The sequence below is a fragment of the Vigna unguiculata genome, chromosome 10, assembly GCF_037176805.1.
Source record: "Vigna unguiculata cultivar grain cowpea cultivar isolate G323 ecotype 2 chromosome 10, ASM3717680v1, whole genome shotgun sequence".
Classification (NCBI taxonomy): Eukaryota; Viridiplantae; Streptophyta; class Magnoliopsida; order Fabales; family Fabaceae; genus Vigna; species Vigna unguiculata.
The window spans coordinates 41,616,131-41,688,219 of record NC_140801.1 but is presented as its reverse complement, the minus strand read 5'-3'; the positions used below and the strand labels follow the sequence as shown (position 1 = coordinate 41,688,219).

At 33.2% G+C, this 72,089-nt stretch overlaps 4 protein-coding genes, 1 long non-coding RNA gene and 1 pseudogene across 7 annotated transcripts; 5 read left to right on the top strand and 1 right to left on the bottom strand.

Moving 5' to 3' along the window:
* The first annotated feature begins 998 nt into the window (after positions 1-998).
* LOC146883231 (F-box protein PP2-B15-like) lies at positions 999-2,747 on the top strand. Its single transcript, XM_085667562.1, has 2 exons — positions 999-1,624; positions 1,786-2,747. Exons 1-2 carry the CDS (start codon positions 1,110-1,112, stop codon positions 2,234-2,236), a joined length of 966 nt encoding a protein of 321 aa, XP_085523688.1. The 5' UTR covers positions 999-1,109; the 3' UTR covers positions 2,237-2,747.
* A 29,846-nt stretch (positions 2,748-32,593) lies between these two features.
* On the top strand, positions 32,594-33,573 carry LOC146883230 (uncharacterized). Its single transcript, XM_085667418.1, has 2 exons — positions 32,594-33,147; positions 33,316-33,573. The coding sequence occupies exons 1-2, from the start codon at positions 32,728-32,730 to the stop codon at positions 33,400-33,402; spliced, it is 507 nt and encodes a 168-aa protein (XP_085523544.1). The 5' UTR covers positions 32,594-32,727; the 3' UTR covers positions 33,403-33,573.
* An 8,359-nt stretch (positions 33,574-41,932) lies between these two features.
* Positions 41,933-43,290, top strand: LOC114166632 (F-box protein PP2-B15-like). The gene is made up of 2 exons (XM_028051385.2): positions 41,933-42,562; positions 42,656-43,290. The coding sequence occupies exons 1-2, from the start codon at positions 42,039-42,041 to the stop codon at positions 43,104-43,106; spliced, it is 975 nt and encodes a 324-aa protein (XP_027907186.2). The 5' UTR covers positions 41,933-42,038; the 3' UTR covers positions 43,107-43,290.
* Positions 43,291-43,941: 651 nt separating this feature from the next.
* LOC146883229 (uncharacterized) lies at positions 43,942-45,326 on the top strand. 3 transcript variants are annotated; one of them, XR_014984989.1, is made up of 3 exons: positions 43,942-44,142; positions 44,873-45,011; positions 45,099-45,326. It is a non-coding gene; the product is annotated as an uncharacterized LOC146883229 (long non-coding RNA). The 3 variants fall into 3 exon arrangements; XR_014984988.1 differs by having other exon boundaries at positions 44,856-45,011; XR_014984987.1 differs by lacking the exon at positions 43,942-44,142 and adding an exon at positions 44,302-44,553 and having other exon boundaries at positions 44,856-45,011.
* A 6,593-nt stretch (positions 45,327-51,919) lies between these two features.
* Positions 51,920-55,522, bottom strand: LOC146883228 (uncharacterized; annotated as a pseudogene).
* A 10,839-nt stretch (positions 55,523-66,361) lies between these two features.
* LOC114167462 (uncharacterized) lies at positions 66,362-67,389 on the top strand. The gene is made up of 2 exons (XM_028052554.2): positions 66,362-66,884; positions 67,046-67,389. The coding sequence occupies exons 1-2, from the start codon at positions 66,464-66,466 to the stop codon at positions 67,081-67,083; spliced, it is 459 nt and encodes a 152-aa protein (XP_027908355.2). The 5' UTR covers positions 66,362-66,463; the 3' UTR covers positions 67,084-67,389.
* The last annotated feature ends 4,700 nt before the right edge of the window (positions 67,390-72,089 follow it).

Below are 72,089 nucleotides of genomic sequence, written 5' to 3'. Positions count from 1 at the left end.
AATTGAGTAATTTCATCCCTCCCCAAATTGAGACTAAATTTAATTTTTATATAAATATTATACTGATATTTTTATTAAAAAAATTAAGAATATTAAGTTTATTTAAATTTATATTTTACATAAAAGTGTTTTAGAATTCTGAATTTATTTGTTTTAAATTGTTATCAAATTATTTTAAAATTTCATATTTGAATTATAAAATTGTTATTTTTAAACCAACTCTAATATTTGTATAGAAATTATTGAATTTTACACATTTTAAAAGATACAATTTTGTGAATATAAATTCAAATAGTAAAGTATGATGTAATAAAATATTAATACAAATAAATTTCAAATTAAAATATAAATCCAAACAAAAATTAAAGAAACTTTAATGTGAAATATAGATTTAAATAAACTTAATCTTGTAAAATTACTTAATAAAAATATTAATTTAAATATAAAATATCAGTATAACATTTATATAAAAACTAAATTTAGTCTTAATTTGGAGAATGACAAAATTGCTTAAGTAAAAAAAAACTTAATTGAATTAAAATACAAATACAAAGACTAAATTAAAATTAAACAATGATACTTGAGGTGACAAATAACATTGTCATTGCCACACTCACATGACGCTAAATTAAACAATTTTTTATTTTATTTTTAAAGCATAATTAAAAAAATTAAAATTAGAAAAAAAGAAAAATACACAAACAAATATGTGTGACACACATCGTTATTGATATATTATTCAAGAAAAAGGTATAATTGCATCAAATTTTAGAAAATAGAAAACAAGTAATGACGCATAAAAATAAAGGATTTATTTGAAATTTTCCTACAAATGAAAAACATAACTCAACATAATTAAAATAATGAATAAAAAAAATCAATAGAGGTGGTTCTATGGGCGAATAAAAATGTTTGAATCCACTCTCTATTTTAAGATTGGTTCTGTTTTTAAGCACCTACCCATACCCCTTCGCGGTTATAAATAAGGCAGCTAATAAGCTATTTTCAAGTCAACGACCAAAAACATTAACTCATTTCAACGATTTGGTTGAATTGACCTTCTTCTTCTTCTTCTTCGTTCGGCTTCGTGCTTACTTGTCTTGTGGATCATGGTACCAGCACCAGTTGTATTGCAAGCTGTTGGAGCTTTGGGGAAACTACTGTCAATAGTGATGAAAATAAAAGAGGAAACGACCATATTCAAACGCACCTTGGAGGGCTTTCAACTCACTCTTATAGCATTAACTCCAGTGGTCAACGACATGGAACGCCTCAACCACGATCTGGGGCGTTCAAGGGACGAGGTTGAACCGTTGATAACGAAAATGGTATACGGGACGAATCTTGTGTGCAACTGTTCCAAAATCCAATGGTTCAACTGTGTGTCTAGGCGTCGTTACCTGGCTGAACTGAAGTTCCTTCAGGAATGGCTTCTGACGCATTTGTCCACGCTGGAGATGGCTCATTCTGTGAGAGATAAAATCGAGACCAAGAGGGATCAAAGATTGAATGAAGATGGAGAGGTTGGTACTGTTTCTATACTCGTTCTCCCTGCGCCGGATCTTTACCTTGCTTGGGGAGACACCGACTGGTATTGGACCTGGACTCATACTACACATCCCAGGTAATTACTATTTTTTTTTAATATATGGTTTAGAAGTTAACTTTTAATTTAATTATTAGTCAACATGAGATTTCCTACCTATATATATGTTTGTTATTATTATTGCTGGTACTATTTTTATAATCTATGTTTGCTAGTTATTTTATTATTGTTTGATATAGTTTTCCAGAGGTGGCAGAACTACGTAGTGTGTGTTGGCTGGAAATCAGGGGGTGGATAAAAACCAGCTCGTTGCACTCAAACCAGTCGTACGAGGCATACTTTGTGTTTAGCAAAGGAAGCAAAACCTTTGGGTTCGACAAGCAGGCCGTTGAGGTGTCCCTTAAGGTTGTCGGAGAAGATGATGATGATCAGAAACAAACGGGGTATTTGGAACCGAAAACATCACCGAACAGAACTTCTGATGCAGTAGAGACTAGCCTTCTCATGCCTGAAGTTGAACCTATGTTTGAGGTGAAAATTCGCGAAGATGGGTTGCGGGAGGTGAAATTGGGTGAGTTTTCCACCCATGCGGAAGAGGACAAGGAGGTTCAGATGGGTGTGCATGAGACCAAAGACCTTTGGTGGAAAGGTGGCATTATCGTTCAAGGAATCGAAATACGACCCAAGTGAAAACATTCAAATTATTATGAGGAACAAACCATTGATTATTTATTACTTTCTCTTCCACTCTTTCTAAAATAAGTAAATTATATAAAGTATTAAAAATTATATCAAATAGTCTCTTTTAAGTATTGGAACATCCTTCTGCGAATTAGGTTCAAGGGTATTCCATGTTTTAGAGACTATTTTGTATAATTTGTTATTTTGAAGACTATTTAAGAGAAAGGATAAATGAATTAATGGTTTACTTTTAATATAAACATGTAAAAAATCAAATAAACATCCACTCTAGGATTTTGCGTACTTTTTTTAAGGTGTGAATGATGTGTATCCTTTTTATTTTAAGTTAAAAAATGTGTGTTTTTACCATGTAATTAGAATGATGATGTAATTCAGTCCTAATAGATTATTAGTTGAATAAGTGATTTACTGTGTGAACTAATATTTGTATATTTTATTTCACGATGGTCTAGTGAATAAACACTCTCACCTGTTTTAATCTATGAACAAATTAACTTGACATCGCACATTAGGTATTAGCTAGCTGTATTTAAATTTATTAATCTCACTATTATTTATAAAATATCTTTTTCATGAGATAAAATAGATACAAAAGATAATAATACTGCAAAATTTAGGATTTAATTGTAATTAATAAATTTTTATGTAAGTACGTGCAATCCCTTCGACGCACCTATCACCAGACATATCGAAAAGCGTATTTTTATTAGACGCAACACAGGGTAAACATATCTTTAAAAAGGTTCACATGAAGGGGTTCCCCATGTAAAGCATACCTGTTACTAGAAATGAAAGATGATCCTTGGCCTACAAGCTTCGTTGCCTCCTCTCCTTGTTTTTCGTAATGGTTATACCCTTTTTTCAAAACCTAACTCAATCATGAGAGCTTATACCTTTATTGAACGTTGGGTATCACGTTAATACCACAAGTACTCGCAATTAAAAGAAAATAACACAAGTACTTACAATTAAAAAATAAAAAATAAATGAATAAAATAGATAATACACAAATAATATAATTTAATTAAAAGAAAGAAAAATTATATACTGACCACACCAAGCCAACTTAATAAAATAATGATAAAACGATTACCATATACCAAGACATTCGAGTAACCGGCCAAGACCGGTAACCTAGGCGTCTAGAGGAACTATCCGCCTAAGACGGCACACGAGCAACACAAACCGTCAAGGGAAGTAGTCGGTTGAGGCTGATAACTTCAATATACTTAGTAAAATGGAAGCCCTCGCGTTCAATAAGTCTTAAGGGCCTGGGTTAGGGCCCAAGCCCACTCACAGCCCAAGCTAGAGCCCAAGCCAAGGCCCGGCCCATGGGATAATTAGACATAACTAATGCTCTATAAATACGCGTGGACCCCAATAATTAAAGGTACGCATTCATTAATCACAGATTTGACCTTTTTGAGAGTTTTGACTCACTTGAGCTTCGGAGTCCCTTCTGCAGGTAACCCCTCCTGGGTCCAAACCGACATGTGTCATCCGGGAAGAGGCCAACTGAGGAGATAGCGGACTACATGGGTAAGGTGACGTTTGTGCCTAACTTATTTTGTTTGTTCTCTGCAGGAACATATACCATTTCTCTAGTCCCATAGAAAAACAATAACAACCTCTATTGTAGAAATAGGTAAAACAAATACAACGAGAATCTTAAAAGAGAAACTAACATTCTCTCTTAATTTTTCTCTCAAATACTAAAGCAAAAGATAAGAAAACGAAGGGGCTTTGAGATGTGTTCATAAGGGAAACACATGACTCCTTTTATAATATGAAAAGTAATCTATTCCACTTATGTGAGACTTCTCAAGATAAGTTCCCACCAATGTGGGACTTCTCTCTTCACATTCTCTCACTTCAAGATTTTGATGAAATTATTCAAATCTTTGCACAATGCTTTATTCTTTGTCATCATGTTGTTTATTCTTTTAATAAGTCTTAGTAGGATCAAATCCACATAAGTTGTCAATGCTAACTGACTTTGTCACAACATCTGCTGCTTCACGAACAAAGTGATAATACAGACCTATGTGCTTTGTCCTAAAATGAAAGGCATAATCCTTGCAAAGTGTAAGGCATTCTGTCCCAATATACAACGAGCTTTTGATGTTTGTGCTTGAGTTCCTCCATCAACCTTTGAATACAAATTGCAAGATTCAATAGTTGCCATATGTACTCAACTTATGTATTAGATAGAGTTACAACATCTTGTAACTTGGATAATGATGTGATCCCAACAAGGCTTATAGCTTGGGCCAACGTCAAGGCTCATTCCATGGCCCACATGCACCTCAATGCCTAAGTCCAATAAAAGGCCTAATAACAAGAGACATGTTAAGACATAAGATTAGACTTTATTTTTGGGCCCATTGTTTAGGCCATGCTTTAAAAATAAATTGTAAAATTACTAGAAGTAGTTTTGGGTCATAATTGATCTAGATTTTGCAATTGGGTTTATTTAAGCCTAATTACAAAAGTTTAGACCAAGTTTGCATCTAGCCTTAGTCATGAGTTGCACATTTAGCACATGTGTTAAATGAGGAAAGTGTGACATGCCACATGGCATGTGATCCACTTTTTGTGGATCTTAGATCTAAAGCTAGATCTAGATCTAGACACATGAGCCCTAACGGAAGGAGCACTACAACTCCATAAACAAACTAATGAGCTAAAAAACATGAGCACAGGGACGAAAATGAGGCTTTATGGAGGATCCCAAGACTGAACCAATCACAACCGAACTGGAAAAAGAAGAAAGAAATAGAGGTTTGGGGTTCACTTACATGAAGGGAAAGAACATTCGGTTTGTTCCGACTATAACTCCACAAATGTCTCAATTTCAGCCCCTATTACAAGGAGTGGTAGTAGTTGAGTACGAAGGAAAGCTAGTTGTTGTGCAGAATAGAGAAAGTTGATAGAGAAAGACAGACCGAAGGAACTGAAAATGTTATGTGAAAATCAATGGACTGGCTTTGGACCTTCTTAATTAAATTGGGCCTTTTTTTTTATCAGAAGTGAGTTTTACTACTTGATCCAAAATTTATCTATATGAATAAACATATGTAACTAATTAGCATAATATCATTATAATAAAATGGTCATTCATCATTCCATCATTTTAATTTGTATAACATAATAATAATTAATAGTAAAATAACAGGTACCGGGTCAAGAAAGACACCGCTGATTACTTTATATACATATATATATATATATATATGTATATATATATATACATATATATATATATATACATATATATATATATATAGAAAGACACCGCTGATTACTTTATATCCATATATATATATGTATATATATATATATATATATATACATATATATATATATATATATATATATATATATATATATATTCAGATTTTAGTATTAATACTTATTGTCAGTGGCATACTTTTCCAATGACACACGGAGCCATGGCTTCCGTTTTTTTTTTCATTTAATTTTTCATATATATTTAAATTATTTATTTATATTAACTTTTTAAGTTTTTTCTTAAAATCTCATTCATACTTTCTCCTCTTTTTATTTTTTTTTTCATTTCTCTATTTTCTATTTTCATCTTTTTCTTTTTATCTCAATTTTTATCTTTAATATCATTTCTTTTTTAGAATAAAATTGCACCATAGTAAAATTGATGAGTTAAAAAACATTTTAGATCACTTAATTTATTCTTTTGAATTGGTTTATTTTGTACCTTTTTTTTTAAACATATATTTTCCTCTTGTGATAAATTTGTTTACTCTATACCGCTAGGTGATGACAAATTCATAATTTTCTAAATAGGTGAGAGGTAATAGATTTATATTAGAAAAATTATGATAGAGAGTAAATGTGTATCGCTAGGTGGTGACAAATTCATATTTTTCTAAATAGGTAAGATATGGTAAATTTATATTAAAAAAATTATGATAAAGAGTAAATTAATTGATTTTTTTTTTTCAAAAGAAGACTTATGATACATGTACATCAATTAAACTTGAAAAATTTTATGAGAATCCAAAAATTAAAGACTACGAAAAACATGTATCTAAAGTTCTCAAAGTTACATATAATAAATTTGAAAAAATCTAATTTGACACCCCTAAATTTTTGTTCCAAATCCCGCATCTTTCATAATCCTAAAATTTAAAAAAAAAAAAAAAAATATATATATATATATATATATATATATATATATATATATATAAGTATCAAAATAACATCCAAACACGGAAACATGTTAAAAAAGCTCTTAATAAATTATCAACCTGGTGACGCAAACAAAATTATTTAATATTGGCATCAGATCATAAACCAAATTGTTATCTAAACTACTCTGTGCCAATGTTTTTATTTTTCATCTAAGAAAGCAATATTTTCAAATTATGAAATACGTTTTCTGAAAAGATTTGTGAATCTTCATATTTATATACATATAAATGTTAGTTTGGTAATTTCCATAGTTTAGAATGAATTGACAATATTGTCATTTATATATGACCAAAACATAAAGGATTGTCGTTACTTTAATCCAAAATTTTGAAATAATAGATTTGTGAGTCTGGATTCTTATATCATATCCAACTTTATCATTTTTATTTAATATTAAATTTAAACTCACAGATTTTCAATAATTACTATCACAACAATTTAATTGTTAAGAAAGATTTTATAGAGGAAATAATATATACAAGCAATGGTTTTGATGTGTTTAAAATTCAAAATGGAATTAATGGATGATTAATTTTAAGTCAAAGATTTGGACCTAACTCAAAATGCCAATGGTTTGATCAAAGCTTTAATACATGCAAAATCCCTGGAAAAATCATTACTAGATATTCATCGATGAGCATATTTGTTTTCAGATTATTAATCAATATATCTTGTCATGCTCAGACATTTTTATCACAATAAATACTTAGTTTATCTACCAGAATAAATCACGCACATGTTCAACAATATTTATGTCAATGATGAAAACCTAAACAATTATTCTTTAATTCATAGCCAACTTACCCTAATCAAAAATATATCAAAACACGAGAGGCGTTGAGAAAAAAGATGTTACAAAATATATAAACTATTTATAAACCTTTCCTCTTGGCTTTTCAACTTCAAGTTTTAAGCATAATTTCCTACTACCAAGACATAATTAATAATCTCCATTGCATTGCATGCCATAATCATTACAAAAACAAAATCAGTCGTGACCTTTGCATTCCCCTATTAAAGTTAATTATAAGAAAAGCTATTTTTATATATTTTTATATTTATGCTTGTTCTGCTTAAGTGAATAATTACCCCAGAGAATATTATAAAAAAAATGGTCGCTCTTGGAAGACGGATAGACCGAATAGCGTGTTGGAGATGTGAAGAGAGAAACTGCATACCGTTGGGTTGGTTCGTTTATTAGTACATATAAGGTTAAAATATTTTATTGATCTATGTTTTTGTTCTAAAATTTTAAATAGGTTATAAGAATTTTTTTTTAATCTTAATTAGATCTATATTTTTGAAAATGCGTAACAATTAAGTTCATTCCGTTAGTATGGTTTTAACGGTATTAAGGATATGTCACGTATCAGCTCCTCATTTTATAAAAAATTTTAAATTTTTTTTGTAATTTTCTTAATTTGTTTTTTGAAAATTATTCATGTTACATGTCTTGTCAATATTGTGCCACGTGTCAAGTCAGTAAGGTGATATATGTCAAGTCATTGTCTTAATCTCAATTTGATCCATATATTTGTTATTTTGATTACATTTCAGTTCTCTTTTTTTTAATTTTCAATTTCATCCTCTCCAAATTGAGACCACGTGGGTTAGGGCCAAAAAAACTCACAAGACAAAAAAGTCCCCCATCAAAGAAGTTCATAGGGTGAAAAACTCCACAAAAGTCTTATGGGTAAGAGCCAACAACCCATGAATTTTCTTCTTAAACATGAAAAAATATATTATGTTTTAAAACTATATTATTAAACTTTTCGTCCTCGACTTAGGGTCAACACATCCAGGACGTTGAACCGAGTTGTCTTGGTTGTGGGCACGACCTAGACGGGTCGAACGGGCTGGACAACCTGGAAGGGATGCACAAGCCTGAAGATCCAGACAAAATGGGCAGGCATGAGCCGAAAGAGTACGAAGACCCGGATGGGCTCGACAACCAGAACGGTCCAGGGGAGACAAATGGGCCTAATGGCTAGAATGACCAAAAGTGATGAAAGACTTGGAAGGGCCTCGTGGGTCCAATGACTCGAACAGGACCAAAAGCAAAGACGGGCTCGACGACTTTGACGGGATTGGCGAGCCCAAAAACCTGAATTTAATTTGGGTTCTCCAAGACTTGAACCCACAACCATGCAAATACCAAATCAATGCTAAACCATCAAGCCAATTCATGTTTCATGCTAACTAATATAATTCACATATTATATTATTCCACAACATAATTACACATATTATTAAAACAATAATAATTAATTAATACATAAATAACATACATAGGACTTAAACCCAAGTCCTATCACACAATTAAAGTACTCTCAACCAATTGAGCTAATAATTTTCCACGTCATACAAACCAGAATTAAATACCATAAATGTTCTTCCTACCATCATTTATTAATTAATTAATTATTTAATTATTTAATTTTCATGAGTCTTACATCGATGACCCTAACGAACTGAGTGACATGGACATGTTCGACAACCAGAACTGTTGTGACAGGACGGACGGGTCGCAAGGCCTGTCTTGCCCGCTCAGCCTGCTCATGTCGTTGGGCTAGGGTGGATCGTACACATTGTGTCTGCCTTTTGATCATGACTGACTCAAGATGGCCTTAGCCCTAACCCACTTGAAATGGGGCTTTGGGGGCTGCAGCTTTTGTTTGGTCCCCTCATTTGGGGCCTCCTAAAAGGAGCTTAATAAAGAGTGGGTCAAAGTTGGCCTATGGACTAGGGGTCAAATTGACATCAACGTGAATGTTTTTCATATTATAAAGAACGTTTTTTTTTTTACAACATAGATTATCTTTTAAAAGATTGTTTATTCGTGTAAAATTTATAAGATGTAAAACAATATTAGTCTAAAATATTTATTTTTTCTTAATGAATAAAAAATTAACTAAAATACACTATTTAGAATATATTATTGTTTTTAGCAAAAAAAAAACAAAATTTTAGATTTGTTGGCCTTAGAGCACGTATAAATAAACAAAGGGTTGTGCATTTCATTTGTATTAGACTAATATGATCACATATGATTTTAGATCCTGTAACTTCTAAAGATGAATGAAGAGACATATACTTTTTAAGAGATACTTCAAGTTGACAATAAGAAAGAGGTAGCTATGTCATTTTTACGTGAATATGAGGGGATGGAAAAAACATTCATGTGGAAGAGAATAGTGTCAACTTTAGGTTTTCATAAAAATTGTGCAAATTTTCCGCAAGTCAAATTGCATCTCTTTCAATATTGTGGTCCTTCAAAATCTAAAAATGTAGCTTATTTCGTTTTTTTTTTTTATAAAAGTAACCAGTTTCTCACAAGTTATATATAAAAGTGTAGCAACTTATTTTCAAATGCAATTTTTATCATCATGAAGATGTTTGTTCCAACAACAATAAGAGGATAAATAATTTAATTAAACAAATTTAATGTCAATAAAGTCTAATCACTTTTCATTTATCATGTTGAGTGGGAGTCCATAAGAGGAAGAAGTGATATTTGGATCAATGTTATTGATATCGGATAATGGAAAATATCAACCACTCCAAAAACTATTATGAAGTTTTAACAGAAACCGTAACGGGTTATGGCAGAAATATTGCAATAAAAAAAATATTATATCACCACATATAATTTTAAAGAAAAAGTAATGATATTATGTCTAAAAATTCAATTAATAATAACATCATATCAAAACACCACAAATTTAAAGTTCAAAACATAAAATAACAACAAATCACAAAATATATGTATTAAGTTTCTTTCTGATCATAAGATTCTTCTTCAATTCCAACATAATTGTCTTCAATGTCAATATCCAATGGGGCGTATCCCTCCTCCTCTACCCCTTCTAGGAGACTCTTGTCAAAGTTAAGTAATCTTTCAAACTCAAAATCAGAGCTATCATGCAATTCATTTTGAACTCGAATTTGAATCTTCTCTTTACCCCTCTTGGGTTGTGTTGGAGTTGGAGTTGCACATGAATCTTTCTTAAAAGCATGACACCAGTGCAGTAAGGGCTTTTAGCCTCGGTTATTTTCAATATTTTGCCCCGGTTCTAGAACTGAGGCATATTAGGGTGAGACAAAAAGGGGTAACTTTTGGCCCTGGGTGTCAACCGAAGCAAAACCACCCTCTTTCTACCTCGGTTATGGTCGAACCGAAGCCATATACTTGGAACGTTACAACCAATCCAGAAATGCCTCCTGAATTCAATCTGATGATAGAATGCAAACACAAAATTCATTCGAAACAAAAAATAAACACTGGTACCCTATAACCAAAGAGAGATACCCCAATCGTGATAACAGAATCCAAAAACAAACCCAAATCCCACACGAAAGCCAGCAATGAAACTCCACAACATTTTCACAGAACTTCGATTTCATATATACATATGCAAATGTAGCCATCAAAGTAAAAGCCAAAATAACATACATGCTTCCCCTTTCAAAACCCCATCAGAGTCCCTAAAATGCAGCAAGCAACAAATAGAATGAATAAAACACCAAAACAACACCAATGGAGTTGAGTTAGGATGAAACCAGTTTGTCGTAGCTCCAACTTGACTTACGAGAATGGAGAGTGAAACCTTCGTCAGAAATTACAGCGGAAGCCAAGGGTTCCTAAGTGGTAGAGTGGCGATAAGATGCAGGAGTTGAGCGAGAGCGGCAATCGTAGTGGACCACGGTGGGCTTAAAGATGCTCGAGGTGGTGGCTCGTCAACGCCGACAACGGTGGGATGCTGAGATGGCAGCTTAGGGCTTAGGTGTTGCGTTATGTGCGAGAGAAAGAAACAAAGGAGCAAGCCGTTCAGAGTCAGCGCAACGGTCGTGATGGAGGAGGTTCCAGGGGGCTAAGGCGAGGCGGCTCCGATGAAAACCCCTAGTCGTTGGCACAGCCACTGGATGAAGCTCGTCGGAGACCAGAAATTGGAGGTTGGTGCAGAGAGAAGAGAATTGGTGGTGGCAGAGCAGTAAACGTTCTTGAAGAGAGAAGAGAATGCAAACGTTCGTGCAGAGAAAAGAGAATTGTGAGAGACGATGAATAAGGTTCGCGAATTGAGAATTATAACATGCTTTATGGCCTCGGTTCAATTAATAACTGAGGCCTAAAGCCCTTTATTGCCTCGGTCCATAAAAACCCGAGGCCAATAATACTGAAGTTGGTGGCTTTTTTGAAATTAGGGTTACTGGGTTGCCTTATAGGCTTTGGTTCTTTTGTAACCGAGGCCTAAGACCTCTTACTGTACCGGTTTTTAGTCGACCCGAGGCAATATAGTTGGACGAAATTGCAAAAATGTCACTGCCTCCTTATAGGCTTCGGTTCTGCTATAACCGAGGCCTATAAGGCGAAGTAAAATGTCAAATCTGCACTAGTGTGAGAAGATCCAATAACAATATCACCACTTGATGGTTGTTTTCTTTTATTAGTTGCTTGTCTTCTTGTATAAACTATTAGTTCTCAAATACACGAAGATTCATAAATAGTTGCCCAATTAAGAGTGGGATCATCATCAAAAACCAACTCATTACCCCTATTCTCATTATCGTTATCATCATCAACTTCTTCCATTAACCACTCGTTACATTCATCAATGTCATTCAATAGAATAGGGTCTATTTCATCCCTAATATTATATCTTTGACCAAGTTGTTGATTATACTTTATGTAAACCAAATCATGTAACCTTTTGTGGTATAGCCTATTCCTTCTCTTTGAATGAATCTGCATTATGAATAAGTAATATGTGAATTAATTTCTATTTGCACTTTATAAGTAAGATAATAATTAAATGAGTCATTTCTTATTACTTGCTCAAAAACACTCCAATTTTGCTCACATCCCGATGAATTACATATCAAACTTAAAATCTTGATTGCCAACTTTTGTAAGTTGGGAGTTACATGCCCATAATTCTTCCACCATTAAGCTACACAATCAAAGAAAGTAATTCATAATGTAACCATTATATTTTAGCAAAATTTACAAAGTGTGTAAGTGTCTCACCTGAGCCTGTTGTCTTCCTTGATTCCTTGGCAAAATCATCACCAAATAGTCCATTTGCACTCTTATAAACAAACACTCAGTTAAATTTTTTTGGCAAAGAAAGTAACTCAGAATGTAACCATTATATCTTAGTACAATTTACAAAGTGTGTAAGTGTCTCACATGGGGTTCTGGTCTTCCTTGATTCTTTGGAAAAATATCACCAAAGAGTCCATTTGCACTCTTATAAAGAGGCAACTCAGTTAAAATGTTTTGGCAAAGAAAGTAACTCAGAATGTAACCATTATATTAGCAAAATTTACAAAGTGTGTAAGTGTCTCACCTAGGGCTATGGTCTTTCTTGATTCCTTGGCAAAATCATCACCAAAGAGTCCATTTGCACTCTTATAAAGAGACAACACTATATAAATAGAGGATTTCCTCTGTTGGTAATATTTCATAATTTTAATTTTACTCTTTACAATATAATATATACTTGTGGATATCAATTATTCATTGAAAATTTTATCCACAAGTACTCACAAATACAAATATCTTAGGTAATTATTGAAATTTTCCTTTTATTGTTATTTAAAGGAACAAAGTGAAGAAGAACTTCAAAGATTTAAGACACTCATTTTGATGATGCCTAAGAGAAGATAATCACATGTAATAGTGTCATAGTTAGAATCATTGCGTGATTGAGTCTAGAGATGTTGTGAGTCATGCTTGATGTCTAATACCATACTAATCACAACAAAATTAATTAGAAGTATCCTTGACGCGAAAGGAATACTAAACTCCGATAAAACTGTCATATTAATCAATTAGAGATACTAATGTAATCAACTATTTAAGTATGCTCAATGGGCATTGAATTATGTATTGAATTAAGCGATTACATTACAATGGTGTAATCCATTAATTGCGACAAAAAACAATTTTAAGAGCCTAACGTCTCTCTAAATTGAAGAACCCCAACTTTCATAATTCTAAAAGTGTGAAAGGGAGATCAGATAGTTCTTGGAGCATTCTTTACTGAGCACTAATCAATTTCAACTTCTTCATCAAGATTTGTTCAAGATTGATTGGTGGAAGGATGTTCTTGCTTAGATTATGATGGTCATGTAAATTCGGTTTGATTTATAGGTGTATTCGTTCCTTAGCTTTTGTTATTGATGATGCTCTAAGAAAAAGGGAAAAAATAAATAAAGCATCTGAGCAATAATTTGCTCTTATAACAACAATATCGTGAAAAAATTATTTCACAAATATTCTCAAATTATTTATGCCTTCTTATGGCTAAACAAAACACTGAGATTTTGATGAAAAATCATGAGATAAAATTGGTTATGCTTCATTCCCAGAAGTGAATGGAGCAACATTCATGAGACTAAATTGGTTATGCTTCATTCCTAGAAGTGAATGCAGCAACATCTGATCCATATTTTTGTGATCATAAAGGAAATTTCAAAGAGAAATTTTGTCATTAGAAGTGGAACAATAGTATGAAAATGAGAAAAGAAGAAGATGAAAACAATGACAAATAATATGAAAATATAATTTATCACTACGGTGGTAAAGACCATCTGGGTCATACTTGTCTTACATAAAGGATCCTAAAAAACAGGGATAAGAACATAGAAACATACTTTGTGTTTATAAAAATATGGATGTCGCTCATCTTGATATTGTTGTTTTTCTTAGCTAAACTAAATAGAAGTATTAAGAACTTTAGTTTATAAAATTGCAGAAGAAGTTTTTATGTGATAGTACAAAATATAGTTTTATATATTAATTTTTTTTATTATAATTTAATTGAAGGTGAATTCTGTAACATTCCGTCAGGATATTAAGGATTTAATAAAATTAACTAAATAACAAGCCGCATTAAAAAAAATTTCTCATTTCCCAAAACGCGGAAAATTAAATTTTTATTACAGCCAAATATAATTTTAAAACCAAAGTTTATAAAACTGAAATAAATAACAAAATGTCTCATCCATAGTGTTTACAATTTTATTTCCAAAACATAATAAGTAAAAAGACTCGCATGCTATCCCCGCTCCGAGTCTAAGCATCACTAGCACCACTGCATCAACATCCTCTGCTCACGTGTACCGCGCACACAATCATCGCCAAACACAAGTAGATAGGGTGAGCTTAACAAAATCAACATATATATATTGATATACACATAAGCAATCATTTATATATTTCATGCAAACACCCAAATAAAGTCTCACTCTATTTCGTATCACCTAGCCACAACCAAATCATTCGTATTCTACCTCTTTTAGTGATCACCCCAAGGTAATTTGTTGCCAAACCTATCGGCCACAACTGATAGAGCACGTGCGGGAATCCATTGCTACAGATCATACACCGTAACGCCAGGTGGAGTTCCCAAATACGAACATAGTTCATAACGTCCCAATACTACCAAACTCGTCAGCTATTTACTGAGGAGGGCAATCTAACTAGACCCATCCGTACTGGCCACAACCAGAACATTCACACTGGCAACACTCGCCAACCCGAGCTCAACTCAAGGGTTTCTCGTGTTCATCCGCCATCCCGAGCTCAACTCGAGGGATGCCATTCTGAGCTCAACTCGAGGAATGCTACGTGCTTAACCCCTATCCCGAACTCAATTCAAGGGATACGTTCCGAGATCAACTCAAGGAACCCAGCAATCTTGCCTTTGAAGCATCACCAAAAGTCTCGTAGATCACGCCTACAAAGTCCAACGACTAATACTTATTGCAGCCAAATCGCCTAGCGGGGGACACGTACCGCTAGGTGCTAGCAGCTTCTAAACCGCTTGGCAGGGGACACATACCGTCAGGCGCCAAGCACCTAAGAACCACGAATTCTGCAACCACGCCCGGTGGGACAATCCAAACCGCCAAGCGGACGTGCTCCTAGAGGTTACTGTTTCCGCTGCTATCGATTGGCGGGACATTCCCTTCGCCAGGCGCCACCAAGTCTAGAACCCCATTGTTTCCTTGCTATGGCCTAGCGGGTGCGACCTCACTGCCAGGCGTCACACCAGTAATAAACTCTTACTGATTTTTGTGACTTTTATTCAAGTTCCCCACTTTAGTAATCATGCATACAGATAGTTGAACCCTCTTTAACCCATATATATACACCCTTATAAACTAACCATCCTCAATTACAACTTACAATGTAGAAAGCACTTCACTTCCCTTTCTTAGATCATCAATCTAGTTTATCAAATTAGACTTGCTTAGGTGCAACTGTTGCAAGAATTAATATGTCACTGTAATCTCCTACCACTTATGCTTTGTTATTTACCCAAATTAACTGTCCCGGTATCCACCAATTAATATATACCTTAACAACTACACCTAACCATAATTTACACTCTTCTTACAAATTGGCAATTCAAGCTATCCTTATAATCTTACTTGGTTCTAGCCACCCTCTAGAACAACTAATACCACAATGATTTGAACCACTAATTTCTCACTCACTTTGGAATTTTCACTCTACTATAATAGCACGGGGCTTGCCGCTAGGCGGTGCAAGCAATTCTGGGCAGATTCCCAGGATTTCCAGCAGCCACGAGATCCTTCCATCATTCTCCAGTACTTCTCTCTGTGTTCCTTAATTGCTTTCACTCTCGAACCAAATAACTGTGGCACAACATTCAAACTTTAACTATCTTTATCTACAATTCGAGTACAACCAACCACCCTTAATATCACTTCATCCAAAAACTCCCAAATTCTAACCCTAAAATCATGTTCGCACTGTTCCATTGCTTTTCGCTATCAATATTTGTATTTCGACACAATTTAAAGCTAACTTTCTCTTCTATCATAAACAACCTAAAATGCACAGATGCACAAAATCGAGCCAAAAAGACTCGCGTCGCTTGGCGGAAATTCATCACTGCCAGGCAGTTCGTCAAAGAAACCCATAATGGGTTATAGGCTTGCGTCGCCTGGCGGTACAGGGCTTTACCGTCAGGCGCTGCCTCCAGAAAGCACAGCAAACACGTAAACTGGGTATGAGCCACCTGGCGGCTATGTATAGTCCGCCAGGCGGTTTCTTGGAAATTTCCAAAACTCAACAGAATCACAAAACAGATAAGGTTCATGCCTAATTAACGTATAATTATCATACAACTCATACCAAAGCATCAAATTAACGTGGAAAACTCCCCTTACTTGGTCTCCTTTGCTTAGAACTTGAAAATTCTCCCTACACCAAGTGCCTCCTTAGTCTCCTCTCAATTCAGCCCCCAAGAATCTCACTCAAGCCTCAGCACAACTCAGAATTTGTGCTTAGTTTCTGGTATAACTTCAGCCTTGCAAAACCCTATCTATTAACCAAAATTTTCTTTTTAAAGGGTGCCTAAAAGCTAGGTTAATAATCCAAAACGAAAATGCAACTTAATTGGTGGTTAATTGCCATTCATTGTCCCATTATGGCCTGTTTTACAGCCACCCTTGGCTGCTAGTTCCTCTAGGGTTTACGTTAACCCTTCATATTCAAGCCAAAGCCAAAAATAGCAAAAAGAGTGTTTAATTTGGGTTCTCCAAGGTTTGAATCCACAACTATGCAATTGCAAAATTAATGCCAAACCATCATGCCAATTCATGTTTCTTGTTAATTAATATAATTCAATTACTATATTATTCCACAATATGATCATATATGTAAAAATATAAAAAATCACGTAAATCACACATAAATGTCATGCATAGAACTCAAACCTCTCACATAATTAAAGTACTCTCAACCACTTGAGCTAGTATTTTTCCAGATCATACAAGTTAAACTTAATTACCATAAATGCTCTCCCTACCCGCATTTATTAATTAATTATTTAATTAATTAATTAAATTCCGTGGGTCTTACAAATTCTCTATGACATTATTACTATATAAAATATGCATGTTTGATGTTGGTTATCTATAAGTAAGAATCAATATTTTCTTTTATATTATGAAATGTATATGTGAAATGAGTGTATAATGAACATTTATTATTTTATATAGTAATTGTTATAAAAGTGTGAATGTATAATATTTTGATAATTTCTAATATTGGATGACACATGAATAACATTATTAAACTTGAATTGGTATTATGTAGGGAATATGCATGATAATTGAAAAGTCTTTCCAATATAATGTCCCATGATAAAAATAGAAATGTTGAATTTTATTAATTGCATATTTTTAAATGTTGAATACAAAAAGTCGCATTTACGTGCACAAATTAAATGAAAAAAAATAGATTTATGGTGCATTAATTGATTGAAGTTGAATTAAAGGATATAACTGAATTTGTACAGTAAATTGACGTTACAAGGAGCAATGAAGTAACTTTACAATAAAAGTAAATAAAAAGGACCATGCATTTTTGGGTGCAAAAAATTTAGATTTTGGAAGGTAATAAATTTAAACTTGATTAGTATTAAAATATAATGGGTAAATTAAGATTGCATTAAATGATATATTAAAATAAAATACATTTTTTTTGTAAGAATATGAAGAGTTTTGATATGGATTTGTGGTTCTAATTTTATTATACTATACATGTATAAGGTTCAAAGATTTTGGATATGATATTTTATACTTTTAGTTTTATTTGATATTATTTGATAGAGCTGTCAAAGTGGGTTGGAACCCGCGAGCCAACCTGGCTCACCACGAGTTCGGGCTGCGTTGGGTTGAAATTTTTTCATAAATTTCAATACGGGTTGATTTTTGACTCGGGTCATTTAGAACCCGGCTCATCTGGGTTGAACCCGTGGTGAGTCGGGTTGGCTCACCAACCCGCAGATAAAAGGGTCACACAAGTGTTTTTATTTTTTTTATTAAGTTGAGCTTTACATTTGGGTCATGTTAGGTTGTTTTTTTATCCAACACATAAATAATTTGTATTTTTTTATTTTGGTTTGTATTTTGATTGTATTAAATTTTATTTAGATTTTAATTAGAATTACAATTTAGTTTTGACTGAAAAAAAATAAAAAATAATATTTTTTTAATTAAGTGAACCCGTAAGCCAACCCGTTTAACTCGCCAACCCGTGGTAGGCCGAGCCGGGTTCGAATTTTTTTGGCTCGCTAAAAAGTGAGTCTGGTTGGGTTGGCTCACTAAATCATTAACCCGTGGTGGATCGAGTCGGGTCGGGCCAGGTTACCCGTTTTGACAACTATATTATTTGATAATATATGACTTGCGAAGTTGATTAATTTTGGATGGTACCTACAACAAATTGAGGTTATTAAGTTCATTAAAATTTAAAACTTAATTTATATATATATATATATATATATATATATATATATATATATATATAGTAATATTGGATACACTAAATATATTGTATGTTGCTGATAATGCAAGAATTAAACTCTCAAGATTATTAATTTATTTTTCTCATGTTTGGTTATTTGAGAAGTCGATATTAGCATTATTTTTATATCATAAATAATGTTTTAAAGGCTTTAGAAGAGTTACTACACTTCTACAAAGAAGTCTAATAGAAACTTATTAAGTTATAAAGATATTTGTCTAAATAAATATCATATTGAGACAAACAATGAAAGAGATATGAAATCTCTTTATATAAATGGACTTGGGTTGAATAAAAAAAATATAATGGAGAAATTATCAATCTTCTCTTATGGCTTGTACTACACATGTATTAGTACAATTGAGATGCATATCATTGTAAGCTAGAAGTTTACGAATCAAAAATGAATTCCTTGTTTGGCATGATCAATTGGGTCATCCTAGATCTATCATGATGCGAAAAAATAGTTGAAAACTCTTGTGGACACCCACTTAAGAGTCAAAAATTTTTTCAATCCAATGTTTTCTCATGTAATACATGTTTACAAGGAAAGTTGATAATAAGACCATCACCAGAAAACCTTAGAAATGAGTCAATCTCATCTTTTGGAATGAATACAGGGTGATTTTGTGGTACAATGCACCCATCATATGGATCATTTAGATATTTCATGGTTTAATTGATTCATCAACTAAATGGTCACATGTTTGTTTATTATCAACTTGCAATCAAGCATTTGCAAAGTATTAGCACAATTAGTTAAGTTAAGAGATCACTTCCCAGATTATCCGTTCAAGAAAATTTTTCTTCATAATGTTGGTGAATTTACATCTTATGTTTTTCATGAGTATTGTATGTCAATGGGAATTGTTGTTGAACATCTAGTAGAACATATGTTCATGCTCAAAATGGACTTGTAGAATTATAAATAAAACGTCTAAAGTTAGTTGCAAGACCATTACTTATGAGAGCTAATCTTCCAATGACTACTTGGAGATATGTAATTTTACATGCTACATGATTGATTTGCATCAAGCCAACAAGTTATCATAATTATTCTATTATGCAGTTGGTTTTTAGTCAGTAACCTAATTGTCTCATTTAAGAATTTTTGTATATGATCGAATTTCTCCACCAAAAGGGACTATGATGAGTCTTTAGAGACGATTGAGAATATATGTTGGATAGGAGACATATTTACAGTTTAATTTATCAACTGTTATTTTTGATGAATAAGTTTTTCCAACATTAGGGGGAGAAAGAAAACATTTGTATAAGGATATTGGTTGGAATGAATTATCATTATCTCTTTTGATCCTCATACAAAAGAATGTGAACTCAAAATTCAAATGATAATTCATTCACAAATTAGTCAATCAATTATCATATGTTTTTTATTGACACAAATAGGGTAATTGAACCCTCTTCGTTACGTCCAGAATCAGCCTTGATCTTGCTCCATTTTGATCACACAATCTCAAACCTCCATCACGCATCAACCTCTCTCTTACATCAGATCTTCACACATCAAGCTCGTATCGCACCTCCATCAGATCCTCTCGTGTTTTGGGTTCTCTTGGTTCGTATTGCACGTTGCAGCATTGAGGGCTCATGCCTCTTTTGACCACCAACACAAATTGGATCAAACACTTTAATGAAACTATGTGTTTTGATGTAAAGCCAAAACTGGTTCAATCTGCAATTGACTCACTAGGGGCCAATCTACAATAAGAGAAATTGGGTCTAGGGTTAAAAATTCAAATTAGCAAAAAGAAAAGGATTTCCTAGCAAACAAAAATTATTAAAGAAGGAACTTCTAAAGAGACAAAACTAAATTAATAAAAGATTACTAAACTATACCTTTTTAGAACATTTTAATAAAAACACTATTTTTCTATACAATAAACAAAAATTATTTAATTAAACATAAACACATATTTATTTAAACTAAAACCAAATTTTTAAAGAGGATAATTAACCAAAATTGGAGTGCTAACAACTTATATAGAGAGAGAGAGAGTTTTTTAGTGATGAATATCAGGTTTTTGCGCTCAAAAACTCAAAATTGTACTTTAACTCTCTAAAAAACAACTTATATAGTCTAGTCTTAAGTGAAATCAATCGGTTGATTTGTTCATACAATCTGTTGATTTCACTTGACTTAAGTGAAATCAGTCGATTAAAAAATAATTTAACTGATTAAATTCATTCATACAAAAAACTATATACTGTAAGGCTTTTAACCTGTTAAAACTCATTTTAACATATTAAAAAGGACACACTAAGACTAACAAGACATCTAACCTATGTCATATAGCCGAAGAATATGGTACAACATGGAACCATCATATTCTAAACATTATTTCCAAATTTAATACAATAGAAACATGATCTTTGAATGAATCTTCATCAATCTTCATCAACCATATGTGATCTTCATGCACTTTGCTTTATCAAATCTTTGCACTAAGCTTGCTTGTGCTAACAGTGGAAGCCCACAAGTGATATCACTTCACATTGTTAGCATAGCTTAAGTACTTAATTATTTTCCTAGTTTGAAGATCTACTCGTGCTTTAAATTCCTTGAATACTGGAACACATTTGACTTCCTCTTTATGGGGTACACCCGCAATCTCCTAGAATAATCATTAATAGACATATACTTTACCCCTCTTAGGCATAATTCCATTAATTCCCACACATCATCGTTGAAGCCCCTACTTGCTTTGAACTTTCCACCCTATCTATTTTGTTCTTCAAGAATTCTTCAAAAATTCAGTTAAGGTCGAGTATGCCAAATTAGGGCCCATGTTGACCTTTTGTCTCGACCTTCGACTCGGACAAACCCATCTTGAACTTTGTTTCGGGTCGGTCATCTCATTCTTCGACTCTAACTAGCTTGTCTCGACTATCAACGTGGGCCAGCCTATTTCAACGTTCGACTCGCCTCTACCTTCGGCCTCGTATAGGTCACTCTCAGTCTTTGGTCGGGGATGACCTGTCTCGACCTTTGACTCGGGCTTATTGATCTCAACCTTGAGCCTTGGCCAGCCCGTCCCGACTTTCGGCTTGGTTCGGCCTGTCTCGACCTTTGGTCGGGGTCAACCCATCTTGATCTTCGGTCCGAGAGAGCCTATTTCAATTTTTTGTCGAGAGATCCTATTTCAATTTTTTGTCAGAAACAGCTTTACTCGACATTTGATCTACACTAACCCTGACTCGATATATGATTCAAGTTGAATGTATTGTTTTTAAGAGTTAGTTAAAGTTAGTGGATTTAAACCCACATTAACCCTGACCCTAACCCACTTAAGAGAGGGATTTGAGACTTGAAACTTCTTTTGGTTCCCAATTTAGGAACTCCCTAAAAGGAGACTTATTCAAGAGACTTATTCAAGAGTGAATTAGAACTGATCCATAGAGTATGAGTCAAATTAATAGCTCTATTCTTTACATCCATAAATCTCAAAAAATTAAATCTTTGCCTTCTCCCGTTAAGCTTCTTATATGTGAAAACCTAGCACCCTTCCCAACTTTGAATTATTTTCCACATGTCATATTCATCCTAATTGGGTGGGAAATGGGAGAAAAAAAGTATGTGAGGTCGTTGTTTGTCCTACCTAGGTTGCTCTCGTAGTGGCGTTGAGACTTTCTCCAACGGTCGTGCTATGACATAAGAAAAGTATTTTACTCACTCTTTCAACAATACTCTTATATATATATATATATATATATATATATATATATATATATATATATTGGCATACTTTCAATTTTTGGAGACCATTGTCATGCAGGGAAGTTTGTGAAATGGTAGGGAAGTTTTGAAAAAGTGAAAATAGTTAATTAAAGTTTGAGATTTCGGAATTGAAATTAAGATAACCAAATTTAAAATGGTTAAAATGATAACTTTTTAAGCCCTTGTCTCTTTCAAAGATTATGAGAAACGCGGATTTAGAAGAAAAAAAACTGTAATAAAACAAAAAAGGCGAAATTTTCATATAGATGACGAATAAAAGAATAAAAATCAATATAATTAAGACATTATCATTATATATAAATATTTTACTATACTTCTCTAAATATAATCAGTTACATCTTTGAATTTAATTTATTATATTTAAATAAACATAATAAAATATTGACTTTGAAATTATAATATAATAAATAATTCAAATAAATATTATAAAGTAAATAAAATATTTTCGGTTTTAATAGTTTATAAAATATTTTTGCAAAAAATTAATTTAAATAAATTAAATAAAAAACAATAAAAGAATAGACAAAGTAAAACTAATTAATTTAAGATCAAGTAATTTATTTTAATATATTCTTATTGTGAAATATAATTTTTTACTCATCAGAATTTTGGAATAATTTTACATTTTAATTTAAATTTGATTTTAACTGCAATTGTATTTTTTTTAATTATTTTTAATTTAAATTATTTTTAAAAGATAGTTTTGTAAATTATTTTTTAAATATATTAATATACAACTACATCCATTCTACTACTTCAATTAAATCTACCAAAAAATTTTCTCTCACTTTTCTCATATTTCCCTTCTTTTCCACGTGGTTGCATTAAGAATAAGTAATTGCAAGATGCATCGTGACTGTTAGAATATTTAGTATACAGACACGTATTAAATGCAAGTTTAATATTTTAGGTACAGTTTTCTAGGAAATTTTACTATAGGTATAGTGCTATAAACAGAGGTCTTCTACGTAGTAATTGGAATATATTAAAAATAAAGAGAAATTAGTAAGAATTTATAAAGAAAGAAGAACTAGCAAGTAAATAAATTGTGAAAGGTGTTTTCACAATATCGAAGAACATCATTGATGTATTTTGTTTTTCATTATTATAATAGCGGAAGTAAATAACTCTAGGGCTCTGTGATACTTTTCATCTCTAATAAAGAAGATATTATCATGCTAAAACATGGATGATCGTTGTGATTAGCCATGTTGATATGGAAATTGAAGTTAACGTGATTAGGATTTGAAATTTGTATACTATGTGTACGTGAAATCATGTCAGACTGAATGCGAACTGAAATGAGGGTGTTTGTGACTACTGTTGAATGTGGAAAATGTGGCAGAACACAATATTGGTATGAACCGCCTGGTGGCACTTATGTTACTGGCGATGCATCAGAGTAGAGGGTGCTTGGCGATGTTTATTGTGAATTGTGTTCTTGGGGAGTCCTGGGTAATTTCTGTGAGAATTGGGTTAGTGGTCAGGGATTTACTCTTTAGAATTGAGTGAACATTCTAACGTGTGTGTACTAAGGATCATTTTGCGGTATGCCTTAGGTGTAAATGAAATTTGAGAAGGGTAATGTAAACTGTAATTTGTGTTATGGTAAGTGGTGGGTATAATATTTATATCTTATGTCTTGTCCTTGTAGTGAATCATGTGAGGCATGTTGAGATGTGATAATAGTTGACTTGGGCATGAGCTAATTGTACATATTACATTATGGTTTGGTTTTATGTCTTGAAATGTTATAATTGACGAGTGATAGAAATATTGTATGTTTGGGGTCTATTAAGACCTGTAAAGAGTGCCAAAAACCAGTAGCATTGTGCTACTGGTATGGGGCCTGGTCGTGCGGGGTGAGCCGCCAGGCGGTAGGGCTTTAAATCAGTGGCAGTGGCCACTGTCTGCAGGAGGTGCCTGGCGGCAGGGTTGTGTCTGCTAAGCGGTGAAGGAGCTGTGAAGCTCCTTTTTGTTTAGTAGCGCTGGACGGTGGGGGTTTGACTGCTGGACGGTTTGGACCACGAAAGGGATAGTTTCGTGGGAGCACAGTAAAATTCCAAGACCTAGTTTCATGCATATGACTCATGAAGGACTATGAGATCAGGGATGGGTAATTTGGAATAATGAAATACTTATGCAAATTTGTTTTATTGGGATGGGAGTCATATTTATTTTTATATATATAATTGCATAGCTCACCCTATCTGCTTGTGTTTGGTGATGATCGAATAATTTATTATCCAGGAGCAGATGATTTTACAGGTGAGCCAGGAGATGCTTGAGTTCAGAGAGCGGGATGAAATGGGAATTTGAAGACTTAATCTTTTGATTATTTTTATGTTTTGAACATTAGCTATTTTAGTTATTTTATGGATTGTAATAAATTTGGATTGCGAACATTTATAATGTATGCAACTTAGCGATTTAATTTTCCCGCGTTTTTGGGAAAGTATTGTTATAAATGAGTTTTGACAGTAAATAAATTGTTTATTTATTTTATTATAATTATTTTAAAAGTAATATTCCTTAGGGATGTTACACTTGACTCGGGGGCCACAGATCATATATGATGTTCCTTCTCAAACTTAGTTTTTTTAATCGTATTTCTCCTATAAATGTTAATATGCCTGATGGAACCAAAGTCCAAGCAACTCATTCGGGTTCTGTGAAAATTTTTGGAAATTTGTGTATTGGAAATGTCCTCTTTGTTCCCAATTTCTCATATAATTTGGTGTCTATTTCTAGACTTGTTTCCCATTCCAACTGCATTATTACTTTCATCACTAGTGAATGTTCTATCTAGGACAAGAAATCCACCAAGAGGATTGGTACATCTAACATTCAGTCAGTCTGTACGTGATCAAGGGTGAAATCCATGCCAGAAAGGGCCTTCTTGCTCAAGTCTATACCAGTGCTATTAACCATGACATTTGGCACATGCGTCTTGGCCACCCGTCACATAAAAGGATAGTTATTCTTAACAGAAAATTTCCCTTCATTTCTCTTCCTGTAAACTCTGATTCTGATGTATGTCATTTAGCCAAACATCGAAAATTGCCTTTTCCTAATAGTACATCTTATGCTGATTCTATTTTTGATTTAGTACACATGGATATTTGGGGTCCTTGCACCGTTAATTCCATGAATGCTGAAAAATATTTCCTTACTATTGTGGATGATCACTCTAGATTTACCTAGTTGTATCTTATGAAAAGCAAAGCTAAAACCTGCATCCATTTAATCAATTTTTTCTCTATGATTCAGTTTCAGAAAACCATCAAGATAATTAGGACAGGTAATGGTTTAGATTTTAATATGTTAGATTTCTTAAAACTGAAGGAATTGTCCATCAGACCAGCTGCATTGAAACCCCTGAACAAAATGGTTTAGTTGACAGGAAACATCAACACATTATGAATGCTACCCGTGCTTTACTGTTTCAATCTAACCTCTCTTAAAACTTTTGGAATTTTGCTGTTTTATATGTTGTTGCTTTGATAAATTATTTGCCTACTCCCTATCTTAAAAATTCCACTCCTTTTGAGATTCTGTATGGCAATGCTTTTGATATGAACAACTACATGTTTTTGGATGTTTGTGCTATATTTCTTCCATCTCTCCCAACCGAACCAAATTGGATCCCAAGGCTCGGATAGGTATATTTCTTGTGTTCAAACCAAATGTCAAGGGGTATGTTGTGTATGATTTAAAATCTCATTCCATTCACGTCTCTAGATATGTTATACTCTATGAAAACAAATTTCCTTTTAAAACCATTTCTCATGAAGATTCTGTTGACAAAATTACTACACATGTTCTTGATTATGATTTTGATCTTACTATCCCTAACTGTTTGAGTGATAAAAGTATTTATGAAAATAACGAATTGCAGGATGAGAACACAAGTGACTCTACTAGATTAAATAATGGACCTGATATTGATTTTGGACAAACTTTTGATTCCATATTAGAACAAAATCATCCTAGAAGGTTTACTAGACATAAAATTGCTCCTGCCTATTTGCAAGATTTCCAAACTTCTTTTACTACTAGAACTAGAATGAAATCTAGATATCCTATTGAAGCTCACATTTCTCTTGGAAGGTTATCTCCTTCTTTCAAACAGGTTATTTGTTCCATTGATTCTCATGCTGAACCAGAATCTTATAAAGACACCTCCTATTATGAACATTGGCAGAAAGCCATGAAAGAAGAGTTATTAGCCCTGGAATAGAATGGCACTTGGACAGTGAGCCATTTACCTAAGGGAAAGCGTGTTGTTGGATGCAAATGGGTATACAAGATGAAGTATAGGGTTGATGGATCCATAGAATGCTACAAGGTGCGTCTAGTGGCAAAAGGTTACACACAAAAAGAAGGTTTAGATTATCTGCACACCTTTTCACCTGTGGCAAAATAACAACTATTAGGTTGCGTCTATCCTTAGCTTTCATTCATAATTGGCATTTAAAATAGTTGGATGTAAACAATGCTTTCTTACATGGCAATTTAGAAGAAGAAGTTTACATGCAATTACCACCAGGTTTTATTTGTGATGATAAAAATCGTGTTTGCCACCTACATAAATCTTTGTATGGCCTTAAACAACCTAGTAGACAATGGTATTCCAAGCTTTCAGAATTTCTATGTTCACATGGTTATAATCAATCCTTTGATGACCATTCCTTATATCTCAAATTTATTAATTCACACATCATTACCCTTCTTATATATGTTGATGATGTAATATTGGTTGAAGATGATATTGCTAAAATCAATTCAATTACTAATCTTCTTGATCATGCTTTTAAGATTAAAAATATGGGAAACTTGACATATTTTCTTGGCTTTGAAGTTGCAAGAAGTAGCAAAGGAATACAATTGTGTCAACAAAAGTACATTACTGATATTTTGAATGAAGCCGGGATGCTTGGTTCTGCCCCTATATCAACACCCATGAATTTCTCTAGACACAAAAACAAAGAAATAGGGGAATTCTCTCTGATCCAGCACCCTTTCGAAGGTTGATAGGTGGTCTCATCTACCTCACTCATACAAGGCCAGATATCACTTTTGTTGTGCATCATTTAAGTCAATTCACTGTTGCACCTACCAGTCTACACCATCGAGCTTCCATGTGGATTCTTTGTTATCTAAAACAACATAGATAGGGGATTTTCTTTGACTCCACCAGCAACCTACAATTAAAGGCCTTTTGTGATTCAGATTGGGCTAGATGCCCCAACACCAGAAGATCTGTTACTGGTTATATCATTTATATTGGTAAGTCTCCCATTTGTTGGAAATCTAAAAAGCAACAAACTGTTTCAAGAAGTTCCTTTGAGGCTGAATACCGTGCCATTGCCTCCACAACGTGTGAAATCCAATGGCTCCACCACCTTATGTATGATCTTAAAATTAATCACCAGCAACCTTCCCTCCTGTACTGTGATAGTCTCTCAGCCATACAGATCGCATCAAATCAGGTCTTTCACGAAAGAACCAAGCATATAGAGATAGATTGCCATTTAATTAGAGACACCAGTACAGAAAGGGCTTTTTGCCCCGGTTATTTTTCACATATTGCCTCGGGTCTGGAACCGAGGCATATTGGGGCGAGGCCAAAAGGTACATCTTTTGGCCTCGGTTATACCCGAAGCCATAGACCCAATTTTTTTGCCTCGGTCTTGGTAAGAACCGAGGCATATTCCTTTACTCATCAGTTCCACCTGCTGGTCCATAATCAAATCTGTGACCAAGTTTTCAAAGCAAACAATGGGAATCTACGGTAATGGCAGATTGAAACAGAAAATTTAAGTAGGCTTGGAACCATTTCAACTTCATTATGCAGCAAACATACATATAGGAATTCACCTGCAATTCAAATTTGCAATTCAAATTCCAATCAGACAACAAATTAGGGTAAAACAAATGGTGTGAAAAGAGAAAATGGTAAGAAAGAGATGAAGACAGGGAATCCAAGTTCTCCACAGGGAATCGTTAAAAGGGATTTTGACGGTTTTGGGTGTACTGCAGTTCACCTTCAACGTTGCTCTGCTTTCGATATTCGGGAAAGAAGAGATTCTGTACAGAGATGCTCTGAAACGGAGCTACTACACTCTGGAGCAAGGGTACAACTCAATGCCCATTAACGTTCCGGGGACACTGTTCCACAAGGCGATGAAAGCGAGAAAGGAGCTTGCGCAGATCTTGGCCCAGATAATCTCTAGCAGAAGGCAGAGAAAACAGGATTACAAGGACCTGTTGGGTTCGTTCATGGGAGAGAAAGCAGGGCTCACCGACGAAGGTGTGGCGGAAACAGTGAAACGGCGGAAACGGAAGGGTTTGCGTTGTGGAGAAAACGGCGGCGTATTTGCAGAGAGAAATGGAGGATAGCAGTGCGCGCGACGAAGAAATGGGGTTCAGTTTTGAGCCCTAATTAAATTATATGGCCTCAGTTCAATTTAGAACCGAGGCATATAACCCCTTTTGGCCCCGGTTCCTTAACATCCGAGGCCTAACATCCCTTTTGGCACCGGCTTTTTCCCAACCGAAGCCTATAAGTCAAAACGAGAATGGTATTTTTGAAATTTTTGGCAACCTTTTTGGCTTCGGGCCTTTTTAACCGAGGCCTAACACCCCTTTTGGCACCGGGTTTTTTGTAACCGAGGCCTATAACAGCTTTTGGCTTCGGATTTTAGGTGAACCGAGGCATAAAAGTTGTCTGTAATTGCAAAATTGCCACCGCGCCATTATAGGCTTCGGTTCCTTGCCAACCGAGGCCTATAAGGCGAGGTAAAAAAGCAATTCTGCACTAGTGAGAAAAGGTCAAACAAGGTCTCATCAAGCTTCTTCACATCAGCACCCATCACCAACAAGTTGATATTCTAACCAAGGCTCTTATATCCAAGCTAGGCCTGCTTGATATTTATGCCCAGCTTGAGGGGGGCTGTCAGAATAATGATCAGGGTCACATTGCTCGTCCTGAAGATCATACAACCAATGATCAATCCGTTAAAACCGTGTTTACATATTATGTTATTACGTGCATCACTTAGTCTCTGTATATAAGTGTATTTCCCTTTCCTAAAGTGAATCAATAAAGACTCATTTAGTATCTTTTCACACAATCAGTTTTGCTTCTCTCTCTTTCCCTCTTTCTCGTGTTTCCTGCTTTCTTTCCCATGATTGTTGCAAACCCGTTTGATTGTTCTTTCGCTCTGCATCAGTTTCGTTCTTCATATGGAATACAGGTTTATTAAGACTTCTTATTTGTGAAAACATAGCACCCTTCCCAACTTTGAATTATTTTCCACATGTCATATTCATCCTAATTGGGTGGGAAATGGGAGAAAAAAGTATGTAGAGTCGTTGTTTGTCCTACCTAGGTTGCTCTCGTAGTGGCGTTGAGACTTTCTCCAACGGTCGTGCTATGACATATTCAATTATATTCAAAATAAAAGTATTTTACTCACACTCTTTCAACGATACTCTTCGCTTCTTCTTTTATATATTTATCACACCAAATTGAAGAAGTCAAGTGCATACTTTCAATTTTTGGAGACCATTGTTATGCAGGAAGTTTGTGAAATTGTAGGGAAGTTTTGAAAAAGTGAAAATAGTTAATTAAAGTTATAGATTTCGGAATTGAAATTAAGATAACCGAATTTAAAATGGTTAAAATGATAACTTCTTATGTCCTAGTCTCTTTCAATGACTATGAGAAACGCGGATTTAGAAAAAAAGAAAAGAAAACTGTAATAAAACAAAAAAGCCGAAATTTTCATGTAGATGACGAATAAAATAATAATAATCAATATAATTAAGACATTATCATTATATATAAATATTTTACTATACTTCTCTAAATATAATCAATTACATCTTTGAATTTAATTTATTATATTTAAATAAACATAATAAAATATTGACTTTGAAATTATAATATAATAAATAATTCAAATAAATATTATAAAGTAAATAAAATATTTTCGGTTTTAATAGTTTATAAAATATTTTTGCAAAAAATTAATTTTAAAAAATTAAATAAAAAACAATAAAAGAATAGACAAAGTAAAACTAATTAATTTAAGTTCAAGTAATTTATTTTAATATATTCTTATTGTGAAATATAATTTTTTACTCATCAGAATTTTGGAATAATTTTACATTTTAATTTAAATCTGATTTTAACTGCAATTGTATTTTTTTTAATTATTTTTAAAAGATAGTTTTGTAAATTATTTTTTAAATATATTAATATACAACTACATCCATTCTACTACTTCAATTAAATCTACCAAAAAAATTTCTCTCACTTTCCACATATTTCCCTTCTTTTCCCGTGGTTGCATTAAGAATAAGTAATTGCAAGATGCATCGTGACTGTTAGAATATTTAGTATACAGACACGTATTAAATGCAAGTTTAATATTTTAGGTACAGTTTTCTAGGAAATTTTACTATAGGTATAGTGCTATAAACAGAGGTCTTCTACGTAGTAATTGGAATATATTAAAAATAAAGAGAAATTAGTAAGAATTTATAAAGAAAGAAGAACTAGCAAGTAAATAAATTGGGAAAGGTGTTTTCACAATATCGAAGAAACATCATTGATGTATTTTGTTTTTCATTATTATAATAGCGGAAGTAAATAACTCTAGGGCTCTGTGATACTTTTCATCTCTAATAAAGAAGATATTATCATGCTAAAATTTTTAGTGCTATTATTTTATATTTTTGCTTACTTCCTAGTATAAGTTTACACCGAGGAAATTATGATGAAATTTCCAACAGCGGCGTCAACTAGTATGGTTTGGATTGCTTTTCATTAAGAGAATAATATTCAAATAATACCCTTATTTAAAAAAAAACTTTAAAAAAAGTATTATATTTTGAGAAAAAGATGGAAAAAAGTTATTCTTTAAGAAAAGACTTAGTATTTACGTGTATTTATTATGGATACACTTTTCTTTTGAAAATCTTAACAATGAAACATCACAACTTATAAATAGTCGTAGTGTTTTATGTTAAACTTATAAAATTATTAAGAGATTAATTTATAAGTTGTTTAAGAGGCTAATACAAATATATTTTTAAATTTTATACATACATATATATATATATATATATATATATATATATATATATATATATATATATATATATATATATATATATATATATATATGCTTTATAACACTGCCTAATAAATTTTGAATAAAAGACGCAGTGAAAAACAAAATCATAACAGAGGAAGAAAAATACTAAATAATAGTTACAAGAGACTTCCACCTATATTCGTACTTAAAATATTTTATTTTGTGAAATATTTTGTTATTACAACATAATCAATATAATTACAAGAAATAACATATTTAATTATCTTACTTCATATTATGAATAAAACTACATAAAATAAAAAAAAATCACGATACATTTATATAGTATTTATAAAAGAATTATAACACTACTTAGTACAGCAAGTAGATTTATGTCTTTATTACAAAGTATAATAAAGTATTTAAAAATACTTCATCAGTTTATCAATAAAATTGTTGGAAAAAAGATGTTTAGCACAATAAATAATAAAAGTATTCAGTTTTAATATAACAAGAAACAAATAATTTGATTATAAAGTTTTTAACTAATTTTGTTAATTTTGTTTTAAATCAATCCATTATTAAAATAATTAATCACGTATTTAGTTTTTTTTAGTAATTTTCACCTCTACAAATATTAACATTAATATTTTAATCATTAGAAATTTTAAATTTTACAAAATAAATACTACAAGTTAAATGCTGCCTTTCAAGATTAATTACATAATAAATTAAAGTTAATTAAATTTAATAGTAATCTCATACATACGACAACTATTAGATAGACTTATTTATTTCAATCATTAACAGAATTTAAATAATATATATTTATACATTTATGCTTGTGCTGCTTCAGTGAATATCTACCCAAGAATATTATAAAAGAATAGTCACTCTTGTAAAACGCGTTTTGTTGAGTGAAATAGAACAACGTGTGGGGGAAGTTAAGATGAAACTGCATATATAACAGCCATAGCAGAAGCAATGAATCATGTAGCTTGTGTTGGTTGTGGTTGATTCGTGCTAAGTGCGAATCATGGAGGGCATGCGATTGGTTTCGATAGTAGCGAAAGGTGTGGGAATTGCGTTGGCTGAGTTTGTAAAAGCCATAGAAGAAGCAATGAAGAATAATCCCTCCATGTTCAAGAAGAAGAAAAGCTTCGATTTGGTGACCCTGGAATTAACCCTAAAGTCGATAGAACCTGCGATCAGAGACATGGAACGTCTCAACCAGGAGATGGGACGCTCAAAGGAGGAGCTGGAATCACTGATAACCAAGATGGAAGAGGGAACCAATCTTTTGAAGGAGTCTTCCAATGTCCGCTGGACTTCCAAATCTCGTTACATGGCTGAACTGCACGCATTTGATGAATCCTTTCGTAAGCTTCTCGACACCATCTTAAAAGTTCAGACTGCAAGAGATCAAAAGGAGAGGCTCCACTTGGAGCATAAAAAGGTACACATCAATTACTGTCTCTTGTTGTTTCCATTACTACTCTCTGGATTATTCTCAGATCGTAATCAAATTTTTTAATTAACTATATTTGAATCAGCTTCACTTATAGCAACTATACCAGAGATCGGAAACTATATGTGACTTTCACTTTGTTGTTGTTTGATTTAGGTTTCCGGAGGTGGCTCATGTGTTTTGGCAGCAAATGAGGGGATGGATGAAAGAAAGACATGTTTTACACATTTGAAAACTTCTTAATTCTAAATTCAGTATAAAATAGAAATTAAATATAAAATTAAAGATTTGAGATATCTGATTTTTAATGTTTTCTTTTTGCTATATGTTGCATTGTAGCGTTGATCATAAATTCTTGGTTTCACGTATTCTTATTTTTGTGATATTTGTATAAAAGAAATATCCTTGTCCACATATATTGGTCGTGCTTGTGGTTGAGCAAGACCGTTTTCCTTGCCCCGTTGACTTGACTATAACAATAAGAGAGAGGTTGTACTGCATTACCTACATTTCAGTGTGTAAAAGGTAGTTAAGTTTTTTCCTGAAGAGAGAAAATTTTGTAAATTATTTTGTAGTTTTCATGCAATAATATTTTATTGTAGAAAATTATTATAAGATCTTAAGATTCATGATTTTCACATGTTCACGTACATAATCACACATTCATGCACATAAATCAAAATAGGATATTAACCTTGATTCATGAGAGATCCAATAATAATGTATTATTCAATCTTTGTTATTTAACCTCCTTTTCCCAATCTATTTCTCAATCTATCTTGATGTCATAACATTATGTGATTTAATACATAAACATAATGCACATTAAAGGATCTTACATGAATTGGTTCAATCATTATTCACAATCAAATATATAGAAATAATAAGATTCATGGTGGTCACACATCATTCACTCGACAAGATTCCTTCCATGTACTACTATATCATCCATTTCTCCTTATATGACTTTAGAATGAGAAATCCTTAATGAGTTCAAACATCATGTCATTTTTTTAATAATAATAACATAACATAATTTATTTTCTTCATCATAATTTGCATGCACAAACATAAAGAAGAAAACACAACTTTCAGAAACTTGTACATTAAAAAGCTCAAAGTGTCACATAAACATTGATAACTTTAACATTCACTAGTAGACATAATGTCAATATTCTTTACATGACCAACATACAATTTGGGTGGTAACCCTTTTGTCAAAGAGTTAGCAATCATAAGATTTGTGCTAATATGTTCTATTGACAGTTTACGTTTCTGAACTTCTTTTTCAAAGGCAAAGTATTTCAATTCCATAAGCTTAACACCTCTAGAATACATGTCATTCTTAAAAAAGAAGACTGTTGCGGAATTATCACAATAAATTTTCAGCGGCTTGACAATATTGTCGACTATTTCAAGTCCTGAAATAAAGTTTCGCAACCAATTAGCCTGAACTGTGACCTCAAAGCATGCCACAAATTCATCTTCCATGGTGGATGCAACAATGACAAACTGCTTCACACTTCCAATGAAATTGTTCCCCTGGCTAAAAGATACACATAATTAAATGTAGACTTTCTTGTATCCATACAACCGACAAAGTCTGAATTTGTATAACCTATTACCTCGAGATGATAAGATTTTCTATAAGTAAGCATGTAATTATTTGTTCCTTGTAGGTATCTTTAAAACTTTCTTTGCAGCTTTCCAATGCTCCAGTCCTGGATTACTCTAGTATCTACCAAGCATACCAACTACAAAACTAATATCTGACCTCATACATGTTTGAGCATACATCAAACTCCCAACAACAAATGCATAAGGGATATCTTCCATTTGTTTCTGTTCCAAATCATTCTTTGGACATTGTATGACTAAACTTGTCTCCTTTCTGTATTGGAACGGGAGATGCTGAATATTTATCTATTCTGAATCTTTCTAAAACTTTATTAATATATGGTTCTAAGGCAAACCTAATAGTCCTTGTGATCTATCACAAAATATTTCTATTTCTATCACATAGTATGCCTTACCCATATCTTTCATTTCAAAGTTATTAGAGAGAAACCTCTTAGTCTCACTTAATAAACCAAGATCATTAGTCACAAGCAAGATATCTTCAACATACATAATCTGTAATATAAACTTGCTCTCACTGACCTTCAGATATATACACTGATAAACAATGTTTTTCTTAAATCCAAAGGACACAATGATATCATTGAACTTAAGATACCATTGTTGAGAAGCTTGCTTAAGTTCGTATATTGATCTCTTAAGTTTACACACCTTGTGTTCCTTTCCTTCTCTAGTGAACCCCACTGGTTGGCCCATATAAACATCCCCTTCTAAATCCTCATTCAGAAATGAAAATTTAACATCCATTTGATGCAACTCAAGATCATAATGAACTACTAATGCCATGATAATTCTAAAAGAATCATTCCTAGAAACAGGCGAAAATGTTTCCTTATAATCAATATCATCTTTCTGAGTAAAACCTTTCGCAACAAGTCGGGCCTTGTAACGTTCGATATTACCTTGAGAGTCACGCTTAGTCTTAAAGACCATTTACACCCAACTCTCTTGCATCATTCAGGAAATTTCAATAGGTCCCATATGTCATTCTGTGTCACTGATTTAAGCTCATCTTCATGGCATCTAACCACTTATCAAAATTATCATCATTAATGGCTTCTGAAAATGAAACTAGATCATTATCAATACTTAAGTCATTTTCTTACTTTTGTAGATAAACCATATACTCATTCAAAATAGCAAATTTTCTATCTCTATGAGATCTTCTTAATACTACTTCTTGTGGTTGTTCTACTACTAACTCATTGTTGACCTCATGATCATTAATTTGTTGTTCTTTTTTATTGTTGTAAGTTTCTACAACATAGGGAACAATAAGTCTTGAAGAAGGAATACTAGCTACAGGAATTTGTACTCTAACTTCCTTAATCTCCACACTTTGTGAAGCTTTACTCTCATTGGTTTCATCATTCTCAATGAACCGAACATTTCCAGTTTGAACGATTCTTGTATTATGGGTAGGACAGTAAACATATACCCTTTTGATTTTTTTGGACAACTAATGAAATATCCACTGATTGTTCCTTCACCCAATTTCTTTTTTTGTAAATTGTATATTCTTACTTTTGCCTAACAACCCCAAACATGCAGGTGTCTCAAAATGGGTTTCCTACTCGTCCAGAACTCAAAAGGAGTCATTTTGAACAACTTTACTAGGAACCCTGTTCAACAAATACATGGCAATCTTTAAAGCATACATCCACAACGATACAAGTAAACATGAATTACATAACATACTCCTAACCATATCCATTAAGGTTCGATTACACATTTCTGATACACCATTTTGTTGTGGTGTGCCTAGCATTGTGTATTGAGCACAAATACCACGTTTCTCAAGGAACTTAGCGAACGGACTAGGGTGTTGTTCACTTTCATCATATCTTCCATAATACTCACCACCTCTATCTAACCTTACGATTTTCACCTTTTTGTCCAATTGCCTTTCCACTTCATTTCACTAGTGCAGATTTGACATTTTACTTCGCCTTATAGGCCTCGGTTACAGCTGAACCGAAGCCTATAAGGAGGCGGTGGCATTTTTGCAATTTCGTCAGGCTTTTGGCCTCGGGTCTTTAAGGACCGAGGCAATAAAGGGGGCTTTAGGCCTCGGTTACAAATGAACCGAAGCATATAAGGCAGCCCAGTTTTCAAATTTTCAAAAATGCCACCAGCATCAGGCTTTTGGCCTCGGTTCTTTAAAGACCGAGGCAGTATAGGGCGCTTTTGGCCTCGGTTATTAATTGAACCGAGGCCATAAAGTCAGCATCAGGCTTTTGGCCTCGGTTCTTTAAGGACCGAGGCAGTAAAGAGGGCTTTTGGCCTCGGTTATTAATTGAACCGAGGCCATAAAGTCTGTTAAAATTCCCAATTCGCGAACCCTAACTACTATTCATCGTCTCCCAAACTCTCTTCTCTCTGCACAAATTTCTTCGCTCTACCACCACCATCACGCTCCGCCTCCGTCGCCGACCAGCATCTGCCATCAATAGTCGTGTGTCGTCTCCTCCGTCGCGCTGTCCAGGTTCACCGATTGCAAATCACCTCCCGATGCGGGTTAGTTCGAAAACTCTGCGCGAACTTCGCTGCCACCACCACCACCGCAGCTGCACCATTCACGGACCTCACAATGCATTGTGTTCTCTGCAACAGAACCAGTGACAACCATGGCAACACCTCGCACCACTGTGACCTGCCATCAGCACCTGCAATGAAACCAGCGCATCCTCACACAACACCACCATGGGAGCGCGAGTCATCTTCACCAGACGTGCAATTTCGCACCACACAGATCCATGCGAAACAGCAGAAACCACTACAACAACGCGTCATCATCACCACTGCAACGGTGAGCGAGAATGAGCCAGAACAGCAGCAGAAGCCATAGCCACCACTGCGAAGACGAAACAGATGCTATGGCTTCGGTTCTTTCAGACCCGAGGCAGAAAACAGACGCTATGGCCTCGGGTGATAACCGAGGCCAAAAGGAGGTGCCTTTTGGCCTCGCCCCAATATGCCTCGGTTCTAAAACCGAGGTAGAATCACGAAAGTAACCGGGGCCAAAAGCCCTCACTGCACTAGTGTTTATATAAACTTCCAAGGCATTCAATGATTGAGATTTCTCATGCAGTAATAGACATGTCCATAACACGAAAAATCATCAATAAAGGTGATGAAATACTTCTCTTTGTTGAAGGAATTTACATCAAACAGACCACATATATCAGTATGTATGATTTTAAGAAGCTGAATGCTTCTTGTGGCTCCTTTCTTTGTGTGTTTTGTTTGTTTTCCTTTGAGTTAGCATTTTGTGGAGAAGCAGGGTTGACTTTAATCATATATAGGAAGAGAAGTAAGGGTTCAAGACTATTGAATAGGATGTAAGTAACATGGTGAAGGTTATTGTGTGGTTTGATTCCTAAATTGGGAGCACAATCAGCTTAATTGTGCACAAAACCAATAAATTTCCATTATTGGTGTAGTGCCTGGCAGTAAGGTCTTAACTATTAGGTGATAGTCACCAAATATCTTAGGGTACTCATCTAAAGATGTAGAATGTGAAGAACATGGTGGTGGCCATGTGTAATGAAATTAGAGGAGAGAGTTTCTCTGATTAATATGTGTATATATTTGAATTATATGTATATATATATATATATATATATATATATTTATATTGTTAGCTCACCCTATCTGCTTGTATTTGGCGATGATCGTGTAATTCGTTACACGAGAGCAGATGACATTGTAGGTGGTGCTAGTGAGCATAAACTTGTAATAGTTATCTTGGAACTTGTGGATTTTGAATTATGACACTGAATTAAACGTTTTAATTTTCCCGTGCTTTGGGAAAGACATCATAATAAATGCAGTTTTGATTTTCTATATTATTTATTTTATTTAAAATTAGTAGTATCCGACGAGGATGTTACAAGTAAGTTATGATTTTCTTTTAGTAAATAATTCTTGATTGATCTTAGATAGAGTTGTCAATTTCGCTCACCCGGACTTCACCCTAACCCATGTGAGTTGGGATCAAAAAAGTCCACACAATAAAAAAGCTTTTCATTGAAAATACTCGCACAACCAAAATGTCCATAAAAGCATTATGAGCCAGGGTCAGCCCATGAGCTATCTTTTTTTAAAAAAAATATTAGTCTTTTTAGGGCTTAATTAGTGATTTAGTCGTCTAATTTGTTGATTTGGTTCATTTTTTGGTCTCCTTATTATATTTGGGTTCAATTTAGTCTTGCAATTTTTAAAAATGTTCAATTTGGTCTTCCAATTATTTACAAAGGTTCAATTTTTAAAAAATTTTCAATTTAGTCTCTCTATTTAAAATTTTGATTAACGATCAATTTTTTGTCTTTTCCAATTTGAGACCAAATTAGTAATTAAGCTTAATAACAACTTATATATACATGTTAAATTAACTTTTTATAATTTATACATCAAATTACTCCACCTAAATACTCAAATTACTATTTTTTTTACATTTTTTACATTCCACCTGAATCCTCAAATTTTTTTTTTACATTTACGTGAAATGATTTGAAGTATAAATTCAAATCATTTTTTAACATGTATATATGTGTTGTAATTAAGCTTAATTATTAATTTCGTCTCAAATTGGAGAGGACAAAATTAGATCGTTTTTAAAAAATAGGGGTACTAGATTGAATCAAAATTTTAAATAGCAAGACTTAATTAATTTTTTAAAAAAAATTAAACATTTTTAAACAATTGGAGGAATAAATTGAACATTTTTAAAAATTTGGAGAATTAAATTGAACCAAAAAATAATAAGGGGATCAAAATGAAACAAACCAACAAATTAGAGAGTTAAATCACTAATTAAGCTTTTTTCTTAAATATATTACTGTTATTCGGTTTAGGTTAGTTCGTCTCGACTTTCAGTTTAAATAGGTTCCTCTCGACCTTCAGCCAAACTAATCTAGGTCAACCTTCGACCTAGTTCAGCCCATCTCGACTTTTGGCCCAAGCTGACCTGCTTTAAATTTTAGCCCAGGTCAACCCGAGTCAACCTTTGACTTGGGTTGGTCCGTCTCGACCACTGATCTGATTTGGGCCATCTCAACCTTCGACCCGAGCTCACTTGTCTCGACCTTTGACCAATGGTGGGATTGAATTTGGGTTTGGGTTGACTAGGCATAATTTTGACCCGAGTAAGCTTGGCTGAAATTTAGTCAGGATCAGCTCAGTTGAAATTCAGTCAGGATTAGCTCAGCTAAAATTCGGCTAGGGCTAAATTGACAAAATCCGGTTGAATTTCGACAAGAACTAACTCGGCCAAACTTTGGTCGGGACAAACTTCATCAAATCTGGCAAAATTTCGATTGCAACCGACTCGACTAAAATTCAACCAAGGTTGACTTTGTGAGACGAACTCTGCTGAATTCGACCTAGTTTTGATTGTTTAGTCCCTTCGTGCACAATAGTGATATTTATAACGTTGTTTTCTACCTTTTATTAGTGTTAAGTTTCGTGAATAAAATCAACTTTTCCATAGCTTTTATCTTGTTTAATCATCAAGTTTATATTGTTTTTGCATTATTTTGTATTTTAGTTGTTTTATGCTTTTTTACTTCTAATCTCTATTATGAGTGTGTGAAATAAGTCAATAGGAAGCAATTCTGGTGGCGAAAAACAAGTTGTAACTCAAGGAAGCATGACTGGACAAGAAATGTTGATTTTTATACAAATACCCATGTCGAGGGTCATCAAACCCCGCCCAACAGTGCAAACATAGAGAAAAGACTTACCTATAGGTATATACTACTTTGAACCACCCCCGGAAGGCCAAAAAACCACCATTAGGTGCCAGGCTGACTCGTTGGGAGAGCTTCTGGCTCATTGGGGAAAAATGACATCACAAAACTAAGAGTGTCGATTTTAGGCCTTACTACACAAGAATGAAGCTGTTGGGCGAGAATGTCGATCCTGATACGAGAATATGTTTATTTAATCATGTTTCTAAGAGAGTTTTGGGGCATGCCTCATTTTGCACGAATAGAAACACCTTAAGTGCTTGGGAGAGGCTCTTGGATGCTGTTAGGGGTGTTAGGAAACTCTCCCTTCTCCTTCTTGGGTCTCCTTCTTTACCCATGGAATTTTTACCCCTTTTGGGTTGGAGAGGATGATGGGCTACAAAATTGGAGGCTAAGATGCGAATGAGAGACACAATTGGAGCTTGAAGCAGTTATCAAGAACCTTAGGAGAGGGATTGCTTCTACTTTATGGTTCCAATTTCTTCTATATTGTTTAATTTTGTAAAACCCTAGGTTCTCCACCACAGAGAACAATTTCTATTTGTTTAGATTAAATATAAAACACTGAATTCTTGTGTAAAATTGTGTTGTTAAAATATACATATATGATTTTCCAATTCAAATTAGTGTTTGATTTCATGTTTCATGCTTGACTTAGATTGTTCCCATTCTTGATTTATGATTCTTGAGGTGTTGGAAAATATCTTTAGAATCTGGACTTGAAATTGAATACTTAATGGATGCTTGTATCTAGGAATAAAACTTGGTTCATTAGCAATCTTAGACTCTTGAAACTAATGCATGATTTCACTTGTTGGGGATTCAAGGGATTGAAACTTGATGAGTGATTATAGGCTCCAAGGTTCTAGGAATAGGATTTGAGTATTGTTATGAATGAATTTTAACATGAATATGGAATTGAGATAATTTAGAATGAATGAGAATGAAGTAATTGAAGTCCAATCTTGCCAAATTGTAAATATACTATGTTAAAATTCTTGTTGCACACCAATTATTTGATAAAAATACAAAAAGAGCTTCTATTGTGTTTTTGTGAACTTTGTGATCTAATTGAGTTCTTGAATGTGAGAGTTGTCATGTGTTGCACAAGTCACTTGAAAAAGAACGATAAAATACTTATTACTTACTATGTGTGACCGTGCACGATAAGACTTTTTCACTTACAATTATATTTAGACATACATCCTTCATCACACTCATTTAACAACTCTAAATAATAATGAAATATTGAATTGAATTATTTAATTAAAATAATGAATAAAAAAATAATAGAGGTACATGTTTCAATCACTTCTCTATTTTAATATTTGTTCTGTTTTTAACCACCTACCCATATCCCTTAGCGGTTATAAATAAGGAATCTAATAAGCTCTTTACAAGTCACCGAACAAAAACATTAATTCAATTCAACGTTTTGGTCGAGTTGACCTTCTTCTTCATTCGGCTTCGTGCTTACTTGTCTTGTGGATCATGGTGCCACCACCAATTGTATTGAAAACTTTTGGAACTGTGTTGGGGGAACTACTGGCAGCAGTGATGAAAATAAGAGAGGAAACGGCCATGTTCAAGCGCACCTTGGACGCCCTCCAATCCACTCTCATGTCATTAACTCCAGTGATCAGAGATATAGAACGCCTCGACGGCGATCTGGGGCGTTCAAAGGAGGAGCTTGAACCGCTGAAAAAGATAACTGAAGATGGGACGAAGCTTGTGTACGACTGTTCCAAAGTCCAATGGTTCAACTGTGTGTCAAGGTGTCGTTCAAAGGCTGAACTGAAGATCCTTAATGACTGGTTTCGGACGGATTTCAACACGATCTTGACGGCTCATTATGTGAGAGATCAAAAGGAGATCCTCAGGCTTAAAAAATTGAACCAAGGTATAAATTTGCTTCATCCTCAGCCCGGGGCATACGTTGTCACTGCGCGGGATCTTTACATTGCTTGGGGAGACACTGCCTTGTATTGGACCTGGACTCCTAGTACACATCCCAGGTAATTACTATTATTATAATATATGTTTGTTATTGTTATTGCTGTTATTAGTTCTATAATCTATGTTTGTTTGTTTATTATTGTTTGGTGTAGTTTTCCAGAGGTGGCAGAACTACGTTCTGTGTGTTGGCTGGAAATCACGGGGTGGATAAAAACGAGTTCGTTGCCCTCAAACCAGTACGAGGCATACTTTGTGTTTAGCAAAGGAGGCAAAGGTACGTTTGGATTCCACAAACAGCCCGTTGAGGTGTCCCTTAAGGTTGTCGGAGAAGAAGGTGATGGTCAGAAACAAGCGGGGTATTTGGAATTGGAAACACGACCGAACAGAACTTATAATGCAGCACTGACTCGCCCTCTCATTTCGAAGCCTGAACCTATGTTTGAGGTGAAACGTCGCCCAGATGGGTTGTTGGAGGTGAAATTGGGTGGGTTCTTCACCGGTGGGAGAGAGGACAAGGAGGTTCAGATGGGTGTGCACGAGATCAAAGACCTTTGGTGGAAAGGTGGCATTATCGTTCAAGGAATCGAAATAAGACCCAAGTGAAAACATCCAAATTATTATACGGAACAAACCATTGATTATTACTTTCTCTTCCGCTCTTTCTAAAATAAATAAATTACATAAACTATTAAAAATTATATCGAATACTCTCTTTTAAGTATTGGAACATCCTTCTGGGAATTAAGTTAAAGGGTATTCAATATTTTAGAGATTATTTTGTATAATTTGTTATTTTCAACACTATTTAAGAGAAAGGATAAATGAATCAATGGTTTACTCTTAATATAAAGATGTAAAAATTCAAATAAACATCCACTCTAGGATTTTGCGTACTTTTTTTAAGGTGTGAATGATGTACATCCTTTTTATTTGAAGTTAAAAAATGTGTGTTTTTGCCATGTAATTAGAGTGATGACGTAATTCAGTCCTACTAGATTATTAGTTGAATAAGTTATTTACTGTGTGAAGCGTAATATTTTGATATTTTATTTGACGATGGTGTTGTAAATAAACACTGTCACCTGTTTTAATTTATAAGAAAATAATTAATTTGACATCGCATATTAGGTATTAGCTAACTGTATTTAAATTTATTAATCCTACTACTATTTATAAAATATCTTTTTCATAAGATAAAAAGAAAATATGAAAAGATAATAGCACTGCAAAATTTTAGAATTTAATTGAAATCAATAAATTTTTATGTAAGCACATGCAATACCTTCAACGCACCTATCACACCAAAGATATCGAAAGGATAATAATACAATTACATACGCAATATGACTTTTTTTCTTACTCATTTATGTGTCACGTGATGTGGCATTACGTTTTTTAAATTTTTAAATTCTTTTAATCCTTATAATGTGACAATTGTGAATAGTGGTGGAGTCCAGAGCGCGTGTGAAAGAAAGGAAGCGTTTTGCGCCAAAGAAAGGAAAGCTTTGGGGAGAAATAGGTTTTCCCTCCTTCGTGGTTGACCCCCACTCAGTAAAGCATGGAAAAAATTTTGTTGGTGCCTGAGAGCGTTGTTCGGTTGTTCGCTTATCGTCGTCAATTAGCGTTTCAAAGAAGATAGGTTTGTCGTCACCCATTCTCGCGTTTGCATTCCTTTTTTCGTCGTTCCCTTTCTCTCAGTGATCACACAGACCAAGCATTTAAAATTTTGGTTTGGTAAGACTTTTTTTTTAACTTTTTTTTTTAATTTTAATTATCAAGTAATTTTTTTATAAACAATTATTCTTTATAAAATTACAAAATTCGTAAATATTTTTTATAAAATTTATTATAAAAAATATTTTAAAAAAAATAGTAATAATTTTTTATGATTTTTTTATAACAAAATTTATAAATATTTTTTATAAAAAAAATTTCAAAATAAAATAGGAAGTATAAGTTTTTTTGAATAGTGATTCCTTTTCCGTCGATTGTTGTGGGTCTCCACTCACCGAGTCGAATCGAAGTAGTCAAAGTTCTTCCTTTATTGGTGGTAAATTCTTTGCTTATGATTTTCAATGGTGTCATGTGATTGTTGAGTCGTTCATTGAACCATATGTTAGTATTTTGGTGGTGTTTTGATTTTAGGGTTTTTGACATTCGTTTTTGGATTCTTGTATGTTTTCTGAATTGTGATGATGTGATTTTCAATTTATGGGGTTTGAGTGTTTGTTCTCTGTTTCCGGTAGCATAAGTATTGTTGTACTTTTTATTTTTTTTCTTTCTCTTTTCTTAATTATGGGGAACTAGTTTCTTAATACTCAATCTATTTCTTACACATTTTCTTTTGGCAAGACAATTTTTTTACTCAGAAATTAGCAAGACTCAGAAAAACCACCAATTAAGAAGTATCTGAAGCTGTTGGAGCTGGATTTTTGCCACCAAATTATGAAAGCAGTCAACAATTTCTAAGGTGTGCACATGTGCATACTCTTGGGCTCACAGGAGCAGGTATGTGGTGCTAATTTCTTGATCTATTGCTTTTAGTTAATACGATTAATCTGGTTTGATTGTACGTACATGTTTTTTTTTTTTTAGGATTAAAGGGGAAATAAGGAATATGAAGAGGAGACACGAATGGAGTGGTCAACTCTTGAAGAAACTGTTGAAAAGGCCTTATGAAGCATTCACAGTAGCTAGGGGTGTCCCAGATATTCCAGTTGATGCAGAAATGTATAATCTTTTTAACCAACATAAACTAGGTATGTATTTATGCAAACACCAACTCTGTATCTTATGTTAATCTCACCTTGTATATTTCTTGAAGCTTTGAAAAGTTTTGGTATATAGTTTCATCTCAATCTTGCTTTTGTAGTTTCATCTCAATTTTGTTTTTGTGTATAGATAACACGCTCAATTTAACTGATTTAATCTGTTGGAGAATAACTATGTAATCAATTATCAAATGGTTTTGTTCAATATATGGTCAACACTTTGTGAGATATTGACACTACAATGAAGGAATAGTGAGATTTTACAATACCAAAATCCATTACTCACTAATTTGGAATAGAAATCTAAAATTAAATTTCAGCACTTGTAATCAAGAACTGAGCAGGCTTGATAAATTAGAGTGGACTTGTAGTTTTGATGATTGGCATCGGCGAATTGTTTTGCTAAAATAACCAATTCGCATTAAATGTTATGTACACAACTTTGGGGTACTATTACCGGAGATATTAACCTGGAAGAAAAACATAGGAATGTTCTATTCATATTACATACTTAATCTATATAAGTTTGCTTTATTTACCCATTATGAACTCTAGAATTATTACTTCATTTATATTAAGTTTAGCAAATGAGGCTACCTCCTGCTAGTCCCTTTGAAAATTTCCTCAAGGCTACTGGGTGTTAGATTAGGTGACCCTCTTCTCCAAAAAACTTATAATGTCGTGACCCAATGATTTTGTTCCAGAAAGTATATATATATATATATATATATATATATATATATATATATATATATATATATATATATATATATATATATATATATATATATATATATATATATATATATATATATATAAAGTTTTTGATTAATTGATTAGTTTGTTCTAAACCCTTTCTTTTTCTATTTGGTAATCATATTTTAAACTCTTGTTTTAATGGTTGTCGCAACTAAGTCGTGACGGGTCGACAAAGAAAAAAACGATTTTAAAAAGATATTTGAAGTCATCATTATAGTTATTTTGGAAAATTATGAAAAATCGTAAAAATAAAACAAGTCTGCGAAAAATCAGATTTTTAGATTCGGGAGTCAATTACGTTTAGTGAAGGTGTAGCACTCTACAACGCTCGTCCAAAGTGGTACCCTTATTTAAACATTCAAAGTTGATGTGGTTTTCAAAACATTAATTCTCCCCAAAAATAATGAGACAAATAATAATAAAAAGAAACAATTTTTTTTTGGGTCCGACAATGATTGACCTTGGTATTATGTATTCTCATTTAAAGTGAGAAATTATGGTTATGTAGTTCTTTAAAAGATATTTGGAAAGCTTTTTGGAAAATGATTTGATTTTTTGAAAGTGAACTTAATAAGGGTTGTCCTTGCTCCTACGTAGTTCACAATGGAGAATTAAGGATCACGTAGTTCTTAAGAAAGATGTTTTGCTTGAAAATGTTGATATTTTTGTATTTTGAAAGTTTTATATTTTTTTGTATTTTTTGAATTACTTGAATATAAGTGTCACACTATGCGAACGGCCGGACAAACACCAAAAATCGAAAGAGAAAATTATTTTCGATATTTTTTCGAAAGAGACACAATAAAGTGAAAGAAAACATTTTTTTCACTTTTTTAGATTTTTTCTATTTTTATAATTTTTATAATTTTCAAATATTTAGTTTTTTAGAAAAATTTAAAATGGGGGATTTAACTAAGAATAAAAGTAAAAAAAAAAAAAAACAAAAGTATAAGGGTGCATGAGTAATGTGTGAGGTGCATGAAGTAAATGAAGTAAATGAAGTAAAAGTGGGGATGCAGCCAATAAAGTATAAAATAAGCCCAAGATAGGAGTAAAGCAAAAATGAGTGGTGGGGTCAGTAAACATGGTGATGTAGGAAGTATTTATTGGAGGTGTGTGTAGTGGAACATGGGTTGCACACAATAACAACAAACAAGTCCAAAACAAAAATGCGGTGTAGTGCTAGCAAATATCACGGGAGCATAGAAAAATACACAACAAACCAACACAGAAGGGTGAGAATATTAAAAGTGGTGGTGCAGGAAGTTCATGGGACCAGATTTAAACCCCAAAATGATTCTAGAAACACATCGTCGTTTCTCATTCTTTCTTCCCTACGTGCACGCTTCTTCAATCGCATCTTGCCCTCCAAACACGAGCCACTCCCTCCAGCCCTAAGGTAACGACATCGTAAGCTTCCCAGTCCGTCAGAGCTACTGACGACGGTGCCAAACGCTACCAGAAGCGTCGTTGGCCTCCGCGGCACTCCAAATGTTCCATTTTCTTCTCGCACAAGCCACACCAGGTCTGGAATCCGCGCTTCCGAGCTTTATTGTCGTGCCTCCAATTGTGATCGGAGCCACCATCACTCAGCTCTTTTGAACATCGACTCGTCGGCTTGTTGGGGTTTTTGTTCTGGTGGTTGGGCGTGATGGTTGTGCAGGGTGTTGAGGAAAGAAATTATGACTCTGAAATTGAATTTGTTATTTGGTGATGGAGGTCCGTTAATGGAAATTTTGGTGTAGGTTCATGATGAAAGTGATAATGGGGGGATCTGTGTTGCGTACAACGGGAATTGGAGGCAAGTGCGGGTGCATAAATTTGATGTGTTGATGTGCCGGGCTGGAAAACGTTGTGGTGAGGGAGTCAAGGGTGACGAGGACAAACAATCCCGTAGGTGCCCCCGGAGGTGTATAGAACACGAAAAGTGTATGATTTTTTGTGTGATTGTTTCCCTGTAGGAATGTGAGTACTGTACGATGATGATGGACACTGTTTTGGTGCTTTGTTTTTTATTGTCCAGGTAGAAGACACGAGTGATAAGGCGACAAGCATGATCATGAGTGCAATGGGTATAAATAATATATGAAGAGCAGGATGAACAATGCTTAACTCTAGACAAACTTCATACATTCATTCCACTCATATGTTCATAATTACCAATATCAAGTAATGTATTAGAAGTTAATAAGTTAAAGGCACTTACCTTGGAGATAAAACTTAATGCTCTAACAACTTCTTTCTTTTCCAGCCACGACACACTTCCTTCTCCTCCTCTTTTACGAAATCTCCCCCTCTGTATGTCTCACTCTCTTATCCTCTGTAATGAATTTTTTTCTTTTTTTCCTTATGAATCCTCACCTTTTTATTATGTAGTTCTCTCCTCTTTGTTATGTTCTCTTTTTCTCTGCCCCTTCCAACCTCGAGATGTGGGATGAGGCTGAGAACAGATGTTGCTTCTTGCTCCTTCAATCATCATGACCATGGCCAGCTAGCTACTACACGTAATTCTCAATACAAAAAACAATCATAGCATAACGTATGCACCTTTGAACATCTTTCAACTAACCAATAGTAAAAAGATATAGGTCTGCTATAAAAAGATATAGGTCTACTGATATCAGAGACCTTACGCTAACCTCTCGTCCTCTTATTTCTCTTTTTTCTTTTTTTTTGTTTGTTGTTTTTTTTCCTTTTGTTTTTTTTTTCTTTTTCTTTTACTAAACTAGAACAAGAGACGTAAAATGAAATGGGGTTATAATAAAAGAAAGAAAAATAGTATAATAATAATAAAATTATAATAAAAATAAAAATAATAAATTGAAAAAGAAAAATAAAGAGAAAAAAAATTAAAAATTAAATTAAATTAAATTAACAAAATAAAATAAAATAAATAAATAATGATAATAATAAAATAAGATAAACATAGATATTTATTCTTTCTCAAACTAAAACATATTTTTTACCTTTTTTATTTTAGTATTTATTTATTTATTTTTTTCAATTGAACTTTAATTAATTTGTTTCTATTATTATTTTTATCAATGTTACTCGGACGAAATTGGGTGTTGACAATGATGCTAATGTTACTTGCACCAAAATGAGAAATGTTGCATTGTCAACTAATATTATTGTATGATTCGATTTATATTGTATTTACTTTTGTGATAGTTGGTATATTTCTTAGTTGGAACGTATTAGGGAGAAGATAATGGGAGACGTTGAAGGCTAGAAGTATGTGTATATGCGTGCCACTTGCATTTACTTTTCAAGCCATTTGGTATTGCATTTGTCACTACTTTTGCAGTTTACTTCTTTTCTAACAACCTTCATTATGGAAGGTACTTGGACTAAATTCTCATTTATTTGTTGACCCAGACGTATATTTTTAAACAATTATGAAAAATTTTGTTCATTGATTTATCTACTAACCATTAAAAAAAAGTGCAGTGTGATAGGAACTTGGAATGGGGTATTATACAGTAATGTATGGACAAGTCAAAGAAAATGAAGAAGAGACAAGTAGTGGCGATAGCTCAGATTCCTTCGTAAGAAGATACCTCTTCTGCAACGAAAGATGGAAGTGTGACCAGAATTTTGAAAGATTGTAGAGACAGAGAAGAAGTCACCTTACGTAAAGAATCTTCCTTAGTATCATATAGTTTCAATTTGATTATGATACAAATGTCTCTCATGCAGTAAATACTTCAATTATAATTAACTCCAATTGTTTGTAAATCATGAAACATGGAAGTAAGACAAAAACAAGGTGGTTGAAACCATTGCATTGTGGCTGTACAAAATATTCGTTTGTGTATACAAATACAGTGCACATGTATATTAGGTGTATGAATTTTGGATAGATGAAATTTGATATTATGACTACATAAAAGAAGACATTAAATTAGGCAAAGACTTTAAAAATCGAGCACACTAAAAGAGTTTGTATCAATAGTAGTTTTGCGTGTACTAATATAATTATGATGGGTCATTTCCACACAAAATTTAAACAAACTTAAAAGTTTTGAATTAAATTAAACTGAGTGATAGGGATACTTGGTTGAACCCAACGGGGATCGTTGTTATCATTAAAAACTTATCAAAATTTTAAGACTTTATGTAGGAAAAGAACACTATACAAATAAACTGCCTTTATATGTACAATTATGTATCTTTTTTGGTGTGAGATTTTGTACAAATAACAGTGCTCATTGAATTCTTTTAGTTAGGAAACCATAAAATGGTTGAACCCAATGGGGTATAGTCGTTTTCATTAAAAATTTAACCTTACGGAAAAAATGAACACTATAAAAATAAATTATCTTTATGTGTACAATTATGTGTCTTTCTCGGGATGAGATTTTGTACATATAACACTACACATTGAATCTTTCATTTAGGAGACCTTTAAATGGTTGAACCCACTAATAGGGTATAGTCATTCTCATTAAAAAGTTTACAAAGTCCTACCATTGAATAAGATAAGAAAAGCATTAAAATGCCTTACGTAGAAAAGAAAACGTTTAAAATAAATTGTCTTTACGTGTACAACTATATGTCTTTCGCGGTGTGATATTTTGTATAAATAACACTACATATTGAATTTTTAATTTTTCAATCAGGACACCACTTAATCTTTGCACCCAATGAGGTATAGACATTGTTGCTAAAAACTTTACCAAAATGAAGTATCAATTCAAATACTGATTGTAGAGGTTAAAAACTTTTATACGAGTATGAAATAAAGAAACACTTATAAATGAAACTGCCTTTACATGTACAATTATGTGTCTTGCTCTTTGTAACATTTTGTATACATTAAAATGTACATTGAATATCAAAGTTTCTTAGATGTGTTAATAATGAGATACTGACCACAATTTTCGCTCTATGAAATTGACAAAATATCATAAAATATCAAAATATAGAAAGTCATTTGGCATGTGTTACTTAAATGGTCGTGCTTAGGTAGTTCACATAACACGGTAAATGGTTATTTCCAATACGCTAATCATTTTCAATAATTGCTTGACCAATTCAACGTTCATTGATACCAGAAAACACACCAATTACTGTTAACACAATAACACAGTAACAACAAACTTAAATGGCTTTCTGTGTACGACTATCTATTTTTTTCTTCATAAGATTTTGTACACATGGTCATGGTCATGGTCATTAAATAAGGCACAACATTTGGCTTTCTACGTACAACTATCTGTTTTTTTTTCTTCCTAAGATTTTGTACACAGTCGTGCCCATTAAATTAGGCACTTAACTTTCTTTTTCTTCATATGATTTTGTTCACATAGTTGTTCTCATTCAATTAGGCACAACATTGGTTACTCCCTAATGTGCTATTAATTATTAATTTAAGGCTATCTTCATATCTCAATGTGATTAATGAACGTAAGTGTCTTTTTGTGTACAAGTATCTGTCTTTTTTTTTTGTAAGATTTTGTACACATGAACATGCTCATTAAATTAAGTAGTTCCCACAAGTTACTCTCATTATACTATTAATTTTCATTAATTGCTTGACTAAGTCTACCACTAACAAACTTATATGCACCTCACTACGCCAAAATCAATATTATATGCACCTCACTATGCCAAAATGCTCAATAGAAAACATTTTTTTTCTAATAGGTAGCATTTTATCAAACAACTATAACAATCAATCAAAAATCTAACCAAATATTTTTTTATTAGCAAAAAAATTTATTAATAATAGAGCACTTGGGTACTTTAACCCTTATACAAGACTATTTACAATATATATATATATATATATATATATATATATATATATATATATAAAGAAGAACACAACAACAAATCAATCAAAACACCTGAGTTGTTCTTCTAATAAAGTTTCTACGTTTTTCCACTTGTGGTCCCTCTCAATGCAAATACCATATGCCTCCTTCCTTTCCTTGCATCCATTGACGCTTTGTTGTTGTAACTTCATATTAATCGTCTCACTACAACATGTTATTGATATCTTCATTTCAACCTCAATCAGTGTTAATTCACTTATCTATATTCGTGCGCATCTTAAGAATTAAAGTTAAGGAAGGTTGAATTGTCGTAGACACGGTCCTTGCAAGGTAGAAAAACACTTTTCAATTATCTATAGGGTGAATAAATACCCTGGGTTAACTCCAAGAGAAATAACAAACTTAACTCCATTTCTATGTTACTATTTTCTTTAAAAGATACTAGACACTCATACAAAAAATAATAGAGTACAAACTACCTAAAACCATAAAATTTGCATCCAAAAAAACACATAATTTATCTTACACACAATCATGAAGTAGTAACATAATGATAATAAATCTATTCAGAGTATCACATAGAAGCATGCTCTAAATTCATTAATAGGTAAATAAGAAACTTCCTAGACAATAAGCAAAAGGCCAATCTGGCAAGCCTCCAAGCAAACAAATGCCTAAACCAACTCTTCCAAGGTCATTATAGTCCTCTTTAGACAGAAAATTTAATTCACCAACTTCTAGCATTAAATAATGTCGATCAATTGTCCATTAAAAATGTTACTCGCTGTTACTCAAAACCCATTACAATTATGACACAATCAAACCTATAAGCAAGACCTATAGAAGCATGTTGTAGAAGCTAGATAGTACTACTTTCAACACCTCTCCCTATATCAATAGATGGTGTTAGGAAAATTTGTTATGTATCTTACATGTGTTGTAGTGATTGGGACAACACCAGAGGGATCCATAAAAAAATGCTTATCATCTCGAAGATCTGTAGACAAATCATGCACTTTTAGTTGCCAAATCATTCCAACTCTAGATATGAATTGGCAAAAAATGTTAAAAGCAACATTAACCACAGGTAGAAATTTAACTGTGAATCAATATCCAAGCAAGAGTAGAAATTGTGGTGTTTGTTATGTTCCATCAATAAAAAAATTACACAAAACTTTTATGAAAATTGTACTGATTGCCTTTTCTTCAAACAGACCATATCAAATTAGAATTCACACAAAAACATTTCATACTTTAAGTCATTACAAGAATAAAAAAACTAAGAAGCAAATGTCACAAAAAATGCAACAAATTAGAATATACATGATGTGATTGGGTAATAAATAAATTGATACAATGCGTCTTTTGACGTTGAAAAAGGAAAACTATTAGAGCCTTTAAATAAGCAGGAAGTTCTTACAGTAACATATCATATTGGCTAAATAATAGCATATGCCAATCCGTTCAACAAAAGGTGGGGTTAAATGCTTACCTAACTTGGTTCCAATGCAAATTATTGGAACATCAGGGACATAATACCTTAGTTTAGGGATCCCCTAACAAAAGAAATAAAAAGAAAACTTCATTACTTATATTATAATAAGTGCACAAATTGATTTAATGGAAACCATCTTAACTAAATTTTTAACATGGAAGAAAAAAAAAACAAACCTTCTTAGCAATATTTTCATAGCTAGCCTTGCTTATGAGAGAAAAGGCAAGTTAAAAACATCAGCTCCGCGATAGCTCAAGGGTCTTAGTCTATTATAATCCTCTTGACCTAAATCAAACAATATGTTAAATCACAATAAACAAACACTATGCAGAAAACAATACTAAATTCCACATAAACTAAATTAGTAGCAATGTTACCAACAATATCCCATAAACCCAAATTTACGGTGATTCCATCCACAATGACATCATCACCATCAGATATCAGACAACAATAAAAAACCGAATGACAAAAACCCTAAAAATAAACAACCAGCAAAATAGAAATAAAGGGTTCAATGAACGACACAACTACCACACCATGCGATTGATAAGGAAAAGTGAAGAACTTACCTTCACCAAACGAAAAACTTTGACTGTTTTCGGTGGATGAGATTTGAGCGACGATGAAGGACGGAAAAGAAAGGAAAATTGTTGAACATTGAGAGAAAACTTTAGTGCAAATGAATTTCCTTACTTTACTTAGGGTTGGGCGACCACGAATGAGGTAAACAATTTCCTTTGTTTCACATGCACCTCATGACTTCCAGACTCCACCACTAATTCCAATTACCACATCATAGGAGTTCAAAATAATTGAAAATTGAAAAATGTAATGACATATCACGTGAGACTTTAACAGGTAAAATAAAGGTCAAATTTTGAAAGTCATTTTATCATTATCCATATTGAAAATATTAAAAAGCATATTTTTCTTACACGCAACACAAGGTAAATATACAATTAAGGAAAGGTTCACATGAAGGGGTTCCCCATGAAAAGCATATCATTTCCTCTTATTACTAGAAATGAATGATGATCCTTGGTCTCCAAGCTTTGTTGCGTCCTCCTTGTTTTTCGTAATGGTTATAATTTTTTTTTCAAAACCTAACTAAATCGCGAGAATCATAATCATAACAATAAGGACTCACAATTAAAATAAAAGATAAAAATAAAAGGAATAATATCGATAATAGACAAAAAAATGTAATTTAATTAAAAGAAAAACAAATTATATACTCTTTCTCCCGTTTGAAAGAAAATATAATGACAACTTCTCTTTTGAAAATAGTAAAAACAAATACAAAGAGAACTTTAAAAGAAAACTAACATTCTCTCTTAATTTTTTTTCTCAAACACCAAAGCAAAATGAAAGAAAAGGAAAGGACTATGGGATGCGTTCATAAGGAAACACCTGACTCCTTTTATAACATGAAAAGTAAGTCCAAGGTAAGTTTCAACCAATGTGGGACTTCTCAAGGTAAGTTCCTACCAATGTGGGGCTTATCTTCTCACACTCTCCCACTTGAAGAAGATTTTGATTAAATTAATCAAATCTTCACACCATACTTTATTATTTGCCATCATGTTATTAATTCTTCTGATAAGTCGTCGTGGGATCAAACTCGCATAAAGTTGCCAATGCTAACCAACTTTTTCATAACATTTTCTAGGCTTTCATTGGTGTGAATCTTCTGCATATCCACACTCGCCTCCTCAACTACTTCTCGAAAAATGTGATAACGTAGACCTATGTGCTTTGTCCTAGAATGAAAGGCAGGATTCCTTGCAATCTGCAAGGGACTTTGTCCCAATATACAACAAGCTTTTGATGTTTGTACTTGAGTTCCTCCATCAACCTTTGAATCCAAATAACTTCTTTACAAGATTTAGTAGCTGCCACGTACTCAGCTTCTGTATTAGACAAAGTTACAACAACTTGTAACTTGGATAACCAACTTATTGAACCTCCTACAAGTGTAAATATCCTTTTATTAATATCACTTTCAAAATTGGAATCGACACAACCCTTGACAACTAATTTTGATCCTTCAAAACATAACACAACATCTAAGGTTCATTTGGTGTATGTAAGGATCCTCTTAACAATACTCCAATGCTCTCCACCCGGATTTGCCACGAACCTACTAACCAGCTCCACTACTTGTGTAATGTATGGTCTTGTATAAACTATAACATACATAAGGCTATCCATCGCCAATGCATATAATACTCAAGACATCTCCGTACTATCGCTTCACTACTATGACTCATACTTGAGGATAACTTACAATTGATAAGAAATGAGGTAGAAATTGGTTTGCAATATTGCATGTTGAAGCGCCACAAGATTTTAAATAAGTAATTCTTAGTGAATTTGCATCCCTAAAATCTTGTTTATTGGTCCCAAGTCATTCGTATCAAACTCCCTACACAACTTTGCCTTTAATTCTTAGATTCGAGCTTTGTCGAGGCCAACCTCTAATATGTCATCCACATACAACAAAATGATAAAATCATCCTTACCAAACCTATTGTAATAAGTACAATGGTCTAAACATAGTTTGTTGTAACCAAGGCCAATGAGGGAATCTCTTGCACGAACACTTGGGCGTCCACTTTAAATCGTACTTGTTCAACTTGCAAACCAAGTTTTCTTGTTCTTTAAAGCCTTCTGGTTGAAACAACATTTCATCCTTACTAATAATAACCTAATGGGTAGTGGGTGTTAGTATTGAAATGGTGATTTAAGCCAAGAAGGGAGAAAGGGAGGGGGAGGGGTTGAATTGGCTATATAAAACTTTTTTGAAAGCTTAAAACCCTTTTTTATTAAATCAAATAGACCATAAAATTTGAATGTAAGAGTTGCAGGATAGTACACTTTCAATTGGTCAAAAATAAATAGTAGATTAATATGTTCATATACCTATGAATTAGTAGATTAAAATTTCAAGACAATACGCTAAAAGTACTGGGAAATTATGCATAATGAAGATTTCACGAATTTCACTCAAACATTATACTTTCACACACAAGATTTGTTCCAAATAGTATTTCTAACAAGATTGCACTATCAGATTACACAAAAGCGCATTTAAACACAACAAAAAATGATTTGCTTGGTTTTCTTGAGATTTTAAAATAATTGAGATGAAGAAAAGATAATTAGACAATTGTTTTTATACTGGTTCACTCAATCATAAAGCTACATCTAGTTTACAAAGACAATCTGAGTTTGGTTTCACTATTATCAAAAGTTTTACATATCACAAAGAAGATTACACTTTTGAACAATAGAAAACACTAAGATTTTTTACTCACACAAAAAGCTCAACTACAACCCTATAAGAAACACATTTATAGACCTGAAATCACACAAGGAACACAACAAGAGGCACAAGAACTATAAAACCTAATGTTGGTTCTCCCTAGCCAACCATACACGATTTCTTCAAGCTCCAACTAAGCCAAAAAGCCTCCAAGATCAACCAAGATCTTCAATCTTCAATATGCAGCTGTGTGATTCAAAGAGAAAGAGTTTTTCAGTGATGAATGACAGGTTTTCGCACTCAAAATCGTACCTCAACTCTATAAAAGACAACTTATATAGTCTGGTCTTAAGTGAAATCAATCGGTTGATTTGTCAGTATAATCTGTTGATTTCACTTGACTTAAGTGAAATTAGTTTATTGAAAAACAATTCAACTGATTGAATTCATTCATACAAAAAAACTATATACAACAAGGCTTTTAACCTGTTAAAACCCATTTTAATAGATTAAAAAGAACATACTAAGACTAACAAGACATCTAACCTATGTCATATAGCCTACGAATATGGTACAACATGTAACCATCATATTCTAAATATTATTTCCAGATTTAATACAATAGAAACATGATCTTTGAACGAATCTTCATCAATCTTCATCAACCATATGTCATCTTCATGCACTTTGCTTTATCAAATCTTTGCACCAAGCTTGCTTGTGCTAACAGTGGGAGCCCACAAGTGATACCACTTCACATTGTTAGCATAGTTTAAGTACTCAATTCTTTTCCTAGTTTGAAGCTCTACTCATGCTTTAAATTTCTTGAATACTGGAACACATTTGACTTCCTCTTGATAGGGTACACCCATAATCTCCTGGAGTAATCATCAATAGACAAATACTTTACCCCTCTTAGCGATAATTCCATTAATTCCCACACCCGTCGAAGCCCCTGCTTGCTTTAAAATTTCCACCCTATCTACTTTGTTCTTCAAGAATTCAGTTAAGGTTGAGTCTGCCGAATTTGGGCCCATGTTGACCTTCTGTATAAGCACAGTCTTAACCTTTGGTCGGGGTCAACCCGTCTCGACCTTCGACTCGGACGAACCCATCTTGAGCTTTGTTTTGGGTCGATCCATCTCAGCTTTCGACTCTAACTAGCTTGTCTCAACCATCAGCATGAGTCAGCCTGTGTCAACCTTCGACTTGCCTCGACCTTCGACCCAAACACTCTCGATCTTTAGTTGGGGCTGACTTGTCTCGACCTTTGACTCAAGCTAATTGATCTCAACCTTGAGCCCTGACCAGCCCGTCCCGACTTTCAGCTTAGGTCGACCTGTCTTGACCGGGGTCAACCCATCTTGATCTTTGGTCCGGAGAGCCTATTTCAATTTTTTGCCAAGAGAGCCTATATCAATTTTTTGTCAAAAACGACTCTACTTGACCTTTGATCTAGACCAACCCCGACTCAATATATGATTCAAGATGAAGGTATTCTTTTTAAGAGTTCATTAAAGTTATGTAGTGGAGTCAAATCCACATTAGCCTATAGGATATGAGACCTAGAGTTTTTTTATTGGTTCCCAATTTAGGAACTTCCTAAAAGGAGACTTATTCAAGAGTGGACTAAGACTAATCCATAGATTATGAGTGAAATTAATAGTTTTATTCTTTACATCCATAGATCTCACTAAATCAAATCTTTGCCTTCTCCCATTAAGCTTCCTGTTAGAATAATGATCAGGGTCACATTGCTCAGCCTGAAGATCACACAACCAATGATCAATATGTTAAAACTGTTTTTACACATTCTGTTATTACGTGCATCACTTAATCTTTGTATATAAGTTTGTTTCCCTTTTCCTAAAGTGAATCAATAAAGACTCATTTAGTATCTTTCCACACAATCATTTTTCTTTCTCTCTCTTTCCCTTTTTCTCGTGTTTCCTGCTTTCTTTCCCAGGATCGCCGCAAACCCATTTGATTGTTCTTCCGCGCTGCATCAATTTCGTTCTTCATATGGAATACAAGTTTATTAAGATGGTATCAGAGCTCTTCTTTTGAAGAGCTCTGTTGTGCATCTTTGTTTGTTTCTTTCTTTCTTTTTTTCTTCTCGCTTTGTTTCTTTCCTTCGTTTCCTTTTTCTCTGCCATGGTCACAGAAAGTGAATTCAAATCCATAATGCTTGCTAATGATTTCAATGACCCGCATAATTTTCTTTATCTTCATCTCAATGAGAACCCGTCCCTATCTCTTGTGTCACTTGTGTTGGAGTCGCAGAACTACCATTCATGGAGCAAATCTTTCGCCACTACTCTTAGCGCCAAGAACAAGATGCAATTCATTGATGGCTCCGCTCCTGAACCAGAAAAGACAAATCCCACGTACCAGGCTTGGAAGAGATACAACAATATGGTTGTCTCTTGGTTAACACACTTGGTTTCATCTGGCAAAGTATCTTGTGGATTGAAAAATCTGAGGAAATATGGAAGGATCTCAAATCTAGATTTTTTTTCAAGGAAATTTGCTACATATATCTGATTTACAGCTAGAAGCATCTTCCCTTAAGCAAGGAAGTTCCTCTGTCATAGAATATTTCACATGTATTCGCGTTCTTTGGGATAAACTCGATAGTTTTTAGCCTGATCTGATTTGCAATTGCTCTGCGAAGTGTTCTTGTGGTCTCACTAGTTCTTTTCAACAAAGAAAGATTGAGAATCACACTATGCAATTCCTGAGAAGTCTCAATGAGCAGTACAACAACATCACTTCTCATGTCCTTATGATGGATTCAATCTCATCCATCTCAAAAATTTTCTCTTTTGTGGTTAAGTAGGAAAGGCAGATTGGAGGGAATAGTGTCTTGAATGGAACCAAGATCAAGATCAACAACACTATTGTTACTTACAGGTACTGCAAAAAGGCTGGTCATAGTGAATCTGTTTGCTTCAAGAAGCACAACTATCCATGTAATAACAACATTGACAACAAGAATGTCAAGTATAGCAAGAGGGTTTGTTCTTTTTTGTGGTCAGAATGGTCACATGATTGAAAATTGCTACAAGAAGCATGGATTTCCACTAGGTTATAAAACAAATAATAAAGGTGGTAATGTGAATAGTGCAGACACGAATCAAGAAGGAAAGATTGATTCTATTCGAGAGGGTCATGACTTCAAATTATCACAGCAATAGTACCAAGCATTAATGACTCCGCTAAAACAAATAAATGGTAATGGCAGTGAAGTTGTTTCTGCCAATCAGGTTGGTTCCATTGTCTCTTGCAGTGTAGAAAAGGGTAAGAATCTTGTCTCTTTAATTCGTTTTAATTCTCATAATGATTGGATCCTTGACTCAGGGACACGGATCATATATGATGTTCCTTCTCAAACTTAGTTTTTTTAATCGTATTTCTCCTATAAATGTTAATATGCCTGATGGAACCAAAGTCCAAGCAACTCATTCGGGTTCTGTGAAAATTTTTGGAAATTTGTGTATTGGAAATGTCCTCTTTGTTCCCAGTTTCTCATATAATTTGGTGTCTATTTCTAGACTTGTTTCCCATTCCAACTGCATTGTTACTTTCACCACTAGTGAATGTTCTATCTAGGACAAGAAATCCACCAAGAGGATTGGTACATCTAACATTCAGTCAGTCTGTACGTGATCAAGGGTGAAATCCATGCCAGAAAGGGCCTTCTTGCTCAAGTTTGTACTAGTGCTATTAACCATGACATTTGACACATGCGTCTTGGCCACCCGTCACATAAAAGGATAGTTGTTCTTAACAGAAAATTTCCCTTCATTTCTCTTCCTGTAAACTCTGATTGTGATGTATGTCACTTAGCCAAACATCAAAAATTGCCTTTTCCTAATAGTACATCTTATGTTGATTCTATTTTTGATTTAGTACACATGGATATTTGGGGTCCTTGCACTGTTAATTCCATGAATGGTGACAAATATTTCCTTACTATTGTGGATGATCACTCTAGATTTACCTGGTTGTATCTTATGAAAAGCAAAGCTAAAACCCGCATCCATTTAATCAATTTTGTCTCTATGATTCGGTTTCAGAAAACTGTCAAGATAATTAGGACAAATAATGGTTTAGATTTTAATATGATATATTTCTTTAAAACTGAAGGAATCGTCCATCAGACCAGCTGCATTGAAACCCCTGAACAAAATGGTTTGGTTGAAAGGAAACATCAACACATTATGAATGTTACCCGTGCTTTACTATTTCAATCTAACCTCTCTTAAGACTTTTGGAATTTTGCTGTTTTATATGTTGTTGCTTTGAAAAATTATTTGCCTACTCCCTTTCTTAAAAATTCCACTCCTTTTAAGATTCTGTATGGCAATGCTTTTGATATGAACAACTACATGTTTTTGGATGTTTGTGCTATATTTCTTCCATCTCTCCCAACCGAACCAAATTGGATCCCAAGGCTCGGATAGGTGTATTTCTTGTGTTCAAACCAAATGTCAAGGGGTATGTTGTGTATGATTTAAAATCTCATTCCATTCATGTTATGTTATACTCTATGAAAACAAATTTCCTTTTAAAAACATTTCTCATGAAGATTCTATTGACAAAATTACTACACCTGTTCTTGATTATGATTTTGATCTTACTATCCCTAACTGTTTGAGTGATAAAAGTATTTATGAAAATAACGAATTGTAGGATGAGAACACTAGTGACTCTACTAGATTAAATAATGGACTTGATATTGATTTTGGACAAATTGTTGATTCCATATTAGAACAAAATCATCCTTGAAGGTCTACTAGACATAAAATTGCTCCTGCCTATTTGCAAGGTTTCCAAACTTCTTTTGCTACTAAAACTAGAAGGAAATCTAGATATCCTATTGAAGCTCACATTTCTCTTGCAAGGTTATCTCCTTCTTTCAAACAGGTTATTTGTTCCATTGATTCTCATGTTGAACCAGAATCTTATGAAGACACCTCCTGTTATGAACATTGGCAGAAAGCCATGAAAGATGAGTTAATAGCCCTAGAATAGAATGGCACTTGGATAGTGAGCCATTTACCTAAGGGAAACCGTGTTGTTAGATGCAAATGGGTATACAAGATGAAGTATAGGGTTGATGGATCCATAGAATGCTACAAGGTGCTTCTAGTGGCAAAAGGTTACACACAAAAAGAAGGTTTAGATTATCTACAGACCTTTTCACCTGTGGCAAAAATAACAACTATTAGGTTGCTTCTATCCTTAGCTTCCATTCATAATTGGCATTTAAAATAGTTGGATGTAAACAATGCTTTCTTACATGGCAATTTAGAAGAAGTTTACATGCAATTACCACCAGGTTTTATTTGTGATGATAAAAATCGTGTTTGGCACCTACATAAATCTTTGTATGGCCTTAAACAACCTAGTAGACAATGGTATTTCAAGCTTTCAGAATTTCTATGTTCACATGGTTATAATCAATCCTTTGCTGACCATTCCTTATATCTCAAATTTATTAATTCACACATCATTGCCCTTCTTATATATGTTGATGATGTAATATTGGTTGGAGATGATATTGCTAAAATCAATTCAATTACTAATCTTCTTGATCATGCTTTTAAGATTAAAAATATGGGAAACTTGACATATTTTCTTGGCTTTGAAGTTGCAAGAAGTAGCAAAGGAATACAACTGTGTCAACAAAAGTACATTACTGATATTTTGAATGAAGCCGGGATGCTTGGTTCTGCCCCTATATCAACACCCATGAATTTCTCTAGACACAAAAACAAAGAAATAGGGGAAATTCTCTTTGATCCAGCACCCTTTCGAAGGTTGATAGGTCGTCTAATCTACCTCACTCATACAAGGCTAGATGTCACTTTTGTTGTGCATCATTTAAGTCAATTCATTGTTGCACCTACCAGTCTACACCATCGAGCTTCCATGTGGATTCTTTGTTATCTAAAACAACAAAGATAGGGGATTTTCTTTGACTCCACCAGCAACCTACAATTAAAGGCCTTTTGTGATTCAGATTGGGCTAGATGCCCCAACACCAGAAGATATGTTACTGGTTATATCATTTATATTGGTAAGTCTCCCATTTGTTGGAAATCTAAAAAGCAACAAACTGTTTCAAGAAGTTCCTTTGAGGCTGAATACTGTGCCATTGCCTCCACAACGTGTGAAATCCAATGGCTCCACCACCTTATGCATGATCTTAAAATTAATCACCAGCAACCTTCCCTCTTGTACTGTGATAGTCTCTCAGCCATACAGATCGCATCAAATTAGGTCTTTCACGAAAGAACCAAGCATATAGAGATAGATTGCCATTTAATTGGAGAAAAGGTCAAACAAGGTCTCATCAAGCTTCTTCACATCAGCATCCATCACCAACAAGCTGATATTCTAACCAAGGCTCTTATATCCAAGCTAGGCCTGCTTTATATCTATGCCCAGCTTGAGGGGGCTGTCAGAATAAGGATCAGGATCACATTGCTCATCCTGAAGATCATACAACCAATGATCAATCCGTTAAAACCGTTTTTACATATTATGTTATTACATGCATCACTTAGTCTCTGTATATAAGTTTGTTTCCCTTTCCTAAAGTGAATCAATAAAGACTCATTTAGTATCTTTTCACACAATCAGTTTTGCTTCTCTCTCTTTTCCTCTTTCTCGTGTTTCCTGCTTTCTTTCCCATAATTGTTGCAAACCCGTTTGATTGTTCTTTCGCTTTCTATCAGTGCATCAATTTCATTCTTCATATAGAATACAGGTTTATTAAGACTTCCTATATGTGAAAACCTAGCACCCTTCCCAACTTTGAATTATTTTCCACATGTCATATTCATGGTGGGAAATGGGAGAAAAAAGTATGTAGAGTCGTTGTTTGTCCTACCTAGGTTGCTCTCGTAGTGGCGTTGAGACTTTCTCCAACGGTCGTGCTATTACATATTCAATTATATTCAAAAGAAAAGTATTTTACTCACACTCTTTCAACGATACTCTTCGCTTCTTCTTTTATATATTTATCACACCAAATTGAAGATGTCAAGTGCATACTTTCAATTTTTGGAGACCATTGTTATGCAGGAAGTTTGTGAGATTGTAGGGAAGTTTTGAAAAAGTGAAAATAGTCAATTAAAGTTATAGATTTCGGAATTGAAATTAAGATAACCGAATTTAAAATGGTTAAAATGATAACTTCTTATGCCCTAGTCTCTTTCAACGATTATGAGAAACGCGGATTTAGAAAAAAAAAAAAACTGTAATAAAACAAAAAAGCCGAAATTTTCATGTAGATGACGAATAAAATAATAATAATCAATATAATTAAGACATTATCATTATATATAAATATTTTACTATACTTCTCTAAATATAATCAGTTACATCTTTGAATTTAATTTATTATATTTAAATAAACATAATAAAATATTGACTTTAAAATTATAATATAATAAATAATTCAAATAAATATTATAAAGTAAATAAAAAAATTTCGGTTTTAATAGTTTATAAAATATTTTTGCAAAAAATTAATTGAAATAAATTAAATAATTAATTAAATTAAAAACAATAAAAGAATAGACAAAGTAAAACTAATTAATTTAAGTTCAAGTAATTTATTTTAATATATTCTTATTGTGAAATATAATCTTTTACTCATCCGAATTTTAGAATAATTTTACATTTTAATTTAAATTTGATTTTAACTACAATTGTATTTTTTTAATTATTTTTAATTTAAATTATTTTTAAAAGATAGTTTTGTAAATTATTTTTTAAATATATTAATATACAACTAAATCCATTCTACTACTTCAATTAAATCTTCCAAAAATTTACTCTCACTTTTCTCATATTTCCCTTCTTTTCCACGTGGTTGCATTAAGAATAAGTAATTGCAAGATGCATCGTGACTGTTAGAATATTTAGTATACAGACACGTATTAAATGCAAGTTTAATATTTTAGGTACAGTTTTCTAGGAAATTTTACTATAGGTATAGTGCTGTAAACAGAGGTCTTCTACGTAGTAATTGGAACATATTAAAAATAAAGAGAAATTAGTAAGAATTTGTAAAGAAAGAAGCACTAGCAAGTAAATAAATTGTGAAAGGTGTTTTCACAATATCGAAGAAACATCATTGATGTATTCTGTTTTTCATTATTATCATGCTAAAACTTTTAGTGCTATTATTTTATATTTTTGCTTACTTCCTAATATAAGTTTACACCGAGGAAATTATGATGAAATTTCCAACAGCGGCGTCAACTAGTATGGTTTGGATTGCCTTTCATTAAGAGAATAATATTCAAATAATACCCTTATTTAAAAAAAAGTATTATATTTTGAGAAAAAGATGGAAAAAAGTTATTTAAGAAAAGACTTAGTATTTACGTGTATTTATTATGGATACACTTTTCTTTTGAAAATCTTAACAATGAAACATCACAACTTATAAATAGTCGTAGTGTTTTATGTTAAACTTATAAAATTATTAAGAGATTAATTTATAAGTTGTTTAAGAGGCTAATACAAATATATTTTTAAATTTTATACATATATATATATATATATATATATATATATATATATATATATATATATATATATATATATATGCTTTATAATACTCACTACTACAAATTCTTATATTACATGGGAATTTTCTTGTAAATTTGTTAAAAAAATTTGCAAGAAAATGCTTTTTCCTGCTATTTTTTCTAAGAATTTTAATTGACAAGTAATTCCTTCGTGGGTAACTATTTCCTACAAAATTATAAAATTCGCAAGTATTTCTTACAAAATTTGTTGCGAAAAATGTTTTATACAAAATATTTTACAAAAAAATTAGTAGCAATTTCCTGCAATTTTTTTTTGCATAACAAAATTTATAAGTATTTTTTACAAAAAAATTTTAAAACAAAATCATCTGGAAATTTGAAATTTTTTAATAGCGACTGCCTAATAAATTTTGAATAAAAGATGCAGTGAAAAACAAAATCATAACAGAGGAAGAAAAATACTAAATAATAGTTACAAGAGACTTCCACCTATATTCGTACTTAAAATATTTTATTTTGTGAAATATTTTGTTATTACAACATAATCAATATAATTACAAGAAATAACATATTTAATTATCTTACTTCATATTATGAATAAAACTACATAAAATAAAAAAAATCACGATACATTTATATATTATTTATAAAAGAATTATAACACTACTTAGTACAGCAAGTAGATTTATGTCTTTATTACAAAGTATAATAAAGTATTTAAAAATACTTCATCAGTTTATCAATAAAATTGTTGGAAAAAAGATGTTTAGCACAATAAATAATAAAAGTATTCAGTTTTAATATAACAAGAAACAAATAATTTGATTATAAAGTTTTTAACTAATTTTGTTAATTTTGTTTTAAATCAATCCATTATTAAAATAATTTTTTTTAGTAATTTTCACCTCTACAAATATTAACATTAATATTTTAATCATTAGAAATTTTAAATTTTACAAAATAAATACTACAAGTTAAATGCTGCCTTTCAAGATTAATTACATAATAAATTAAAGTTAATTAAATTTAATAGTAATCTCATACATACGACAACTATTAGATAGACTTATTTATTTCAATCATTAACAGAATTTAAATAATATATATTTATACATTTATGCTTGTGCTGCTTCATTGAATATCTACCCAAGAATATTATAAAAGAATAGTCACTCTTGTAAAACGCGTTTGGTTGAGTGAAATAGAACAAGTGTGGGGGAAGTTAAGATGAAACTGCATATATAACAGCCATAGCAGAAGCAATGAATCATGTAGCTTGTGTTGGTTGTGGTTGATTCGTGCAAAGTGCGAATCATGGAGGGCATGCAATTGGTTTCGATAGTAGCGAGAGGTGTGGGAATTGCGTTGGCTGAGTTTGTAAAAGCCATAGAAGAAGCAAGGAAGAACAATCCCTCCATGTTCAAGAAGAGGAAAAGTTTCGACTTGGTGACCCTGGAATCCACCCTAAAGTCGATAGAACCTGCGATCAGAGAGATGGAACGTCTCAACCAGGAGATGGGACGCTCAAGGGAGGAGCTGGAATCACTGATAACCAAGATGGAAGAGGGAACCAAGCTTTTGAAGGAGTCTTCCAATGTCCGCTGGACTTCCAAATCTCATTACATGGCTGATCTGCACGCATTTGATGAATCCTTTCGTAAGCTTCTCGACACCATCTTAAAAGTTCAGACTGCAAGAGATCAAAAGGAGATGCTCCACTTGGAGCATCAAAAAGGTACACATCAATTACTGTTTCTTGTTGTTTCCATTACTACTCTCTCGATTATTCTAAAATCGTAAGGTACATACATCTATTTGTAATCAAATTTTTTAATTAACTATATTTGAATCAGCTTCACTTATATGTGACTTTCACTTTGTTGTTGTTTGATTTAGGTTTCTGGAGGTGGCTCATGTGTTTTGGCTGCAAATGAGGGGATGGATGAAAGACATGTTTTACACATTTGAAAACTTCTTAATTCTAGATTCAGTATAAAACTGAAATTAAATAAAAAACTAAAGATTTGAGATATCTGATTTTTAATGTTTTCTTTTTGCTATATGTTGCATTGTACCGATGATCATAAATTCTTGGTTTCACGTATTCTTATTTTTGTGATATTTGTATAAAAGAAATATCCTTGTCCACATATGTTGGTCGTGCTTGTGGTTGAGCAAGACCGTTTTCCTTGCCCCGTTGACTTGACTATAACAATAAGAGAGAGGTTGTACTGCATTAACTTCATTCCAGTGTCTAAAAGGTAGTGAAGTTTTTTCCTGATTGTTGAGAGAAGACCGTGTAAATTATTCTTTAGTTTCCGTACAATAATACTTTATTATAGAAAATTATTATAGGATTTTAAGATTTATTATTCTCATATGTTCACGCATATAATTACACATTCACGCAGATAAATCATAATAGGATACTAATCTTGATTCATGAGAGATCCAATAATAATGCGTTATTCAATCTTTATTCTTCAACCTCCTTTTCCCACTCTATTTCCAATCTATCTTTTTGTCTTTGTTACTCCTTTCACACTCTCTTTCTTGATGGTTTATTGTGAGAGAACCTTATGATCAGAGACAGAACCCTAATATCCTTTTATAAGCCAACGTCCATCAAGTTGGGCTGAACTTTGTTTTATTTTAGGGTTAAATATGTTTTTGGTGATGAAGGATTATCTTGTTCCTTTTTAAGATTATTGAATATGGTGTGAGTTGATTAAGAAAGCTAAGTGAAATCTCCGTTGGACATTAAGATAGCAAACTATCTAGATGTGAAGGTTCCTTTCACAAAGCTCAAGAGAAGAAGATGATGAATTGACTCAAAACAAAAAGGAAATGGAAAGCACATAAACCATAGAAAACCAAGAACAATTAAAGAAAGAAGAAAATATAAAATGGAAAGGAAAGAAATGGTAAAAATGTGAGAAACACGCCACTACAAGGCTAGGCTAGAAGCCATGGCAACCTTGAAGATGAGTGGATGGGTGCCGCCACTTGCTATGCAAGATAAGGCTTAAAAGTATTCACTCCCCTAAAATTTTTGTTGAAGTTCCGCCACTGCTCATATGTCTCCAAAAAGTGGCCAAAGTGTGCTAAAAACAAAGGAGACCAAAGGTACATAGGTACACTTGCTTCATGCCTTTTACTTTATGCTTTATGTCTTTGCTTTACTCTCTCCTCCACATCATTTATGCTCCCCAATCACCATGCGCCACGTAGCATTGGTTTCTTACTCCTAATTAACCTACAAAGCAAATAAACATAGATTAGCATGTTGGCTTAAGTCAAGTCAACTATAGTCAAAAAGTCAAACCTAGTCAAAGGTCAACAAGTCAACTAAAGTTGATTTAACTAAGTCAACTTAGGGAATCAAAAATAACAAACACAAATGAAAGGGATGAAGGATTAGTTAACTTCCTTTATAAACATGCTTAGTCTTCTTAAGCATGTGCCTCCATCCTTGGTTGGGGTGAATCATTCATCATTTGGTCCCTCAAGTTTCAGTGAAATTTGAAATTAGTCCCTCTTCAAATATTTTGACCAATTTAGTCTTTCATCTTTAAAAATACGCGAATTTAGTCCTTTTAACCAAAATTTGTTAAGTTTATCTGATGTTTCAAACACATTTCATGATAATATTTGAATTATTTATATCGTTTGACACATTTTTGCTTCAATGTTAACTCAAATATTATCATAAAATGCATTTAACATGTCAAATAAACTTAACAAAATTTGGTAAAAAGGACTAAATCCAGGAATTTTAAAGATGAAGGACTAAATTGGTATAAAGTTTCGAAAATTGACTAATTCCAAAATTCACTGAAACTTGAGGGACCAAAAACATATTTAACCCTTTATTTTATTACGACTTTCCATAATAACAAATAGGTCTTTATATTTTATTAAATCGCAATTGGGCCCATCATAATATTTCAAATGAGTCACATAATAGAATTAATTTGTCAATTAATTCTAACATTCTCCCACTTTAGGATGAGAAATCCTTAATGAGTTCAAACATAATGTCATTTTTTTAATAATAATAATATAACATAATTGTCACAACCGAAATCGCGACGGGATGACAAACCAAAAAAGAAAACGAGTTTGAAAAGAGATTTGGAGTCATCACCATAGTTATTCTAGAAAACTATGGAAAACCATGAGAATAAAACAAGTTTTAAAAAAAACCAGATTTTTGGATCTGAAAGTCGGTTACGCATAGGGAAGGTGTTAACACCCTACAACACTTGCCCGATGGTGGTAACTTTAATTAAAAATGCAAAGTTGATGTGGTTTTCGAAATTTTAATTTTCCCCCAAAATAATAAGACAATAATGCTAAAAAGAAGCAAAAACATTTTTTTAATTTTTGGGACCCGACAAGGATTGACCTTGGTCCTACGTATTCCCATTCAAAATGAGAAATCAGGGTTACATTGTTCTTTAAAAGATATTTGGAAAACAATTGAGAAAAATGATTTGATTTCTTGGAAGTGAACCTGAAAAAGACTGGCCATGCTCCTATGTATCTCACAGTGGAAAATTAAAGATCACGTAATTCTTAAGAAAAACGATTTGGAAGATTTAGAAAACTATTTGGAAAATGATTTAATTTTTTGGAGGTGAACCTGACAATGACTGACCTTGCTCCTACGTATCTCGCAATGGAGAATCAAGGATCACGTAGTTCTTAATAAAGATTTTTATTTGAAAATGTTGATATTTTTTATTTTATATTTTTTGGTATTTTTGAATTACTTGAAAATATGTATCAAACGACGCGAGCGGTCGGACAAACACTAAAAGAGAAAGAAAATTATTTCTGGTATTTTTGAAAGTGAGTCTCAGACAGTGCGGGCGGTCGGACAGACACTAAAGTGGAAATAAAACTATTTTTGGTATTTTTGAAAATGAGTGTCACACGGTGCGGGCGATCAGACAAACACTAAAGGAGAAAAAAACTATTTTTGGTATTTTTGAAAATGAGTGCAACACGGTGTGAACGACCAGACAAACACAATAAAGCAAAAGAGAACATTTTTCATTTTTTAGATTTTTCTATTTTTTTGTAATTTTTTATAATTTAAAATATTTTTTCTTTTTTTTAGAAAATTATAAAGGTAGAATTTAATAAAAAAGGATAAAATTGAAAAAACGAAAATAGGAGGGTGCATGAGTAATATGTGAGGTGCATGAAGTAAATGTGGTGTGGTTATTAAAGGTGAGAATGCAGCGAGTAAAAGCTGGAAGTAGAGTGAACTTAGAAGGAGGGGTGTGAATTGTGAAAAGTGGGGTGCAATCAACAAATGGGGACCAATGACATAAGGAGTGCAAAGCATAAATAGCAAGGGTGCAATGAGTAAACGTAAACAGATACAACATAACATAAGAGGTGCAAGACTAGTAAACGTAAACAGATACAATTTTTATTCTCACCCTACTCATGATTAAAGCTCATTATGGCAGCCTCTTTTCCTCATCACCGTAGACCACCACGACTCCAACAGCAAGAGACATGTGTTCATCCTTTTTTGGCCACCACGGACTGTTGATGACACTACCGGCGACGACGTCGGGAACCTCATTGACAACGACGCTGGGAACCTTGCCGGCGACAACACTTTTCACCTTTTCTCTTTGCGCGAAGCACAATGTCCCCAACAGACACTATTTCCAACTCTGCAACATAGTCATACAACAAGCTATATTGCTTCTCCCATCCCTTTTTACAATGTTCATGGCAATTTGTTTTCCTTTCACAGCCCTCCACCTACTAATCTCAACACTGTAAGTCTTCTTTATGTCATCTATAATTTCATTTATAATCATCTAGCCTACATTTTTGTACTTGTCAGCAACAATTTTTGAAACCCAATCCTTGTTTGCATTCCTATTCGCAAATACCCTCCCACAACTATGTGAATCAACCAATGTTTTCACCCAAAATGTGTGGCTGCCTCCAACTTTACTACATAGAATCAGAAAACCAGATTTCTTTTTACAAATAGCCCTAACTCTAATGTCATCATTTTTAAGAGAAATGACCTTTCTCCCATTCAGTGCTGAGTACTCCTTGAGAGCTTGTTTAAACTTTTTAAGGGAACAAAACTCCATTCCCAAGCAGAATTTGAAGTCTCTTCCCATGTTGTCAGCTTTAAACATTGGGTTCTTTTGCACTTCCTCCCCTTCACACTCCATATCACTTTGTAATTCATTTGTGCTATATGTTGCATCCATGTCATGATTTCCACCAAATTGGGGTGTTTCAAAACCACCAGCACTTGCACTAGTTGAAAGCTTCCTTTTTCTCCTATTCTTTCTCATATTAGACCACCTTTGAAGAACATCTCTTATGTTCCTGCGTGGTGTATCATTGCATCCAAAATAATCATCAATGTCTCTATGAACTTCTTCTTCACTTTCATCCAACACTTCATATCCATTTTCAACTGCACTATCATCACCATTTTGGACATCCACATTTGCAGCCACATTTACATCATCCATAGTAGCAGCATTTAACCCAGCCTGTCCGTGAGCATCTTCATTAACAACTTCATCATGATCCCGAGCTTGAACATCAACATTCCCTACTACATCAATCCCATCCTCAAGTTCATTAACCATTTTATTATTAACATCACGAACATGATCCTCCTGACCAACCTTCTCATTAAGACCAACAACTCCCCCTAACAACCATTCTCATTAAGAGCAGCTTACTAGTGCAGGAAAGGGAAATGACAGCGGTTATTTCTAGCTTTTGGCTTCGGGTGCGCAACCGAGGCATATATTACCGAGGTAAAAAGATAGTACTTTATGCCTCGGTTACAAACCCGAGGCATATTTAATATTTACTGCCTCGATTTACGCCTAACCGAGGCCTATTGGGTATCAGAAATTCAAAAAAAAAAGAGAAAATT

What these genes read in the sequence shown, in the direction of transcription:
- LOC146883231 (XM_085667562.1), top strand. Translation starts at nt 1,110, where the DNA reads ATGGTACCAGCACCAGTTGTATTGCAAGCTGTTGGAGCTTTGGGGAAA. An exon ending in ACTCATACTACACATCCCAG is followed by an intron (nt 1,625 to 1,785) that starts GTAATTACTATT and finishes TGTTTGATATAG; the next exon opens with TTTTCCAGAGGTGGCAGAAC.
- LOC146883230 (XM_085667418.1), top strand. Translation starts at nt 32,728, where the DNA reads ATGGAGGGCATGCGATTGGTTTCGATAGTAGCGAAAGGTGTGGGAATT. An exon ending in TCCACTTGGAGCATAAAAAG is followed by an intron (nt 33,148 to 33,315) that starts GTACACATCAAT and finishes TGTTTGATTTAG; the next exon opens with GTTTCCGGAGGTGGCTCATG.
- LOC114166632 (XM_028051385.2), top strand. Translation starts at nt 42,039, where the DNA reads ATGGTGCCACCACCAATTGTATTGAAAACTTTTGGAACTGTGTTGGGG. An exon ending in ACTCCTAGTACACATCCCAG is followed by an intron (nt 42,563 to 42,655) that starts GTAATTACTATT and finishes TGTTTGGTGTAG; the next exon opens with TTTTCCAGAGGTGGCAGAAC.
- LOC114167462 (XM_028052554.2), top strand. Translation starts at nt 66,464, where the DNA reads ATGGAGGGCATGCAATTGGTTTCGATAGTAGCGAGAGGTGTGGGAATT. An exon ending in CCACTTGGAGCATCAAAAAG is followed by an intron (nt 66,885 to 67,045) that starts GTACACATCAAT and finishes TGTTTGATTTAG; the next exon opens with GTTTCTGGAGGTGGCTCATG.